The sequence below is a fragment of the Solanum pennellii genome, chromosome 1 (assembly GCF_001406875.1).
Source record: "Solanum pennellii chromosome 1, SPENNV200".
In the NCBI taxonomy this organism is placed as follows: domain Eukaryota; kingdom Viridiplantae; phylum Streptophyta; class Magnoliopsida; order Solanales; family Solanaceae; genus Solanum; species Solanum pennellii.
Genome location: NC_028637.1, coordinates 100,339,947 through 100,408,511, shown reverse-complemented (window position 1 = coordinate 100,408,511; position 68,565 = coordinate 100,339,947). Strand labels below are relative to the sequence as shown.

At 33.1% G+C, this 68,565-nt stretch overlaps 10 protein-coding genes and 1 non-coding gene across 21 annotated transcripts in view; 1 reads left to right on the top strand and 10 right to left on the bottom strand.

Annotated features, from left to right (window-relative positions):
• Nucleotides 1-5,685: 5,685 nt before the first annotated feature.
• Nucleotides 5,686-7,865, bottom strand: LOC107004690 (translationally-controlled tumor protein homolog). Its single transcript, XM_015203000.2, has 5 exons — nt 7,711-7,865; nt 6,629-6,702; nt 6,394-6,522; nt 6,152-6,309; nt 5,686-6,029 (listed from the first exon to the last, which is right to left on the bottom strand). The coding sequence occupies exons 1-5, from the start codon at nt 7,736-7,738 to the stop codon at nt 5,912-5,914; spliced, it is 507 nt and encodes a 168-aa protein (XP_015058486.1). The 5' UTR covers nt 7,739-7,865; the 3' UTR covers nt 5,686-5,911.
• A 4,286-nt stretch (nt 7,866-12,151) lies between these two features.
• LOC107004682 (translationally-controlled tumor protein homolog) lies at nt 12,152-14,138 on the bottom strand. Its single transcript, XM_015202988.2, has 5 exons — nt 13,988-14,138; nt 13,148-13,221; nt 12,904-13,032; nt 12,662-12,819; nt 12,152-12,529 (listed from the first exon to the last, which is right to left on the bottom strand). Exons 1-5 carry the CDS (start codon nt 14,013-14,015, stop codon nt 12,412-12,414), a joined length of 507 nt encoding a protein of 168 aa, XP_015058474.1. The 5' UTR covers nt 14,016-14,138; the 3' UTR covers nt 12,152-12,411.
• Nucleotides 14,139-15,555: 1,417 nt separating this feature from the next.
• On the bottom strand, nt 15,556-19,786 carry LOC107007859 (26S proteasome regulatory subunit 6A homolog). Its single transcript, XM_015206670.2, has 7 exons — nt 19,565-19,786; nt 19,305-19,421; nt 17,893-18,000; nt 17,306-17,689; nt 16,492-16,710; nt 16,229-16,369; nt 15,556-15,945 (listed from the first exon to the last, which is right to left on the bottom strand). Exons 1-7 carry the CDS (start codon nt 19,679-19,681, stop codon nt 15,868-15,870), a joined length of 1,164 nt encoding a protein of 387 aa, XP_015062156.1. The 5' UTR covers nt 19,682-19,786; the 3' UTR covers nt 15,556-15,867.
• A 1,134-nt stretch (nt 19,787-20,920) lies between these two features.
• On the bottom strand, nt 20,921-25,307 carry LOC107008100 (heparan-alpha-glucosaminide N-acetyltransferase). Of its 2 annotated transcripts, none has more exons than XM_027917346.1 (13): nt 25,081-25,298; nt 24,458-24,595; nt 24,281-24,362; nt 23,501-23,577; nt 23,296-23,411; nt 23,104-23,221; nt 22,906-23,022; nt 22,695-22,786; nt 22,416-22,482; nt 22,249-22,330; nt 22,068-22,159; nt 21,568-21,711; nt 20,921-21,246 (listed from the first exon to the last, which is right to left on the bottom strand). In XM_027917346.1, the coding sequence occupies exons 1-13, from the start codon at nt 25,213-25,215 to the stop codon at nt 21,100-21,102; spliced, it is 1,407 nt and encodes a 468-aa protein (XP_027773147.1). In that variant the 5' UTR covers nt 25,216-25,298; the 3' UTR covers nt 20,921-21,099. The 2 variants fall into 2 exon arrangements, with proteins under 2 accessions (XP_027773147.1, XP_027773148.1); XM_027917347.1 differs by lacking the exon at nt 20,921-21,246 and adding an exon at nt 21,256-21,455 and having other exon boundaries at nt 21,490-21,711; nt 25,081-25,307.
• A 486-nt stretch (nt 25,308-25,793) lies between these two features.
• Nucleotides 25,794-28,834, bottom strand: LOC107008101 (probable U6 snRNA-associated Sm-like protein LSm4). Of its 2 annotated transcripts, none has more exons than XM_015207011.2 (8): nt 28,680-28,834; nt 28,405-28,441; nt 28,274-28,315; nt 27,696-27,794; nt 27,533-27,610; nt 26,687-26,726; nt 26,365-26,523; nt 25,794-26,089 (listed from the first exon to the last, which is right to left on the bottom strand). In XM_015207011.2, the coding sequence occupies exons 2-8, from the start codon at nt 28,405-28,407 to the stop codon at nt 26,067-26,069; spliced, it is 444 nt and encodes a 147-aa protein (XP_015062497.1). In that variant the 5' UTR covers nt 28,408-28,441; nt 28,680-28,834; the 3' UTR covers nt 25,794-26,066. The 2 variants fall into 2 exon arrangements, with proteins under 2 accessions (XP_015062497.1, XP_027773151.1); XM_027917350.1 differs by lacking the exon at nt 28,680-28,834 and adding an exon at nt 28,559-28,579.
• A 3,154-nt stretch (nt 28,835-31,988) lies between these two features.
• LOC107013726 lies at nt 31,989-37,889 on the bottom strand. 5 transcript variants are annotated; one of them, XM_015213618.2, is made up of 8 exons: nt 37,750-37,878; nt 37,548-37,572; nt 36,826-37,031; nt 36,649-36,699; nt 35,437-35,488; nt 35,222-35,280; nt 35,011-35,056; nt 31,989-32,482 (listed from the first exon to the last, which is right to left on the bottom strand). In XM_015213618.2, the coding sequence occupies exons 3-8, from the start codon at nt 36,949-36,951 to the stop codon at nt 32,340-32,342; spliced, it is 477 nt and encodes a 158-aa protein (XP_015069104.1). In that variant the 5' UTR covers nt 36,952-37,031; nt 37,548-37,572; nt 37,750-37,878; the 3' UTR covers nt 31,989-32,339. The 5 variants fall into 5 exon arrangements, with proteins under 5 accessions (XP_015069104.1, XP_015069089.1, XP_015069111.1 ...); XM_015213603.2 differs by having other exon boundaries at nt 36,826-37,002; nt 37,750-37,869; XM_015213625.2 differs by having other exon boundaries at nt 37,513-37,572; nt 37,750-37,868.
• An 835-nt stretch (nt 37,890-38,724) lies between these two features.
• On the top strand, nt 38,725-38,796 carry TRNAE-UUC. The gene has a single exon. It is a non-coding gene; the product is annotated as a tRNA-Glu (tRNA).
• Nucleotides 38,797-39,111: 315 nt separating this feature from the next.
• Nucleotides 39,112-47,463, bottom strand: LOC107008379 (F-actin-capping protein subunit alpha). 3 transcript variants are annotated; one of them, XM_015207387.2, is made up of 10 exons: nt 47,219-47,463; nt 46,946-47,061; nt 44,266-44,355; nt 42,936-43,000; nt 41,906-42,067; nt 41,533-41,611; nt 41,211-41,288; nt 40,085-40,159; nt 39,895-39,930; nt 39,112-39,708 (listed from the first exon to the last, which is right to left on the bottom strand). In XM_015207387.2, exons 1-10 carry the CDS (start codon nt 47,340-47,342, stop codon nt 39,601-39,603), a joined length of 933 nt encoding a protein of 310 aa, XP_015062873.1. In that variant the 5' UTR covers nt 47,343-47,463; the 3' UTR covers nt 39,112-39,600. The 3 variants fall into 3 exon arrangements, with proteins under 3 accessions (XP_015062873.1, XP_015062874.1, XP_015062875.1); XM_015207388.2 differs by having other exon boundaries at nt 47,233-47,443; XM_015207389.2 differs by having other exon boundaries at nt 39,895-40,159; nt 47,219-47,378.
• Nucleotides 47,464-48,320: 857 nt separating this feature from the next.
• On the bottom strand, nt 48,321-51,818 carry LOC107019948 (tafazzin). The gene is made up of 7 exons (XM_015220330.2): nt 51,442-51,818; nt 50,367-50,485; nt 50,228-50,293; nt 49,925-50,122; nt 49,624-49,742; nt 49,177-49,282; nt 48,321-48,983 (listed from the first exon to the last, which is right to left on the bottom strand). The coding sequence occupies exons 1-7, from the start codon at nt 51,668-51,670 to the stop codon at nt 48,444-48,446; spliced, it is 1,377 nt and encodes a 458-aa protein (XP_015075816.1). The 5' UTR covers nt 51,671-51,818; the 3' UTR covers nt 48,321-48,443.
• Nucleotides 51,819-52,614: 796 nt separating this feature from the next.
• Nucleotides 52,615-59,734, bottom strand: LOC107008604. Of its 3 annotated transcripts, XM_015207713.2 has the most exons (8): nt 59,243-59,734; nt 58,046-58,123; nt 57,817-57,959; nt 55,483-55,553; nt 55,229-55,324; nt 53,253-53,345; nt 53,030-53,154; nt 52,615-52,938 (listed from the first exon to the last, which is right to left on the bottom strand). In XM_015207713.2, exons 1-7 carry the CDS (start codon nt 59,660-59,662, stop codon nt 53,072-53,074), a joined length of 984 nt encoding a protein of 327 aa, XP_015063199.1. In that variant the 5' UTR covers nt 59,663-59,734; the 3' UTR covers nt 52,615-52,938; nt 53,030-53,071. The 3 variants fall into 3 exon arrangements, with proteins under 3 accessions (XP_015063199.1, XP_015063198.1, XP_027773132.1); XM_015207712.2 differs by having other exon boundaries at nt 52,615-53,154; XM_027917331.1 differs by lacking the exons at nt 52,615-52,938; nt 53,030-53,154; nt 53,253-53,345 and adding an exon at nt 53,692-54,982.
• Nucleotides 59,735-62,044: 2,310 nt separating this feature from the next.
• Nucleotides 62,045-68,565, bottom strand: part of LOC107007825 (ATP-dependent Clp protease proteolytic subunit-related protein 3, chloroplastic) — a 9,652-nt gene continuing 3,131 nt past the window's right edge. The window contains exons 3-10 of the mRNA XM_015206620.2: nt 68,300-68,422; nt 67,475-67,534; nt 66,959-67,055; nt 66,776-66,849; nt 64,337-64,390; nt 64,170-64,253; nt 63,925-64,050; nt 62,045-62,369 (exon numbers count right to left, since the gene is read on the bottom strand). Coding sequence (XP_015062106.1) covers nt 63,949-64,050; nt 64,170-64,253; nt 64,337-64,390; nt 66,776-66,849; nt 66,959-67,055; nt 67,475-67,534; nt 68,300-68,422 — 594 coding nt within the window. The 3' untranslated portion in view covers nt 62,045-62,369; nt 63,925-63,948. The remainder of the gene's footprint in view (nt 62,370-63,924; nt 64,051-64,169; nt 64,254-64,336; nt 64,391-66,775; nt 66,850-66,958; nt 67,056-67,474; nt 67,535-68,299; nt 68,423-68,565) is intronic.

The following is a 68,565-nucleotide window of genomic DNA, read 5'->3' as shown; positions in this document are numbered from 1 at the left end:
GCAAACAGATAATAAATCTATTTATTTGGACAAATATTTTTCAAGTAAAGTTTTGACTAAGAAAAGTACACAGATTATAAAGACAGAATATGAATCAATAATAATATATTAAAAAATCACTAGCATTATGCAAATAATTCAAAGATTGATGATTTTAAAATCCCATTTACGTTATTGATTTCTCTGGGAGATGACGACTAACTCCGATAATTTTTTTTAAAAAATTAAATAGACTTTAAATTCAGGGTATTTAGATTTTTTAAAAATATTAATATTTCTTTGCTCCATTTCTTTCCAGCCTGTAAATTGATTTATTTTTTTTAAAAATATTTTCTTTGTCTCTTTCTTCTTTTGTTTAACCAAACTAGCAAATTTCATAAAATACGCTAAGAAATACGTACAATATGGTCAACATGCAATTATAGTTTTTCTGTTAGCAATTATTATTGAGAGCAGTTAGGGGTTGCTGAGTTTATAGAAAAATTATAACTAATGATGTAGGAAGTGTAATACACAAATTAGTACGCAATCCATGATTATAATATTGAATTAGTTTATTTTAGGTGATTAATATGGATATATACTGCAATAACCAGTACAGTTCATATATAATATATGATAAAAAACATATGTTTACATATTAAGCAAAATAAAAGAATTTGCTTTTATTTTTAGTTTATTACAAAGGTATGTTCTGTCATTGTGGTGTTTAATTCATGTATTATTTCTACTATTTTCTTCTTTCACACTATAACTTATATAAATTAAAAGGTAACACTAAATGGCCAGAAAATTTGATCAAAACTTGGCCAATTTTTTTTTTAAAACTATAAATTTTTTATTTTAAAATTAATTGATAATTTTTTTCATTTTTTAGTTAAAATGTATTAAAATTAAAAGGATAAAAATATTCAAACAGGAAAAATAATATAGCTTAAATATCATTCTAGCAAGATTCTGATCAAAAGAATTTTTCTAACAATATATAAAAAATTTAAATATTTATTTTAAACTTTGAACTATTTAATTATTTGAAAATGTAAAAGGTAATAAAAATTTATTTTTACTTCAACTATTAAAAAAATAATAAATGGACAAGAGATTTGGACGTGAATGATACATTAAGTAGATGTAAAAGGGAAAAAGTAATTTGGTGAAGAAAAATAAATAAATAGAAGAGAAAAGGTAATTTTGCCCCATACCATGTGGGGCAAGAAGAAGATGGAAGAAAAGAATAAAGGGAAAGAATTTATAAGATTTTTTAAGTACTTAAAAGTATATTAAACTGAAAAGAATTATACTTTGTAACTTCTAAATTATTTATATGGTACAATACTTGCAACTTTTTTTTAAAAAAAATAAATTGGAATTTTACTATTCAGAATTTCGTTATGATTAGAAAAACACTCTTTACTAAAGATATTTTCATATCTAGGGTTTGAATCTATACTTATAAACTTAACATTAACTATCTCATTCTAATTCAATAAATTTATTTGACATACCTATTTTTTTATTTGTGAAAATAAATATTTTTTTACATATTTTAATGCTATTTACTAGATGTATTCTTTCTATTTTATATACTAGAATAGATTTTTTTCATGAATAAGAAAAGTAGCACGTATAATAATTATTTTTACTTAGAAAACTAGTGTATAAATAATAAAAAAGTACCTATTTGACCATAATGTAGTAAACCAACTGTAAAAAGAAAATATTAAAATAATGTCGACTAGAAATGGTCAAACTAAGATCATTTTGGGCATTTTAATAATCAACTAGAGAGACAAAATGAGGTGGTTTCCAAGAGTCCAAATAAAAATGGAACAAGATAATGTTTGGTTTCTTGTGATTTGTGGGACTAATGTTCCTAATATTATGATAATTCAGAGTAGACATTATTTCATTCCAACCCATCACCAACTAATCCTACAATACATTTATATAACTTATACATTTGAACAATTATTTATCATTGAGTTTGCTGCACAAATAATGTTTCTCTTCTATTTGGTTAATATCTCACGTTTAGCTAGGTTGGTTCACCTAAAATATGTTTAACAATATTGATATTTGAAAATTTTAATCGTGTATAAGAGAATTATTTTGGGTAAAGTTAATGAAAAAAGAGAGAATTATGTGATAAAAGATCATTTGCATGTAAGAGACTCTATTAAAGGAGGTATTAACAAAAGGCATAAATTTGTTTTGTAAATAGTGAACGAGTCAAAATGAATTTATGCAATTGAATTACAAGGAAAAAAATGTCTAAATACCTATATATGAGGCTAATTAATATAAATATTTTCCTAACTATCTTTAACTAATCACTTAACAATATTCAATTCTTCTAATGATCATTTTGATCCTCGTACTTCACTGCCTTGTGGACTCGATGACAATTGCCTCAACGCTAATTCAATTAACAGTACATAATTTTTATTGATTCACACTTCCACCTAACATATGTAAGATTTATATTTTATTTGAGCTGAAATATGAAAATATAAAAAATCGCAAAAGATAAGTTATCAGTAACTCTGAATTGTTTATCATAATTAGTATCCACCCAAAAAATTTAGGTTGCAATAGTTGATACTGACAACATTTTTACTTGTTTGTTGGAGCATTTCAAGAAAACTTTTAAGTTGGGTTAAACAAAAGAAGTGAAGATAAAGAAAGGGGGAAAAAGAGGCAATGCAATTTGCAAACTTGGGAAAGAATTAGATTGCTTATAGGAAAACCAAAACAGGCCAACTTCAAAGTCCATTCAATTTGGTCAATCCCACATCATCTTTTAACATGGGCATGTCCAATTAGTTTTTATTTTCTCTTCTCACGCGGATACTCTTATTGAAACTAAATTAAATTTAGCGAGAAATTAAAAAGTTCACTCTAAGGATAAAGCGTAACTCCATTCTCAAAGAGACTCCAATATGTAACAAATGATTAAAAATGAATAAGTAGTTATCATTCTATTATAATCCGGTAAGTCCAATTAGTTTGGTCATACACTTGTACTTTTTGGCTATCTTAATGAAGACTAGTGCACCTTTAATGACTTCTATGAATGGGAACTTGTGTGGTCCTTTGCACTTTGGTCAGAACTAGTCATCATTTTGATGAGAGGCAGGTAAGTGAAAAAAAAAATTGTTTCAATTTATTTATTTAATTTCGATTTAATGGAAAATTTTTATGATATTAAATTATTTTTTACTTTCTTTAAATGTTAGAGTTTGATCATGAAAAAATTAAATTTAATTTGATAATTGTCTTTTAAATTTGTAAACCAAGTTATAACCTGTTTTTCATTGCACTTATATTAAAAAATACTTTATTTTAGCATGAATATTTTTTCTAATATAATTTTAAAAAAGTATAATCAATGACAGTATCATTTTAAACTCCAACTCCAACTTTACAAATTTCAAATAAGTTAAAATTTATTTGAAATCAATGGCCAAACGTACACCTATTTAGATTTGAAGGGCGTAGTTAACAAGAAAAGATAAGAATTTAATGAGTTTTTAGCCAAAAAAAAATCATTAGTTCTGACCTCTTTAACACAAGGATTTATTAATTTGTTGGTCTGATATCTATCTCTGGAGATGGACCATAATGCAAAACAGACTGACAATTCTGAATTACAACAAAAGAATAAATTAAAAAATGGATTACTCTACCCCAAGCATTGTAGATTCCTAAATTTCTTTGTTAAGTATGAGTACTTATTTGCCGCTTTTTCGTTACGAAAAGTTCCCAAATTATTTTTATTTTATTTTTCGATAAATAAAACTGTTTTTTTATTAATTAGATCAATATCAAAAAAATTTTGATCGGAAGGCTACTCTTTCATAGACCTCTATGGTCATGATTTAAATTTCAATGCGAATCTCGAATTCGAAAGAAAAACACGAAGAACTATGTATATAGACAAAGAGCGAGTTTGCTATCCAACGAATATTCTTATTCCTTTCGTGCTAATGGGGTGCCCATTTTTTTAAAAAATTGTTGACAATTATTACGGTGCAACTCCCCACGACCCTTTTGCTACTTTATTTATGTACATGCATCCGTTTTTTTAAAAAATACTGCTTAGCAAAATAAATAAATAAACAAATCCCAAAATAAGAGTTCGTTCTACAANTAAAAAATTTGTTGACAATTATTACGGTGCAACTCCCCACGACCCTTTTGCTACTTTATTTATGTACATGCATCCGTTTTTTAAAAAAATACTGCTTAGCAAAATAAATAAATAAACAAATCCCAAAATAAGAGTTCGTTCTACAAAGTTAAGACAAAAATAATAGAATTATTAAGTGTTTTCAATTATATCTCCGTATTAAAGAACTATTGTTTTTGCTCAATTCTCGTGAAACATCTAAAATATAGAGAAACATAATAAACTATACTTTATATTTATTATTTTTCATAATAATAAACTATACTTTATATTTATTATTTTTCATAATGAACTTGAGATGAGCAAAATAATACTTATTTTTTTGACAAACGCGGAGTATTAACAAGAAAAGAAGTATCTCTTTGTTCATAAGTTCGTTGCGTTTTAAAATACTTGTAAAGTATACTAAAAAACAAGTATCTATTTTTATTGGTCTGATTTTAAAAATCAAAAGATAATTATTATTTTATATCTATTTTATCCTTATTATGAATGCTTTAATTAATTCAAATTCATTTATAATATTAAGAATTGTATTGTAAAATTACTATTTTATTATTACTTGAGAAGAATATGTCAAGTTAAGCGGAACTGGATCCAACGTCTTAATTTTTGGTGACAAAAATAAATTGAATCTAAATTAAGAGTTGCAATGAATTATTAATGGAGTTGATATTTCAAATCCAAATGTTATCTTGCACCAAACATGCGTTGAATTGCTTATGTTTACCATATCGTTGAACTTAAAAGCCCAGTTAAATATTTTTGATTCTATTACCCAGCCCAAGCCTAAAACATCTTTGCAAATGAGGTGACTTTCTAGTGATTATGATCCCTTAACAAAATGTCATTATAACCCAACGGGTAAAGGTCGTGGATTGCTACGAGAGTTTCAAGAAAAAAAAATATGTTTGTGCATTAGGAGGCCCCATAATAGTGCACAAGTTGATTGGAGGTCCGTTTATTGAAAAAAGAGAGTAGAAGTAAGATTAATAACCTAAAAGATAAAAAAAAAAAAATAGACTACCTGAAAATGACTTCTTTATGAAAAATAGTTATATACTAAACACAACCAAAGTGGGGCTCTTATTATCTTCAAAACAGGACTTTATGTTGGAAACTTGCACTAATATTTTAATATTTGAAATCTTCCAATCTGTGTTGAAAACCATGCCATGATTTTTTTCCCCCACCACTTACCGTTGTATGCAAACTTGCATCTGTCCAATAAACATATAAGGTACAAAAAAGGAACCGAGACAGCATATTCGATTAATAATTATAGCTAAAGTAACAAATAACATATGAAAACAGGTAAATATCACATAAAGATAATTCCACCACCCACGCAAAATCCTCTCCATCACACAATTTGATTCCTATATTCGCATTCCACTACCACTAATCAAAGAGAATATTGTTTCCCTTTTCGTTCAATAAAGTAGGCATAGCTGAGCTAAAAATACTTATCTCCCAACATATTGATAAAGATCAAATAGGCAAAATTGAGAATAGAACTTCCAATTCAATCAAGGACCATTTCATGTTCCCACAACAATAAAACTATATAATGAAGAAAAAGTGCAGGCACTAGTTACAACAAGTAACCACGGTTTAGAAGAAACATAGACATAATAAACAAGCAAAAAGGAACAAATATTAAAACTACATGAAACATAATCTCGAATGCAAAACTTGTAGCAGAAGCACTCCACCAGACATCTAGCACTTGATCTCCTTCAAGCCAGGTGCAAGGTACAAAAAGGTAGGATCAGCTGAACCATCCTTGTAGTACGCAAACACCAGGGCACTGTCGTCATGCATGCTCTCACCAACAAAGCTGCCAGCACAAACACACACAGTATCAGTTTCTATTAAAGGTGCCAAGTATGTAGCAGAAGGAAAACTAAAACACATTCAACTTCAGTAAGAAATAGCTTAGACGATGTCATATGGACATACAATTGCAAGTCCTTGATCTTATTCAAAAGAAACTTAGTTGCTGATTCAATGTTCTTTTTAAATGCTTCTTGTGTTTCTCCTTCTAGCTTGGGTGTCAGGTTCTTGATGTATCTCTTCATGTAGGTAACAAATTGTTTCTTGTCAAAAGCAGGTTGTTCCTGTAATAACAAACCACCAATTATTCACATAATCCAAAGGTATATAAAAATCTGACTGAAACCTCCATAACTATGTATACAAACCTGAAGTCTAAAAGTGTCAACAATATCGACAACCTTGACAGCTTGGTCATCCACACCTTCATCTTCACCTCCACCCTCAGCAGAAGGATTTGCCCCAATGTTTACATCAACGGCACCTTGAACAACCCACTGTAATGTAAACAATGCACCACATTATTTCTTTTTAGATAGTCCACCAAAATTTGGTTTGCTAATATATGAAAGTTTGGAAGCAATAATTAACTGGAGACCCTACCTTCCCTTGAACTTCCCAAAGCATTCCATTCTCCAGTTCTTTGTAGGGAAATGAGTCTGAGAGAAGCTCATCACCTGCAATTTGTTTTCAAGTATTTTAAGTTTCAAAATAGCAACCTATCATGAAGAATATATGAAAACCAAATATCCCTACAAGCTGAATGTCCTCTTTTAAAGTCTGTATTAACAGAAAAAAGCCTACATGCTCTGAGAATCCAAATCACAGAGATGTTCAGGAAACCATTGTGATTGAATGCAGAAAGCAAGTCTCGTCTAAGACCACAGTAACAGCACTCAAAAATTAAGGAACTTGTGCAAATAAAGAAACACGGAGGTGCACCAAACAACGAATAATGTAGCTAACCAATAGAAGAATCAAATATCAAACAGAAAAAGCCTGCATACTCTAATTTTCTTTATGACTACCATAGCCAGATAAACTATAAGATGTTCAAATTGATAATACTAGAAACCACTGACTTGACAAAAAAATTTGCAGATCTTGGGGCTTGGGCAAGAACACATCTTACATAAAATTGACAAAATTTGCACCATAATAAATTAAGTGTTGCTCACACAATAATCTCATGGATCCAAAACACTCATAAACAATATTCAGGATCACAGGTTAAACAATTTGGGGCTTAAAAACCGTTTAAGATGGGATCGAAACGTAAAATCCAGAGCTGATCCAGTTCCTTAATTCCCCCACAATAATCAATAAAAAAATAAACAAAAGAGGAAGTGTCAATAGCATAGCACCTTGGGAAAACATTCAGTAACACCAGCCAAATCAACCAGATCTTATCAAGCATCAAAGAACAGAAATTCATACAAAATTTCATTAGTATTTAATCAATAACAGTTACAAGCCAATAAAACAATACAATCCAAAACTCAAGATTACAAAATTCCTAACAAAAAATTAACACAAAACATAACCAAGAGAATGGCCGAAAACGATAACCAGAAAAAATATACGTAAAAAAAGAGCACAAAACAGAACCGGGCATTCTGTGAATGAAAAAGAAACTACAAACGATAAAATATAAAAAAAATTAGGATGGAAACGAGAAAAATTACCAGTGAGGAGATCTTGATAAACCAACATGATGGCAGATTAAACTTTTGCTTTCGAAGAAGAGGAGGACGATAACAAGAAGAATGAAAACGTATAGAGCGTGCACGGGTATTTATAACCGGAGAATTCGGGTTTGCTATAACCGACTGGGACTTGGAAATTAATCTAAATAAGTTACATAACCCAATTTTTGTAGGGTATTACCTTGTATTATAGGATATTTTTGTGTTTGACTACTATTTTGTCTCTAATTACTTGTTTAATTTTTTTTATTTGCTTATTTCAATAAATAAATAAAAAATTAAATTAAATTTATTATATCCTTAATTAATTAAATTTAAAAAAGGTATAACTTTTTTAATTTTTTGATTTATCTACTCCATTATTAATATAGATAGAATAGTAAATTCACTTCACTATGTTAATTTAAAAATGGACAAATCGTTAGGAACAAAAGGGGTAATTGAATTCGTGAAAAATAGAGTGTTCACGAGTTAGTTTCACTCAGTTATTGGAAGAAATAAAAATAAATCAATTTGATTGATTTTTAGATTATCAAAATCAAACAAAAATAAATATAATATATATTTATCGGTTCGATTATTAATCATACAAAAAAAAATTAACGAAAAGAGTAAAAGATGACAATAATTTATTCAAAACGAAAAAAAATTAAAACGACTAATATTATAAAACTTTCAATCACTGAATTTACTATGAATAGAGTTTAGAAGGAAGAACAATGACATTCTTAGTACCACCAAAAAGATATTATAAATGTTCTCATCTTATGCGTTTTTTTGTTTACATAAATAAATTCTAAATATTTTTTTTATGAATATTTATATATAAGATATTTATCAAAAAGTAAATATTATGCATGTATAACAATAAAATATGTACATAATTTATTAATCCGATTTGATTAATTCTTTAATTTTTTTAATCAAATAAAATAGTATCAATTTTTAAAAATTTTAAATCAAATAAAATCAATTAATTTCATCGATTTTAATTTGCTTTTTAAATTTAGGTTGATATTTGCTGAAATTGTAAACACCCTTAACGACTNTTAATCAAATAAAATAGTATCAATTTTTAAAAATTTTAAATCAAATAAAATCAATTAATTTCATCAATTTTAATTTGCTTTTTAAATTTAGGTTGATATTTGCTGAAATTGTAAACACCCTTAACGACTAATATTATAAAATTTTCAATTACTGAATTTACTATGAATAGAGTTTAGAAGGAAGAATAATGACATTCTTAGTACCACCAAAAAAATATGATAAATGTTTTCATCTTATGCAGTTTTTGTTTACATAAATAAATTCTAAAAATCTTTTTATGAATATTTATATATAAGATATTTAACTTGTTCAAAAAATAAATATTATGCATGTATAACAATAAAATATGTACATAATTTAATCAATTCAATTTGATTAATTCTTCAATTTTTTTAATCAAATAAAATAATATCAATTTTTAAAAATTTAAATTCAAATAAAATCAATTAATTTAATCAATTTTAATTTGATTTTTCAATTTAGATTGATATTCATTGAAACTGTAAACACACACACACACATATATATATATATATATATATATATATATATATATAATTAATGTGAAGAACAATTTGCCTTTTTCGGTAGGAAAAACTATATAAATACATCATAGAATTCAAAATAATTAATGTTCATATCCTAATTTAAAATAATTCAAAAAATACCTATTTTCTCAAAAAAAAAAAAAGAAGTTACAGTCCATATGTTCCATTATAAAATTTAAAATAATTATATGTTGATATCCCAATCTAAAATAATTCAAAGTGTCTATTCTCTCTTTAAAAAAAAATAATTACATTTTCATATTCTCTATTCATTAAGGCTGATAATATTCGCTTAACTGATATAAAATCTTATATATACTGTATTTATATCATTAAAACTTCTTGTTCAGAATTTACTCATTAGTCAATGATATAAGAGTATAATTATATTATTGTGGTATCATTAAGGTTTATTATTAAGAAATTAGTCATTAGTCAATAATACTATAAGAATATATGTCTATTGTTGTGGTATCATTGGAATTTCTTGTTCAAAAATCACTTATTAGTCAATGATACTATTAAAGTATATTTGTTTGTAGTTTTTTTTACTTTTATAAGGGCGTCTTAACCCAAACACCAAATTTTACATCAACTTTGGTGTCAGCATCATTTTTTGTGTAATCAATTTCAACCCACTACACCAAATTTTGCATCAAAATTGTTTTTTTTCATTATTATATTATTATTTCTAATTTCATTTATATTTTCTTATGTCATAAAACAAATTCTTTCTAAAACATTCGTTTTATATGATTCATATTATATTCTTTTATAATCGTTTAATACAAAATCATTATGTTTTTGTTGTACTTTTTAAAATTATTATGTATTTTATATTTCAATTCTAATGTATGTCAATTACTACTTTGTTGAATGTTTATTATTTTGGTTATTTTTAAGTACATTGTATTATTTGTTTACAAATTTATACATTTGCATTTTTAATTTTCGTGAAGGTTAATTCTAGTTTATATTCAATTATAATTTCTAGTAAAATTAACATAATATTTTTTTAAAAGTCACATATAGAAAAAATAATTTATAAAAAAGCTAAATTTTATATCTAAAGTTAATATTATAAAAATATTACATAAAAATAATTAAATATACAAGAGATTTAATTAAGATATACAATTTATATAATGTTTAATTAATAATTTGTATGATAAAATAATATTATAATATTCAAAAAGTGAATTGGTGCGATGATGTGTAACACTATTCACAGACTAAATTTGATGTAAAAATTAATACGAATTGGAGCTCAAAATACCAATTTTTACGCCAAATATAAAATTTGGTATAAAATTTGTGTTGAATTGGAAATGGTCTGAGGTATTTGTTTTCCGTATGTGATATGTTTTGTTAGTAGAGAAATTAACTGAGTTTGCGTAATATCGCATATGATTATAACTATGAATTTATCTTTTAAAATGTCATTTAATTTTGATATTAAGCCCTAAGTCATTTAATGGGAAAAGTTTTACTTATAAAATACTCAATTTATTTCATTGATTCTTTTTCAGTTAATATTTGTTAATACAAACTTTTTATTTAAAATCAAAATTTAAGAAGTAAAAAGATATCTATTTCTAAGAATCTATCACAAATCTTAAAATGAGAATTATGTTTATACATATGTTAATGGTTAGAACATTAAAAGTAACGTAAACCATAAATCAAAATCAATCTTCAGATAGACTAGACAAAAACACCATAAATCTAAAAGTCTTTTTATGTTTTTAAATTTTGATTATAATTAAAAATTTATATTAACAAATTTAATGAAAAAATCAAGTAAATAGATTGAGTGACTTTGTATATAAAATATTTTTGAAAGGATTTTGAGTCTAAGTTAAGTGATTTTTTGAGAGAGAAAAGTTTCAAATTAAAAATCAAAATTAAACGACTTCGTAAAAAAAAAAAAAGAGTTAATAATTAAGTGACCACTGATTTCCTCAAAAGTTCACCACAACTCGTCTTATCGTTCTTTGCTCGTTATACATGTCTTAAGATTGTTCATAACAAGTAGGCACATGATAGATTATTGAGAAATATTATACATAATAGAAATATTTAAATCAAGTAGCATATGTAACACAATTTTTGTCATTTAGTTAGGACCCACCCATTTTTTTAAAAGATAAAATATTCTCATACAAATCCATTCCCTATCTTTTCTCTTCCATTTTCTTTCGATTCCCCTAAAATCTATCCCCAAACCAGCATTTTAAAAAATTGACAAGCAACAAAGAACACATACATGGTATAAAAATTGGTATAAGTATATATTCTTTTTTTTTGTTGTATAAAAGAAAAATACTTATATATCACTATTCACTAATGAAGAAGACGTAGAAGGAAAGGAATCCTATTATGTGCACAGTTTAGCGAATTTCTTCTTTTCATCTTAAAAAAAAAAAGAAATTACTATCTTTTTATTTTTATTTTTACAAAAATCAGATTGCATATAAAAGGGAAGGAATCCCAAAATATAGAGATTAACAATTTTATAGCAAACACAAAATTTACAAACTATAGCTATATCATATTTATATGATGTGAATCTTTGTTATACCTAAAATTTGCTCATACTACAAATGAATCAAATGATAAGTGGACACGTGACAGTTAAAAAGTGAACCTCTCAGGAATGTTTGGCCTAGCAGCAAAATAAATTTTAATCTTAAATACCTTGATTCTCAATTCATACAATTACGAAGCATCGACCTTCATTTTAGGTATGGGCTTTTTTTCAAACAACAAATGAAACGGAAAATAAAGAAGATAAATTTAGTAAACAGCAAGTTCAGGCAACATATTAAATTTGTTTTAAAGATCAAATAGGCAAAATTGTTAATCAGAACACTTTCAATTCAATCAGCTAACCATTTGCTGTCCCACATAATAAGATCATATGATAAAGAAAAACTGCAGGTACTGCCGTACTGGTTACAACAAGTACCCAAGGTTTAGAAGAAACACAAGACATAAATAAGCAAAAAAGACCAAATATTAAAAACTATATGAAACATAATCTCGAATGCAAAACTTCTAGCAGAAGCACTCCACCAGACATCTAGCACTTGATCTCCTTCAAGCCAGGTGCAATGTACAAAAAGGTAGGATCAGCTGAACCATCCTTGTAGTACGCAAACACCAGGGCACCATCATCATGCATGCTCTCACCAACAAAGCTGCCAGCACACACACAAATAGTATCAGTTTCTATTAAAGTTGAAGTAGAAGGAAAACAAAACACATTCAACTTCAGTAAGAAATAGCTTAGACGATGTCATAAAACGATTTAACAGTGAAAACGGACATACAATTGCAAGTCCTTGATCTTTTGCAAAAGAAACTTAGTTGCTGCTTCAATGTTCTTTTTAAATGCTTCTTGTGCTTCTCCTTCTAGCTGGGGTGTCAGGTTCTTGATGTATCTCTTCATGAAGGTAACAAATTGTTTCTTGTCAAAAGCAGGTTGCTCCTGCAATAGCAAACCGCTATTTATTCACATATAATTCGAAGTACATTAAAATGCACTGAAACGTCATTAACTATGTATACAAACCTGAAGTCTAAAAGTGTCAACAATATCGACAACCCTGACAGCTTGGTCATCCACACCTTCATCTTCACATCCACCCTCAGCAGAAGGATTTGCCCCAATGTTTACATCGACGGCACCTTGAACAACCCACTGTAAGGTAACCAACACATTACATTATCTCTTTTTAAATTAGACTAGATAGTCTAGAAGAATTTGATTGCTAATATATGGAAATTTTGCTAGCAATAATTAACTGGAGACCTACCTTCCCTTGAACTTCCCAAAGCACGCCATTCTCAATTTCTTTGTAGGGAAATGAGTCGGAGAGAAGCTCATCACCTGCAATAATTTTATGAAGAGTCGTAGGTTTAAAGAACAGCACCATACAAAGAATGGGACTTAAACAAAAAATTTAAAGCCGGTATGCACAAAGCTACTGCTACAAACAAACTATAAACAGTGAATTTTCACAGATCAAGCAGCTACAGCAACTCGAAGGTGCACATAACAATAAATACTTGAATGGATAGACTTCAAGATGTTTAATTGAACCAGAACTTTAGGGATACATAGAACTAGGATTTCCTATATAACATATGAAGCACAAGTCTAGCTGAACTAGAAGCAACAAATATCACGAGTTTACGGATCCAAATTACTCATATATGGCTCTTACCTACAGTATCTTATATACACAGCATTAGATCTATAAATCAAGGGAAAGAACATTGGAATCACATCTATAAGATCCAGATTAGTAGATCTAGTTCCTTAATCACAACAAAAAAGAAAAAAGAGGCAGTACCGCCTTTATACAGTAAAATCAGTCGCAAATCAAGCAGATCTTATTGACAGATTCAGATCAAGCATCAAATAAACAACAATCTATGCAAAATTCCCGTTGTCGTAAAACACAAGAAGACTCATCAACAACCGCCAATCATCCAAACAAGATTCACTACACAGATTGCTAAAGCAAAACTACTCTAACTTCAATATTACAACTTTCTACCAAAAAAATTAATACAAAATATTAGAAAAATTAGAAAAAAAACAAAACTTAACAGAAAAAAATAGAAAACGGCAGAAGGATAAAAGAGATTACCGGTGAGGAGATCCTGATAAACCAACATGGTGGAAGAGTAGCCTTTTTCTTTCTCTCTCTAAAGTTAGGGTTGATAGGAAGAGAGAGGAAGAAAACGACGCACCAGTGAAGGCTCGGGAAGAAGGGTTTTGGCTGGAGTACGGTGTCCTTATAGCACTGAGCACTTGTAAATTACCAAAATAACCCGCCTTGAATCCAGAATTACGTATTTGCCTACCCCAATTTGAGTAGGGTTCTGAATGCCGCCGCACTCTGCCCCATGTCTCAACTAGTGCAAAGGCCTTATTACTTACTTTACTATTCCTAATAGAATCAAAATATAGGTAAAAAATAAATTTTAAACGTTGTGTAATTATAAATTATTAAATAAGAAAATAAAATATTTTTTAAAAAAAATGAAATTATATCTCTAATAGTATAGAAGTGACATTTGTTTGAGAAGATTAAAGTTTAAAATGAGTCACGCAAATTAGAATTAAGGAGTAATAATCAATAAATTTATATAATTTAATAAGAAGTTATTGCGAGCCTTAAATATAAAAAAAATCAAAAAAGTATACCTGCCAAATGAGTCTTACACATGACGAATTAAAAAATTCTTAGTTAGGAAGCTATTTCTCTAAATGGATCTTACGTGATGTAAATTCAAATTAATCAAATTTCAATTTAAATGCCGACCATAGTAAAAAAAAAAAAAAGGGAAGACGGTGCCAAAAGATAAATATTGACCCACTTGTTAAATCTTTGATGCTAGTATATAATCAAATTTTGGCGATGTTGGAAAAATCTATAACTCTTGAAAACCATATTTATTCAGTTTTTTTTTTTTTTTACGTTTAAGAATGGTTTTAGATGGAACTAGGACAATTTGATTCCTTCATCAAAATTTTATTATTTATTTTTGTTCTTTTAAGAGGATCTCCTATCCAAAATTTGCTACTAACTCTAATTATTAATTCACCTTCAATTATTAAGTCCATCTTACTTAAAGCTCGTTATTACAATATGACTAGTTTCTTCTTTTAATGTACATGCATAACTCCGACAACAATATACTACAGTTGAAGATATATTAGTAATAACTGGGTGTTTAACTGATTTTTTCACTTTCTAAGATCTTATTAAAATCGTTCTACGCTGAAATTATTTGAAATGAAATAAGATTTGATGTTTTAATAAGTTGAAATGAAATAACATTTGAGGTTCTCTTTCTTTCTGAAATTCCCGACTTCACAATATTTAGCCATATTATCAATACATTAATATATTGGTAACATTGCATTTTTTTAAATTAAGAAAATCCAAAGAATCAAGGCTAGTTGCACTCCGGAATCCGAGTATCCTATAGAGGTTAGGTGGTCAATACACCGGTCCGAGTCCCTCTTGATAAAAAGGGGTATGGGAACCAGCCTCTTCGGAGACCGCTGCTATCACTGAACCAATTAGGTGTCAGGTTCAGGTGTGCCACAACACAACAAACCTCTAAGACAGCTGCTACTCTACAAGGTAGGAGGTGCAACTAAATTAAGTAATCCCCAGTCACAAGTACATATAAGACCGGATCTTAGTTTGGGTAGCTATTGTCCAAAATTAACGATAAAGTTTCGATTGCCAATATAGCTCAAGGCTATTCTAGGTCATTAAGTCATACAGCAGGAAAGTATACAACTGAACAAATTCAAGAAGAGATCCACATACGATCAGTAATCCACAAGCAAGAGAGCACAGAGGCTTATGTGCAAAGCTTCTATCCCCACCCCCTACCGGCCCAGAAAGAAAGAAGAGGAGGGATACTAAAAGGGGTTTGGGGGTGTGGCAGGCAGTGGCCATGTTCAACTTTGAAAAGCTAAAAGCTGCTTGCCATGGGGCCTGCAGTAAGTTTAGGCATAGTAGTTTAAGCTGGCTTTCTTCTTGGCTTGAACTTGAATGATACCTTCATTGAAGTCTTCATGAGTTACCTGCAAGAGTTTGGAGACCAAATTAGTGCTATCCAGCTTGTCAACCATAAAAAGTATGGGGTTTTATATTGGCACGGTTGATTAGCTCTCACAGGATAAACTTAATCATATTAATATGGGTACTAGAGATCATCGCAGACTTAAACAGGCCAGTTCAATTTAATTAGGTTCATATATATATAATCCAGATTATTGATTAACCAAAGTAAAACTCTAAATCCCATTGCGACTCATGAGTTCAAAAATTATGTAACTGTCAGGAAGCAGAATAAAGAATAGAGACCTCAGTGGCATCGCGACGAAGTGCTAGCATGCCTGCCTCAACACATACAGCTTTCAACTGTGCCCCATTAAAATCATCTGTCGACCGAGCCAATTCTTCAAAGTTAACATCTGGGTTAACATTCATCTTTCTGGAATGGATCTGCAGTAGTTCCAGCAAAGAATCCTCATATGTTAAAGCGAAATTCTCAAGAACTCATTTCGTGTTAGCTAACAAGGCAAGGCAAGACAATGAAATGATATATGTTTTGGCAGAATACTCACCTGCAGGATCCGAGCCCTGGCTTCCTCTGTGGGGTGGGGGAATTCGATTTTACGATCCAAACGACCAGATCGCANGCAACGGAAAACAAAGAAATAGTACCTATCAAAACGCTTTGTGCCTATAGCATCAATTTCATCAATGAAAATTATGCAAGGTGATTTCTCTTTTGCCAGCTGGAAAGCATCACGAACAAGTTTTGCTCCATCTCCAATGAACATCTAAAGTTAGAACAGGCATTGATCAGCAGCATATTTGAGTCAATTACTTTAAATTGCAACTTAACAAAATTGTAAAAGTTCCCATGCAGTAGTTGGTTGCTAACTTTAGAAAGCCAAACAATAATATCATAAACAATTACATGCTTGCTCACACAATCATAAATTAAAAACAAGAACGAAAATTTCGCTTTCGAAGATGATTAACACAGAGTCTGCTAGAGCTGTATACTTAAAACTAAACAGAGACCACCAACGCTCCCTTTTGGTAAAGTTAAAGGACTAAATATGTTCAGAGGTAAATAAGACGGATGATTTTAGACCTGCCCCCAGATATGAAGGACCATTTTTGTCATTCTTTGTAGATTAATCCTCTGGTTTGATACAAATTCAAGTCGAGACCCATCTTACATATTAAAATTTTAATATATCTACTTAAAAAAAGACAAGTGTACTATGCAGCAGCTCTTAGTTAGAATTGCCAGGAACAATGAAAAGAGGGAAAACTAGGTTCCCACCATAGAGCAAAAGAGAGTTCAATTTCGTACAAATCTAGAGCAATTAAACACAATAAGATCAAACGTCGAAGATGATCTACCTGCACAAGCTGAGGTCCCGCTAACTTGAGAAAAGTAGCATTTGTTTGTGCAGCACAGGCTCTGGCCATCAGGGTTTTCCCAGTCCCAGGAGGCCCATACAAAAGGACTCCCTTTGGAGGACGAACACCTAATTTCTGGAACCGTTCTTGGTGTGTCATAGGCAGCACAATTGCTTCGACAAGTTCTTGAATCTGTTTCTCCAAGCCTCCAATATCATTGTAGTCTTCAGTTGGCTTTTCATCAACTTCCATTGCCTTTACCCGAGAATCATATTCAGATGGCAAGGTGTCCAATATCAAATAACTGTCTTTATTTACTCCAACCAGATCACCAGGTTTTAAGTTGTCAGGATCAACAAGACCAACAACAGGCAAGAAAATTGTCTACAAATAGCAATGAAAGGATTCATTTAGTGAAAAAACTTTAGCATCTAAACAGAGTATTAACCCAAAAAGCTGTGGTAGAAGGATAAAGCACAAGATCACCAATTCCATTCAAGAGAAATATATGAAGGGAATTTTGGATAGTAATACCGACAATAAACACCTAGAAGCAAATGATGTAATCCAATAATTTGACACCTTACCTGGCGCGTGGATGTTTTCAGTACAACACACTTGCCCTTCCTTTGTGAGTCGAGATCAATATTTGCACCATCCTCCTCAGCTTCTTCTTCAGGATTCATTTCCAAAATCTGAAAAAGACCGAAAATAAATGAGTTCCTCAAAGCTAGACTTCCCCACTACTACTTCAATGAACCTAGTACCACAAAATAAAAACACTAAGAAACTCAAAATTTGCATCCTCATAGTTCAATGTGTGAAAAAATATAACACCTCAATGGCTCAATCTACTGAAAAACAGACTCAAGCACTGAAGAAAAGGAAGCATAATGGTCATTTTCTTCTGTCCTGCCCAATTTATGTTTCTCTTGATCATCCTCCTATTTTCTTTTTTCACAAAAAAAAAAAAAAAAAAAACAGAAATAGGAGGATGGACTAGAGATACATATGTTCCCATCTATCCCCTCCAAAAAATGCAGTTTTTATACTTATATTGACACTTCAATTAATTTTCCCTGAACTCTTCAACTAATTGAACAGGAAAATGCTACAAACAAAATCAACACCAATATATGCATCTTTAGAATGTTAGTTTGTCGATAGTACGTGAAATTATTTCCTGACATTATATTATTCCAAGCATACATAAGTACAAATATACTATATATATATGTGTATATCTATATATATATATATATATATATACACATATATATATAATAGGTCAGGTACCAAAACACATCCTAAAAGATGCGAACCACTAAATTCCTTTGTCGTGTAGCACAAGAGATGTAAAGTGACTAGGAGCAAGAACCGATCTAACAATTCTTTTATACTTGAGACTTGAGATATCATAACAAAGGAGCTGCTCCTTTAAGTCCCTCAGAAACCTCCTTTTTTATCCTTTTGTAATTTCTTAACATCTAGCTTCTGGCATTCAAAATTTAGCATGTTACAGTACTCCTCGATGAAACAATTGCTGATGAATTACCCAAGTTCCTCGTCCTTTTTTTGTGCAGACAAAGACCTGCACTTCTTCTGTAATAGCACTATTGGTACTTTTCACTATCCCATAATCTAAAGCTTCTGCCTACAACAAGGTTACTCTTATAAAAAGAGTGATGTGATAGATAAACTTGCAGCACAGCAGGCTTCAGGTTCAATGTAGTCAATCCCCCTATTCAAAGACGTCCTAAGCCCTCTCTGCACTACGCTCTTGCTAAGAATAGGCGTCAAAACAAGAGAGATAATCATCTATGAAAACCTAATTACTCATCTCAACTTGTTGCCAATCAAGTAACTGGATAACGAAGTTGCTTATTGAGCTTTATTTTCTAAACATAAAATTCTTTTTTCCTTTTGTGTAAATATCACTCGCTAAAGATAGACGTCGAAGCAAGAGAAATGCCAATTTGAGGAAAACCTAATTACTCACCTCAACAATGTTGCCGACCAAGTAAGGAAGTTGCTTATTGAGCTTAATTTTTTCTTGGTTCTCCTTTATCTTCTCCTTGAATGAATCCAACTCTAGATTCGTCCTCTGCAGCTCTTCCTATAATTCACCATTCAAGTTCATTAGTCAATCTCCTCGGTAAAGCCCCAAAATCGATACAAATAGACAAAACTAAACATTCATCAAACACAAAATAACTCATGATAACTGCAATAAAAGATCAAGCTAAGAGAGATCGGAACCTTTATGATTCGAATTTCATTGTCAAGAAGGCGTGAAGCCCTAATAATATCTTCAGTGGACATAGCATGGAGCTGGTCATCTTCGAAGTTGCTATCCTCAGCCATCGGCGTTGCCATCGTCGACAAGACTGTTTGTATGGGATTCCGAAATGAAATTGGAGTGAAGGAGTCGATCTGTGTAACCTTGTACAGTCGGAAAGCTTTATATTCTCTTCTTTTTCGATGCCAATATTTGCAGTCTTCTTCTCCAAGAAAAATATGTTACATGGGCCGTCTCAATGCTGTTGGTACTGGCCCATTATTGGCCCAATATCCTTTTTTGGCCCGCCGAAAAGCCAGAAAGCCTAGTTCAAATTAAAAAGATTATTACGTAAGGGATAAAACACTAACTATCCCTAGAGTATGATTGAAATCATAAAAGGGATAAGGTACAAGTAACCCTAGAGAATGATCATAATTGCATAGAAACACTTAAACGTAACCAGGATTCTATTACCCCTTAACTAATTTAAATTTAAAATGGAATAAATACATTATAAATGATCATATGAGCATAAAGAATGTGCACACTCTGTTGAAGTAAGTGATGCGTGCACAAAATCAATTTTTAATTGATAACTTTATAATTAGCTAATATACATATTTATTGATATGAGAATTTATATATAGTTAATTATTTTTATTTCTTTCTTGTAAAATATTTATTTTAATTTCTTTTTCACTTTTTATTTTTTTAAAAAATAATTATGATCTTTTCACTTTTAAATATTTTTTAAAAATTATGTATATTTATTTTTAAAAAAAGTATTCTTTAATTTTAAAGTTTTATTTGATTTTCTTTACTTATCTTGATATTTGTTTGAAATTAAATTATTTTAAATACAAGATATTTGGAATTTAATTTGAAATCAAATCAAAACGAAAGACAAAGATAATAAAAGGAGTAAATGAAATCAATAGGAAAAAAAAGAAGAGAAAAAACAATGAATGAAGGATAAAAAGAAAAAAAAAGTTTTGATACAAGGCAAAAAAATGTATAGTAACTTAATTTAAATACAAGACAAAGAAAATAAGATTTTTGTAAGAAAAGATTTTTGTTTTTAAAAAAAGTTTTGATATAAGGTAAAAAATGTGTGTTAACTTAATTTAAATACAAGATAAAAAGAAAATAACTTTTTTTAAAAAAATTAAAAGATAATATATACACACGTGGTAGACGTGTGGGTATAAACACAATCAACTTAAGTGACTGAAAGTGCTATAATAAGAAGGTGTACAAAATTACAAAAACGAATGAGTTCAAGGGTTATAGAACCATAGAGTCATAAAATTCACCTTTGAAAACATTTGTCCAAATAAAATTGAAGATTTAATATGATGATTCCACTATGAAGAAATAGCTTTCTTACAACTACAAGCAAGAAAAACCAATGATATCTGTATTGTTCATTTGGTCCATGACTAGATGAAGCTCTTTCTAGTTTCAAGTACAATGTATAGTAATAAGCAAGCAAAAGATGCAAATTTCGTCACAACTAAAGCTTCCAATATATGCCTAATCGATGAAGTAGGCCAGCAACAATAGCCCAAAACAATATCTCAGCAAAGATGACATAAAGGAGAGTTCCCACTCTTGTTGAATGCCACACTCCAATGAAAATGTGCTTCTTTATCCAATATATCTGCAAATGTTGAGTAAGTTCAATCAGTTTACTTAGACAACTACGAACTCATATTCGACAGACTTCGTTCCATCTGTAAAAGTTTGTTATCAAGCCACAAGCAACACTTGTAGTTAAGTTCTGGCCAACTAGCTGCACCCGAAGCAACTTTGGCGTCAGCTTTCTTCATGTGTTAAAGAGATTCACCATATAAGCACAAATTTCAAAACCAGTAACCTATATGTTGTGATAGAATTTCAAAACTTGGTACTCATAATATTCAGATCCTGAATCCGCTTGTATACAAAGTGATGAGAGTAATGAAAGAGATGAAAGAAATACCAGTGTGTTATGAGGGTCCTCATAATACCAGCCGTTGATAAAACCTGCAAATATTCCTGAGGCAGCCATTACATAAACAAGCATGGCATTCATACCAATCCATTCTAGTGGTAGAAATAGGTACTTCAAGTTCAAAATGTCAACCTGCATTCAGGATTAGGATTAGAAATTTGTGAATCTTGCAACGGTGATTATGCATCATGCATCAGACTGTTGTCATTCAAAGCTTTTTTCTAGTTAAAAACACTTATTCTTCAAAATTCCTGCTAAATTCTCATTCTCCAGTACTGATTGATCAAAAGCATAAAACTTGGAACATTTTCCATCAACTTGAACCTCGAGTTTTTTGTTTCTAATGAATGTTTTGCATTTCAGAGGGAAGTGTAATTTAATCGAACATTTCTAGAACTTCCAAATCTAATGTAGCAAATTGATCAGTTCAATTTGTAGCAAGGAACAAATAATACAAGTGAGCAGATTTTTTGACAAGACTACTGTACCAGAATGTAGAAACCAGAGAACACTAACGCGGCTGCTCCTGAGGTTACACAGACATAGCTGAAGGTGTATAATTGCTTATTTAAAGGAATAGCTGCATTCAGCACCATCAAAGGAAAAATGAGGAAGAAAAAAGAAGATATATCCAGCTTTCGAGTGCATTTCATACACTGCGAATTTTACCATCTGTGAAGTGGAGAATAATTCCTAAAACTAAAAGAGCTATGCCCATGCAAATCCAATGCAAAAGTCTGGACGAGTGATCCTGGAGTTACAAAAATTGGAATATATCAGTAACTTTGCTTTGATTTGTTGAAATGACGGTCAAGTCTAGAAGATTTTGACTTAACCTTCATATGGATAAGGACATGTCCAAATTGAACTCCAAGGACCGTAGAGAGAATAGCAGAAATTGAGCTGTAGTCATAAGTAGAAGAATTTACCAGACAGGAAAACTTGAACATTAGTATGTAGCATAAAAGGTACTAGACTTTAAAAGCTTTTTATTAATCAAGCAACTACAAATACGGAGATAAAGATTGTATTTAGTCCAAATAGGAGAACCTTTTAATGCCACTCGAGCACACAAGAGTTGAAGGAAAAGAGAGAATTGATGATATGAATCCTACCTCAGAATTCCTTCAGGTTCAAAAGGTGCCCAACACCATGATGGAGCATCATCCTTGAAAGGTCCCTCATATGGAGAATTTTTAGTGCATGCCTGCAGAACAAAGATCCATCAAATGTGTTACGGATGAACTTAATCCGGTGATAATGGAGATGGATAATCACAAAGAACTACATTGGAGGGAAGATAAATTTTTGTGAAGAACCAATCACCTTGGATCTCTTCCAAGCCGGACGTGGATACATGTGATTGATTCCAAGTATCCATCTGTCAATATAACCCACTGCATTGCAAGGAGGATCAAGATTTCCTCTCACATTGCAAGTTACCTAATACCAAAAGCAAAGTCTTTTGACATTAAATATAGAAATATTAAAGGTAAATTTGGAACATGGACAAGTGAAACTAACGGTTAAAGTCTTCCCAAAATCAACACTGTCCGGGTTCTGGACAACAAAATTCCAGTCAGGAACGTATGTTCCATATAATGTGGCCAAGTAAACTACTAAAACACATGCTCCAATAACCCTGAAATCATGAAGAAATGTTCAGTACTAACTTGGAGATCCTTGACGCTATCACCACTTTGGAATAATACTCACCATTGCCAGCTGTATAACTTAAAAATGGAGAACCATCCCGTTGGTAGTTCTTTGGATTGGGCTTGTCTTGTTGTTATTTCTATTACTGCCACTACCAAGTAAGCGAGAGCAATTCTCTACAAAGATAAGAAGCAGAAAAATTATCAACCAAGATATTAGCATTCAAAAGAGAGACAGAAAAGGGGGTGGGATCAGAAACTGTTACCTGGAGGATGCCACACAACCTTATCCTATTCATGTCAACACCATATTTTAGCTTGTCAAGATCATGGAAATAGCCCCCTTCACAAGTCAAAGGATGAGGTTAGGCTTCTAATGACTTTGGGAAGAGGAAAGATCAGATGCAAGACCAGTTTTAAGAAATGGATTCCCACTTGGTTGAAAGTTTCTATCTGAAGCCAAACATAATTCTGTTTCCTAAACGAAAGCTAATCAGTAGATGTCATTACTGATCATTCGTTCTGGGATAGGTGTCCATTAGAAAGGAGAAAGGGTCCGTAGATTCATCAGAGCTGATCTTTAGATTCATCAGAGCTAAAAAGTAGTTACAACTTATTTCAATCGCAAAGATTGGTAGAATCACAGAGAGAGGGCTAATAAAGCAACAACCCCCTAAGGTGAGTACGTGTGACTGCTTTAGGAGATCCAATATATGTTTAAGTCCCACAAAGCTATTCATCAACTTCTAAATCACAGCCTTTACTAATTACTATGGATGTTCTACACTGAAGACAACCTAAATTACTTTTTCAGGTTTACAACAGATAATGCATTCAGTCAATAGCATTAACGAACTGTGAAACCTCACCAGAGAAAGGGGGAAAAGGTTACTTCTTTATTTCAGAAGCTTGTAAACACTGTAAGTCCAACACTTCGCCTAGATTTTCAAAGATATATTGGATATGAATAGAAAATGCATTTTGCATGAATTATGGGAACTTGAAGGAAAGAATAAAATAAAAGGGAGGAAAGAAAGATAATTGACCTTGTAAAAGGAGGCCCCAAAATAGAAGTTTGAGTGTCCTTAGAATCACCTTTCTGATGGCCACTAGCTTTTCTGGTATTCTCTACACAATAAGTAGTTTAGCATCAATGAGTAGGACCAGTTACCTTACTTTATCTTCTTAAGAATGGGAAGAAGAAAAAAGAATGCAAAGATAACCTTCAGAGCAAGTGCTATGGCCATTCCCACAATAAACAGAAAGAATGGCATCACAAAATCTGCAAGATTGCAACCGTTCCATGGTGCATGCCCGATCATAGGCCATTCTCCTCCCGCATCATCAACCAAGACCATCAGCTACATATTCGACAAACCTTTTTTTGTCAGGAAGTTTTAAAGGCAAACAAATGATGACGTCTGATTAACACTACAAGTATTCAGAAAAAGAAAACAAAATTCTAAATTTGTCCCTGAACAATTCTGTGTGTGTCAACTATTTTCCAACATTCCACAGCAAGGTAACTACTAAGGGTACAGAGGAAAAACATTTTCCAGAAAATAAGCAAGTCATTTTCTAAAAATCAAATACCAAATAATATTCATATTCCCCTTTCACTAAAAGGGATAAAACAATTTATGTTCTTCTCTGAGAGACCATTTGAATTAGTTTCTAAATTTTAGTAAGTATTGGATAGTGACACAATTTCTTCTGTTTAAAGAATCCAGGCCATTACCTCTCATGAATCATCATTGTCCAAGTAGAATTATAATCCCATAGTTCCAATCTTCGCCAAGTAGGAGAAGGAAAGGGTCATAAGAAGAGAAAGATGAGTCAAACTTACTGCAACAGTGAGGCCTCTGAAAATATCAAGGGAAGCAACTCGCTTTGTCTTTTGAGGCTTTACTTCTTCTTCTTCTTTCTCCATTTCTTGAGATTCAACTATCACATGCTCCATATCTACGTTGATGCCAGCCATCAACTACACTAACGCTGATGATGAGAAGAGAAATATGTCCAACGCAAAATGATATTTTATTTTTATATAGCAACATTTTGTCTACAAAAAATAATATTTAAATTTTTATATAGCAACATTTTGTCTGCATCCCATAATCAGTTTGTCTTTATACTAAAGATTACGTGACTGCCTTCATTTATTGGATAAGTTTTCTTTCGTAAAACCTCAAACAAACAGGAATTATAAAAGGAAATACCAAAAAAGATACTCGCTTAGTATAAACTGAATTCGCAGAATACATAGCAAACCGAATACATACAAATATCAATTTAGCTTGCCACGTATCTAATTTAGCTTGCCACATATCTAAGGATAAGATATCTAGATTACTCTTAATTAGTGGTAAGACATGAAAGTAATAATTTTTCCAAAAAAATATCATATTTTCAATGAGAACTCATCCAAATTTAGCATGTTCTTGAAACCTAAAAGTAAAGAAGCAATAATCACAACTTTTGGAAAATAATTGTAAATACCAAATGTTTGCCTCTCTCATCTGAAGTACAGAAATATTTGACAAGAACCTCAGCTTCTCGCATTGGGAAAAGAAAGCTAGCTCAGATTTCATTTAAAATTAAAACACATACCGACGAGGGTCAAATATTTTCAAGACACCAACTCTTACATATGTCTTCGTCAAGGAAAGAGAGTGAGCATTTCAAGCCTACATACATTCCATCTTAAATTAATAATAACTGGAAGCAGGCCTTTTCTCCGTTAAGTTGCTTTATAATTTGAAAGTACAAACAAAATTAGATACAATATAATCTAGCTTGTCATCTGGCTTCTTTTTCTCTAAATGACGGTGATCAGCCACGTCCACGGCCACCACCTGTACAATAAACACCATCCAGAATCATCTGATTAGCAAATGGCTATATAAATAATGCGTTCACAAATATACTTGAGGACTGTTACAACTTAGAGACTTGCTGTATGGAGACTAATTTCAAGCATAGAACATGGTATATTGCTAGATAGATAAATGCATGATAAGATTATCTCACATGGAAATTCATTGTCACGGATTGAGACTCGGGGATGACATAAACTTTTAGCAGAATGAGGATAAAATTACATATAACTTCCATATTGAACACTTCATACCTTTTCCACCAGACTTGGCACCAGGTCCTCCTTTGCCTCGGCCTTTGGCTCCCGCATCTTCCATTCCACGCCCAATGCCTTTCCCCTGTCTTCCAGCAGCACCTTCATCCCTACCTCCTCTTCCCCTACCTCGTCCACCTACACCAGGTGGTTTTCTATCTGCAAAAGGATTTAAAAATATACTAATTTAAGTTGAATGTTCAGACACTAATTCTAGGCTAGCAGGGCAGTATTTGTAAAATCAACAAACCCCACACTGATCCAATAGCTAAAATAGAAGTGGTTATAACAATTCCTAATAATTAATAGTCCAAAGTAGTACCTCCACGGCTTTTTGTTTCTTCTTGAACTTTATCAATAACCTGGAAAGAACACAAATAGCATAGTTAACCAAACAGCACTAGGAGGGATTATTAACTTGGTCAAATAAAGAGCCAAGGGCAGACTAAGCTTCCAGAATTTATAAACTACTGCAAACTCAGTCTCCAACCCCAGTGATAAAAAATTACTGTTCAAACCTGTCAACACAAGTAGGCATGTCCATTAAAATATATATAATCAAGAATATCTACAAAGCTTAACCTCTCAGTAAATAATGTTGCAATACTAAAGTTATTCTATGTATAAAAGAAAAGGCAATCTGCATTCTTTTCCATTTTCGTAGAAGTGAAAGTGTAAATCTGCCATTTACATCTGCAAGGATATAGGGAATTTTCATTTTACAGTTACTTCTATCTGTTAACATTATGACCTTTTAAATGAAAATGTGAGCTGCCCATGAAAACTCTTCTCACCTACCTCTCCTTTTCAAATTCCCCACCCCNGAGGTGTGTAAAAAAATATTTATTGTGTATATTAACGTGTACTCTCTATGACAACTAAAGATTTTTCAAACTCATTGTCATGTTGGGTGATAGCACTAAAGCAAGTAGTTTAGTCCCAGTTACTTAAGTAGAAACTGCCATTCCACAACTAGTATACAAATTTTACAGTCACCCCTGCCAAGCGACCATTTAATAATACAAATAACTACTGCAAAATAGGCACCCATCTTCTGTTCCCTTAGTACAAGGTCCAAACGTCCCATACACACTATGTTGCAAGTGAAAAAGCGAATAATACTACACGAAAGCATTATTAATCATAGTAATTAAGAAAACAAACTAACCTCATCAGGAACTCTAAGATACTTTATGGTATTGCCACGAATATAACATTCAGGCATTCTCCAAAATCTATCTCCATCCTGCATTGATTTTTCAAAATCAGGTGGTCTTGCACCAATACATTTGAAAACCTAACAATAACATATTTAAAAAACAATGAATTACCTTTGACGTACAGATAACTTCACGAAGATGGATATTCATCCAAGTATCACAATTCACCAAATGACCATTATAAGTCTCTCCATTTTTTAGTTCCACCAACTGTATTAGAAAACAAAATTTTCCAGATTAAGATAATTGAACAAATACAATCAACTTAAACAACAATAATCCCAGGGACTTGTGGCATATTTTGGAGATACTATATAAATATGCAGAAACTTGATAAACTATACCAACAAAAAATCTGTTGCCTTTAAGAATGTTAGCCAAAAGCCTCAACTAACAACTGGACAAAACATGAAATCATTATTGTTATTCTCCCTCCAATTACCCAAACAGCTACAACAGGAGAATTACACTCCTGTATTCCTATAACTACTTTATTCACAGGGTTTGTTGTTTTTGTATGTTATTCATAAGTTCAGTTTCATTCAAAACATGCAGCACTTGGAAAAACCTAATTGAGCTAACTGCATTACCACACCGAAAAGAATTAAGATCGGACTAAACATAAACAAGAAAGAGAGAAAAAAAATAAGGAGACACTACCCCTCTTCCACATGAATTCAAAAGCTTACCATGGGATGCCCCTGTGCAGTCTTGAGCAAAGAGAGGGGAAGCTGAGACAAAAGAAAAAATAAAATTAGAGCTTCATAAGAACTCAAAACCCTAACCCTACAGCTCAGAAAGCGATTGTCGCTAAGCCTACCATCTTTAGATGGGGGAAATTCCGAATTCAAGATTGCCTGCAAAAGTCAAAACACACGGATTACCAATACAACAAAAAACTGATCCCGAAGAACTGCACACACACACAAAAAAAAAAAAGAACACTTAAATCTGTAAATTCTCTCTTTCTTTACATTCAAAACCTAGACACACTTAAATCTGTAAATTCTCTCTTCTTTACAATCAAAACCTAGATAGTGCATGAGTTCATACGCATAATCTTTGCTAATACATATAAGATATTCAAAGCCTTACCTAGCTTGATCTTCGTCTTTTTCCTCCCTTGTGTTGAAAAAGAAAAAAAAAACGAAAGCGTAAGTTTCGTAGATTAAACTTGAACTGTAGCAAGTGGAGTCCAGCTTTATTGTAAAATTGAAAATTTTCTGTTGTACCGCCGTTAGGGCTATCAAGTATGAATTGGGTGGGCTCCACGTTTCATGGGCTGTAAATTGAATCGTCTTCTACTTTCACTTTCACTTCTTTTAAACTAATATTTAACAGGATAAGTTTAATAAAATAAATTATAAATTTAAATAGATGACATATATATATATTAAATAAGTGTAAACATCATATTCACTATTAATCTACAAATATAAATTTATTTATTTTTAAAATTAATTTCAATTCAATTTAGTTTTTTTAGAAAACCAACTCAACTTAATTCTCTTTTTTTATATTCTAAAACAGAATTTATTTATTTCTCCTCAATATTATATTTTTATTTTTATTTTATTCTTATTTTTATAGCAGAAATTATTGCTTCTTTTTTTGTTCTTAAAATAATCACTTTATGGACTAATTTTCATGTTCTTTTATATTTTATTTTTTCAAATTATTTGTTAATGTAAAATTATATTTTATTCTAAATTTCTAAATAACATAAACTACTATCAAATATTATATAATATACAAATCAAAGCAAAAATTTGAATAAAAGTAAAATCATTAATGAAATATAATTACATAAAAGTTACATAAGTATTCTACTTTCAAGATTATTATGTTACTTCCGAAATTGTTCTACTAAGAGCAACTTTCACATTTAGTAAATACAAAATTCATGTTTGTATGCTATAGAAAGTTTGTATAATTGCACTCTATAGCAAACATGTGTATAATTCCCTATACATATACAAAGAAACCAATTATATAATTCGCTATACATATACAAAAGAAAGCAGTTGTATACAAATCAATTGTATAATTTGTGTATGTATAAAACGAGAAAGAGAGAAAGACAAAGGAAATTTGGGCAGAGGAATATTTGTATTGTATAATTATAAGTGTATAGCATGAAGATATATGTATTTGCAAGTGTATATACAATTTCCTCTCACTTTATACAAACAGAAACACAATTTATACATTTCATTTATGTTTGTATAAGCGATAGAGGTGAGGGTGGCGAGTGAGATTTGGGAGAATGGCGAGCGAGAACGGAGAGAGGAGAAAGAAAATGTATGTATATATACAATTTTTCTCACTTTATACAAACAGAATTGCATCTTATAAACTTGTGTTTGTATAAAAGTGAGAGGGAGCGAGTCGAGAGAGGGAAAGTGGCGACAAAAGAGTTTGAGGGAGAGAGTTGACTAACAAACAGTTTGCTACGGGGTGCAATTAAATTAAAGTATGGTTATAGCATTTAATTTGATTTATTAGTTTGCTAGTATATATATTTTTTCCTTCTAATAATGCATTATGGAGTTCAAAATTAACATTTTTATCCTTAATTTTTTATGTAACTAAAATAGTTCAAATCAGAAATTTTCATCTACCACAAACTATTGTACAATTAGAGTAGCTATATCCAAACAACAAGACGGTGTAAGGCTAAATAGATATATCAAACTCAAGGAAGTCATATAAGAAAATAAAATTTTTATATAATTTTAGAAGTTATTAGTGATCCAGATGTTTGTAATTACATGCAAAAAGAATAACTATGAATAATTGAAAAAAGAAATCGATATGCATAACCACAGTAATAACAAATTTTTGGCCACACATTATTTTTTCCCAAAATATAGCTAAATCTGGAAACGACCTATTGAATTACTAAATTATGTTATGATAAATAAGTTATATGTTATTTATGGTATTGTTATTTTTGTATTTAAACTATTATCTTATGTATTTTACTTTTATCTTGTAATTAAATGATCATCTTATGTATTAGCTGCTATCTCATATTTAAATTATTGTGTTATGTATTATATTTTTTAAATTAGAATTTTCATCTCATCACTTTAATTGTACTTTCTTTATAGTGAAAATTAATAATAAAATTAAATTATATTAGTGACGAAATTTTTTAAATTTGAAATATTATCAATTCGAAATGAATATAGCATATATTAAAATAATATATTTTTAAAAATATTATATTACTTTTTTAAAAATTACGAATATTAGATATTTTAGTGATAACATTATATGTAAAATAATATGTTAACTATGCAATAACAAAAATAACAATAAAGTGGTTATTCAAATTTGTAGAACTAATATTCACCTCTCTGAAATGAAGAATATAGATTAAAATAAAGAGGAGTCGGAGTGTCCTTTCTCTATTTTTACTCTTCAAAAATAAAAAATAAAGACTAAAATAAAAATGAATTGGAGATGGTCTAAGCATTGAAACGGAGAAAAACAGTATCGAACGATACAGGAAAAAAATCAGGACAATAATTTCTACTCTGTCTGTTTGGTTGTCGTCCAATATCCCATTTTAGGATATATCTGTTTAATAAATATTTTCTTTCTTATTACTATAATTTAAGGACACTTTAAATCATAATCTTTCTTCAAAACAAACAAAAAAATCTAATAAGAAAATATTATATTACATTCTTATAATATAAATTATGACGAGCGTTACTTACAATCAAATAGAGTATTAAGATTGAAAACAGCACGAGCAAAACAATCATTAGACCAAAATATAAACTAATTCAAAAGTATAATTTATCTCGAGTTTTCATTTGCATAAGTTTTTAAAAAATAAAAAACGAATTCGAAGTGAAAGTTATTTAAAGAAAATGACATGTACATGGTCAGACTTGGGCCATAGGTTTACTAACCATTTATCAGGTTAAAGGTGACTCAATCAATTGAGGGTAAACTAGTAATTTAACGAAAATTCGAAATTGAAAGGGAAGGCAAAAATTTCAAAATTCCCACCAAGAACTAACCGCCAAAAAAGAGTTGGGCAATAAATCAAACAATTTAGATGTGTTTTTGACTCTTATCTCAAATTTAAAACTAGTAGCATTATATGTTTTCAACCTATATTTTTAAAATTGAGCGTTTCAATATTAAGAACTTGATCAAAACGGACAAATTTATATGCATCTTTTCATAATAATATATTCATCCTTATAAAATTGTGAATACGCCTCTAAATGTGATGCACTTGAAACATTATAATATGAAGTCATTGTAAGTTGAGTAAACCTGGGAAGTGCATATGCAAAATTACCCAGGAATATGGTCATTCACCCATTAAAAATCACTTTGATAAATAAGATATAAGTATGTCAGACACATCTAAGCGAAAAATAGAAAGAAAAAAAAGAGCAATGATTTCAATTGGATACCTTTCTTCACCCGCCATAAGCAAGATTAGTTCACGCATCTTCTGCGTAGTACTAACGCAAACCTGTCCCTGGAATACAATATATTGTTCGGAAAAGGTCCAAATATACCCTCACACTATGCGAAATTAAGAATATTTTCTTCCAAGTTCAAACATTCCTCTAATTACAAAGTAAAAACTATATATTTTACCAAAAGAGAAGTCACCAAAGCAATGAACATGCCTCTTTTGAATTGACAATTGCTCCAACTATATATGATTCATTGCAAAATTTGAAGTAAAGTTTGGCTCTGATTTTGTGCACCTCAAGTCAATCAGCTGAGTCTTTTAGGTTGAACACCAGAAGTATGTGCCTCCTCAATACGTCTGGTAAGCAATGATATTCCGTAATGTGAGGCACTTGAAGCAGTGTAATACGAAGTCATCGTAAGTTGAGTAAACCTTGGAAGTGCATATCCTGTAATGCAAAAACTGGTCATTTACACATCGAAAATTACTTCCATAAATAAGATTAAAGCATGAGAAAAGATCTTTAGATTATTGTCATTAAAATACTTTATAGTGAATGTAAAAACGAGTGACTACTTTATTTTCCTTTAAATGGCACTTTCCCCTGAATTATTCCTTCAATTTTTTTTTTTTTTGAAACTGGAAATGTTTTATTCTTCAGCATTAAGAGCATGCTGGACACCACCAAAAAGTGTCAATTACAAACTTCCTATCAAATCTACAATCTGATCGTACCTACTATACACAATTGTTTACACCAAAAAAGTAGAGATACTATACGATTCCATTTAACCTTCTGTATGGATTTGGATCTATTGTCGAAACATCTATTGTGCCTTTCCTTCCAAACTGACCCCCATATACATGACCTCCACCATCTCTTCTGGCTCTTGGTACCTCCTCTCCTTACCCAGCTCTTTAACATGTTTGATGTACGTTCCGGCATTGTCCAATTCAGATTTGAGATGCTAAGGAACAAATTCCAGAAAGAGCCTAATTCATTAATATACGAAATTCTAGTTTTGAAAAATAAAGTGAAGAAATACTTCTTTGGGACAAGTAGGGGGAGAGGGTCGGCTGGGCCTGCTTTTTCAATCAATCTCCAGGCGCTCAGTGACGAGCACATCTAAGAGAAAAATGGAAAAAGAAGTGCATGGATTTGAATTGGATACCCTTCTTCACCCACCCCTAAGCAAGATCAGTTCAGCAGACCAATTTCCTATGAGCTAGCTTGTTCCCTGGATACAATCTATTGTTCTGGAAAGGTCCAAATATACTCTCATACTATGTGAAATTGAGCGTATTTTTCCTCCGTTTATACTTCAATTTACTTAAGCCCTTAGCATCAAATACTTGGCCCAAATACACCCTTATTCTGCTCAATTGCGCATAGTATTTGGACCAAGTATTTGACGGTAAGGGCATAAGTGAACTAAAGTACTAATATAGGACAAATCTGCTCAATTTTGCATGTATAACTTATAAGGGTAATTTCGGACCTTCTCTGTTATTGTTTAGAGCAAGTACGACAAAGCGATAACTAAAAAGACTAAGTCTAATAAAGTTTTATATCCACAATTCTCCAAATTTAGAAGTATTTGAATCTTTGGATCCTTGATTGTGCCTGGCCTGACAAGAAGATGTTCATATCTTAAAGAAGACAAGTAACCTTAGCATAACAGAAAGCTTGCTCAACAATGATCTGAAACTAACAAGTCCGAATATATCGCATACATTCCACAAAATACGAATATCAGAACACGTGCATATTTCTTATAAGAAAAAAAAGCGTACCTAACCTGTAGAAGACACAAAATTTGTGGACTACTCTACTCCACTTTTAATATTGAGCTGTAAGGAAGGAAAAGGTGCTTAAATTTATTATGTGCATAAATTGCAGTTTTTGTGGCTACTTAGTTCACATGATTTGAGGATGAACTTGTCAACCACATGGCACGGAAGCTACAGGTGTAATGTAACCTTTTCTTCTCTCCGAGAATTATTTCCAGGTGAGGCTCGTCTACTATTCCATCAAGTGTCATAGCACTTCCTTAGTGTTGGTTTAGACATCAATCATACTCATCACAACAACATTCCAAGTGTAATCCCACAAAGTTGGGTCTAGGGAAGATAGAGTGTATGCAAACCTTATCTCTACCTCAAGGTAGAGAGACTGTTTTCGATAGACCTTACCTCTACTACAAAGTGGGGTTTAGACGTCAGTCATTCAAAAATAAAATAAAATACACCCTCCTGAGCCCACATTATATTATTACCACAATTACCTTATTTGGTCGATTAAGGTACACCTTTAAAATACGACAGATCAACACTAGAGGGATTATTTCTGATATGTGTGATAGTTAGCTTCTCACTTGATGGAACATGAAAATACAAGACCTTTCGGGAACTGGTGATATCTCTCACCATAAACATGTTATTCCATCAAAAAAAAGTAACCGGAGTAAGGTTGAACAGGAGCGAGAGCAGTTTTTCGTCATGTTTAAAGAATCAAAGTGATTCTACTCTATGTACAGCAAGAAACAGAACAAGGTATTTCTTCTTGATTACAACATTCTCTTCACATCCATTATAAATTGTGATTCCTTACAGGATATAGTTGAAAGCAATGTTCATTAGAAGTAGATAAGCAGGGACTGAAAAAAGTACTAACAATTATATACTTGCGTAAAACGGAAGATTATACATTAAGTTTTCTTAATACTCAAAATACTGATGGGATATAAAGCAAAGATACCCAATATATATCCTAGCAAGTAATTATTGCAGTAACCTTCAAATTACCAACTTCTAAGTATTGGTGCATAGGGAAGTATTGTTGCTGAGGGTTACTTATCAAAAAAAAAAAAGTTAATATGATGAGTGTCATGACAACTTTATCATCATTTCATAACATGACACATGCTAAATTAAAAGAATGAAGATTAGAATGAAATTATAACTTCATAGAATTACCTCCAAATGTCGCGCTAGCTGCAGAGAACATGAGTAGTGGAGGAAGCTGCAAGAACAAAACAAGGGGAAAGGTGAAGCTTTAGATAACACATCAATTTGTATACTCAACTGTACATATATTTGAGTACAATACAAAAATCAAGAATACAATGAATAGGAGGAAGACCGAAAGAAAAGAGTTCAAGATCAGAAAAGTGGATTAAGTGCCTACCCCTATAACAAATGGAAGCCACTTTGGACCCTTCACGTGTCTCTGGACGAAAGGAATTCCTGAAAAGTACTAGCATTAAGACTTCAACTCTGAATTCATTAGATAAAAGAGAGGGAAGTATTTATTTTAAGATTTCAACCATGATTTACTATAAGGAGAATAATAAAATAAAGAAAACAAAGATAAGCACAGAAGAGATGATTAATTAGTCATGCCTGTATTGAAACCATGAATTGCACTGAGCAGTCCACCAATTCCAGAGCCAGCCTACACAAAGGTAAAGAATATTACTTTAACTAGTTGGTAAAAGCTATTCTTATTATGATTGCGCTATAACTCTGTTCACTGTGGGTTTATTAGCCTTGTCCAACCGATTATAAAAATTATGATTAGTAAGACAAGGGTAAAATATTCGGCCTCAGGTAAAAGATAGTCTTTCAGATTTTCAGGTGGAAGACATTCAAAAATGAAACTCTTTCAGGGGTTACAATAGAAACTTTCCTCTGCATTGAACTCAACTAAGCTCAATTCCAATTTACTATGAAACAAAATCTTTGAAGTTTTGGACATATACAAAACATTCATATAATATTAAGAGCTCTTAGGCATCAACCACTGTCAGCATCAACATGGTGTGGTATTATGTTGTGGCCCAAGCCTGCACGATTTCCGAAAGTGCCTCACGACATTAAGACTATCCCCATACTTTTTTTCATGACCATGGTTTTGGGTTAGATTACCAATCTCAAGAGGCGGATTCAACAACATATAAGTAGCTTACGTTTCTTTTTAGCTATCAGTATGGACTTTGTTTACGCACATACAACAATTTCCCTCATTAACTAAGTTCCAAATGATACATTACCATTCATGGGCTAATTCGTAGCTGGTCCCTACACCATCACTACGTCATCTCCCTACTCATCTTGCAGTCATTTGGTTAAACAGCTGAAAGATACACTTAACATGTGTGATATTGTCCGCTTTAGGACAAGCATACACAGTCTCCCCAAAGAGCCTCATACTATTAAGGGGTCGCCTGGTCGAGAACAAGTTATACCGGAATTCATCATCGTGAGTATATGAGATAACTTATTCCATCACTAAGGTCTAAATGGTCGATAAATAATCCCAAGACTGCCTAATACCTCTAACCAAACACATGATAAAATAATCCCGCGTTTTATCCCTAAGATTATTATACCTTATCTCTCATAATAAACGACTCCTAAGATAACCAACACTTATCATTAGTAGCTTACTTTTTATTTTCAATTACTAAAGTGGGACTTTGATCACAAATACCAACACCATTCAATCTTAATATTTGTGACTACTTAGGTAAATTTTAATCATAACGACAATTTTGGCTAGTTTGGATCTAGCAGTTCAAATACAATTCGAAATAGGTAATATAGCATACTAACCACAGCCGTGAAATCATGTAGAACAGGAGTAATCACCCATTCTCCACTTCTCTGCAACCGAAATCAAACAAAAATAGCTCAAATTACTAGCTAGGCATTTCATTAAGCATGTACTAGGCAAGATATGGACAATTACAAAAACACACACACAAAAAACTAGTAGAATATGATACATACTGAATTGGAGTTCAAGAGAGAAAGACAACGAGGACATCTAGCAGAGCCGAGGCCAGGTTTGATTGTAGGATCATGATAGAGATTCCCTCTCTTCAATTTTTCTTCGTATACCTCTCGCGTTCCCATGTCAATTGAGGGAGAAGCAAAAAAAGAGAACCTTTCAGCTCGTGCGTAGAACTACAATATAAGATGATTTGAGATTGGCCCTGTAATGGATGTTAGACTTGAGTTTTTGAGCATTATGGCCTAAAAGTTGGAAAATAAAAAAAAGTACAATTTACATAAATCTCACGAGACCTACTTACATTATTTTTCTAAATTATAAAAATTCTTAAAAATTTATAGACTTTCGAATACATACGACAGGGACGTATCCAAGAGGAGATGAATGTATAAGAAATGGGATAACACATTTGAATACGTAAAGAAANCGTAAATCTCACGAGACCTACTTACATTATTTTTCTAAATTATAAAAATTCTTAAAAATTTATAGACTTTCGAATACATACGACAGGGACGTATCCAAGAGGAGATGAATGTATAAGAAATGGGATAACACATTTGAATACGTAAAGAAAAAATATATCTAAGATAGAAATATATTTCGAGAGGGAAAAAATGTATCAAATTTAATCAACAAATACATTCACAAAAAGGAACTAATCCGTTAGATCAAATATTCACCACAATGAATGAGCAAAGGCAAAATCAAGAGATACCATATCTTTTTACATTCAAGATTGCCTGCAAAAGTCAAAACACAGGAATTACCAATAAAACAAAAAACTGATCCCCGAGTAACGCACAAAAAAAGAAAACTTAAATCTGTAAATTCTCTCTTTTTCACATTCAAACTTAGACACCGCATGAGTTTATACGCAATAATCTTTGCTAATACATATAAGATATTCAAAGCCTTACCTAGCTTGATCTTCGTCTTTCTCCTCCCTTTGTTGAAAAAGAAAAAACGAAAGCGTAAGGTTCGTAGATTAAGCTTGTACTGTAGCAAGTGAAGTCCAACTTTATTGTAAATTGAAAATTTTCTGTTATACCGTCGTTAGGGCTATCAATTATGAATTGGGTGGGCTCAACGTTTCATGGGCTGTAAATTGAATCGCCTATTACTTTTACTTTCACTTTCACCACTTCTCCAAAGGCTCTAACCATTTTCTGTTTTACTTTTTAAATATATAATTTTTTATCTTTTAAGAAAATCAACTTCAAACTCAATTTCTATTTTATTCTCTATAATAGAATTTTATTCTCTTTCTTCAATATTATATTATTATTTTTATTATAATAAAAATTATCGTTTTTTATTTTTCCAAATAATCATTTTATATAATTTTTATGTGATATAATATTTTATTTTTTCAAATTTATTTTTAAGATAAAATTATACTTTATTCTAAATTTCTAAATAACATAAATTGCAATCAAATATTATATAATTAATGCGCAATTTAAATAAAAGTGAAATACAATTACTTAAACAGTACATAAATACTTACCTTTCAAGATTTATGTTACTCCCAAAAATCCTCTGATAATGTATTACGGAGTTTAAAAATTAACATTTTTATTTTTAATTTTTTACATTTTAGAAAAATCAAATATAAGATATTTAAGTAATGGCATTATACGTAAATAATGTTAATTACAAAATAATAAAAATAATATTAAAATAGTAAAACTACTATCCACCTTTCTAAAAATAAAGAATAGAAACTAAAATAAAAACGGGTTATAGTGCCCATTCTCTATTTTTACTCTTTACATATTAAGAATGAGTAGTAAAATATAGGTGTGGAGATCGTTGCATAGGACACTAAAGGGAAAAACAAAATTGGACGATAGTTTTTACTTCTAATTTTAAATAGAACAATATACACAACATCCGTTATCGTCCAGCGGTTAGGATATCTGGCTTTCACCCAGGAGACCCGGGTTCGATTCCCGGTAACGGAATTTTTTTGTATTTTTATCTTTGTTTATTAATTATTAATCATATTTCATCATTTACCGTAACTTATTTTTCTCATTTTATCGTTGTTTATTATCTATTTATCATACTTTGTCATTCATAACACATTTTTAGTTATTCATTTTCCCCTACCTTCCTTAATGGTTTGCCCTTCAAATTGGTCATATGTGACACACAAAATGATACAAATCTATACAAACTTGATGAGAATACAATTCAATACACCATAATTGTCCTTTAAATTGGTCATACATGACATACAAAGTGATACAATCTATCCAACCCTGATGACAATACAATAGGATAAATTATTAAATGATATAACAACCATCCAAACAAAGGTTCACAGGTGTTATGATCCAACAAAATCTTAAAAGGGACAAATTATATGAAATTACAACAAAGTTTGAACATTTTGATGGTTATATTCGCCTCGACCTTTCAAACCTTTGAAAAAAGTAAGTACACTATAACAACTAAAAATTATCATTCTTCACCAGCATTGTTCAGTCATTCCAAGGTTAAAAACCATGAAGAAAGACTTCCAATTCAGTACTTGACAACTCTTCACAACATACACAACTCCCTCAGGCCAACTGGCAAATTAACAACTAAGGGGAAGTTCACACATTAGCAAACATGGAAAATAACTGAAAGTGAAAATCCCTCCCTCAAAGGAACACAAGGGAGAAGACAACAAATGACAGACGGCAATCTCAAGTAAACCCGCTTGTCATATCAGGAATGGTGTATACATGTTCAACTTGTACAAAAGACGTGCACTGTTTCTATTTTCCAATTCCAAGTTCTTTTTCAATGTCTCTTGTAAGGCTAAATTGTGCAGTGTTGTGCCATGGGAACAATGTACGAGTAACGGGAAGCTTCCTCCGCAAGTCCTGCAAAAGATGAGAATTTATTTATTTGTATCCTTTTCATGGTGCAAGGTGGTGAGAGGTGTTTCTCCCAGCTAAGACATAGTGAGAAAACACGACTGCTGTGCGATTGTAATGAGTAATGACAAGCACTCATGCGTCTTTCATTTAAAATATTTTGATTTGAAGGCTTTGAAGTTGAAGGAGTACCTTGAAAGTGGTATCAGGCAATTTCAAGTAAGATGTCTGCCAGTAAAAACTCGATCAGTAACTTGGAACAAAAATACCGGCAACAGAGACTTGATAGAGAAGTGGTGGAAGAGAGGGGCAGGGAAGGGGGAAGTGTTAGGTGACATGATAGAAAGAGGGATTGAATGTGATGCAGGAACAACGTAAAAACCTGAAGAGAAGCCAGATACTCAGTCTCATGGTGGCGAATAATGTTGACCAGGGAAAATGCAGAATCATCTGGGGACTAAGAAAGACACCACAAAATCAGTAAATTCAAACTTGAACCATTGAAAGTATAAACAAAATCACAAGATAGGCTTGATCAAACTATTATTTCTTCGAGTTAATAAGATTGTTCAAGAAAAAACTTCTCCTTTACCTTGACCTTCAAATTTTACACTAGTTAAGCAAATAGGATTTCCAGAAACAGTTGTCTCACTTTTTATTCTTTCTGGCTGTCTGACCATACTACTTCTTTTCTTCCCTGTTCGATTACTAATTAGATCACTCAAGATTATTTTCTAATTTTTTTTAGCTTTAACCTTTTCCAACAATAGACCAGCAAAATATAGGATATCCAGAAACTGTTGTATCTCACCACTTATTTTCTTAACATGCTACTTCTATTTCTTCTACAATATGATTTCCAACCAGATTGCTTAAGATACAGAGTGTTAATATTAATATGACCTTCAGTCTCTACACAGATACACAAAGTAGGATGTGCAGAAGTAGCTATATCATTTTTCATTTTCTTGGTTGTCTAACCATCCTAGTGCCCTTTTACTCTCACTGAAAGTATAAATTACGACAAATCGTGTTAAATGAAAGAAAATTATGAAAAAGCTATCATAGACGGAAGTCTGTTCTACTGCTAGAGTTGGATAGTAATGCTTATAATTTTGCTCCAGACATGGTAATCTGGAAACAATACATACCATGAAGTTGAGAACTAACAGACTTTGCTTATTGAAAACAAGTACCAACAACCAGTCTCACACTGCAAAGGGGAGGTGAAAAATCGCTAAACTCAAGAGCGCCCTTAAATTTCTTTTGAGAAAATTTATCATGATTTATTGCCAAAAGAGTTTAAACACTCATTGCATTCTCCGAGTACCTTCACGAGGCATCAATCTACAGTCTCTATGTGCTGTTTTGAAGCGTTAACACTAAGCACTGGTTAAGAAACAGCACAATCTACAGCAGAGAACAGCTGCTATACTCTTATGAGTTAAGACCAGGAGACACGGCAACAAAGCAAAAAGAAGTTTATGAACAGAACTATAGTCACTTACCTGAATTAGCGTTGTATCCTTACATTCGTGTTTTGCATCTAGCTGTACATTTCCCTCTTCAAAGTAATGTGCGCCAACCTGAATACAGAGCAGGTAAAGCATATACAAGTTTGAATAATTAAGCTTTTGATACAACAACAAAGCGACAACTACCCTCACCCCTAAACTAGAAGGTCGGCTCAATCCAAAAAGAATAATTCAGTAGAGTCTACATTCATGACTAAAGTCAGTGAAGAAACTAGAAAACTGTGAAAGGGTTAAAATAAAGATCAGGAAACCAAAAGGCAAACACTATAGGCTCATACTGTTGATGAAAGCATACCTGCATCTCGCCTCTCACTTCTACAGATTGAATTTCATCCTTAAATTCAATATTCCATATTGATCGCCAGCTTCCATTACTACAGATGATGCATATAGTATCAGGTTCTTTAGACAAAGCTATAAGAAGTATCAGTTGACCCAATTGACAAGTCAGACGTGCTATAACAAGATATCACTTGAAGCAAGTGACAAGTGTGAAGCCGATAGGAAAAATAGGCAATAGAATCCCTCATTCTTTGTTTATATATAGCAACCTATTACCTCAGTATCTGTTTACAAGTTCTGCACCACGATAAGTATAACTATTTAGGAATTATGAGGGGAGTGTTGCACAAATTAGTCAGAGTTAGAATTTTAATAATCTAACACACCAGAAATTCTGAGGACTATGCCTAGCAGCTGAAATCACCACAACAAGTTCAAAGTCGAATCCTGGCTCTTCCACATCCTTTCCCTTCGTACAGTAAACTGAACTGATGCCTTTTGGATATGTTTCACTCACATACTTCATAATTTCAGCATCCATGGCAGACCTACACAAGAATTACCATGATTAGGAGAATTTGGCAAGCAATGGTAATCACAAAGTCAGTACTCATAAAAAAAGCCTCTAATGAGAAGAATAATTAACCAAGTTAAGAAGGGAACTACTCACATAAAACAAAAACATGATTTTTATAATCTGCATGTCAAGCATTAGGTTGAAGAATTCACTTCACTCTCAGAATATAATCCTTTAATACTCTTAATGCCTCCCAATAATACCAAATTTAGGTGTCTTACTACCATTTTAGTGTTTGACATTCATGTCGTTACCCATTAATTTGGAGACACCTGTTCCTCAACAATAAAGATGTACAAAAAGGTAAACCAGTGTATTATGAATCAGATTTCTTGATGGAATAAACACACACATGAATCATGATGTAGGATAACACTTGAGGACTAAGGTGAAGAGTACTAAGAATATCTCCAAAGATAAGGCATAGAATGTAATATAGAAGGACAGAGAAGAAATGATACTGATTAAGAAGAAGAGCATCTATATATGAGAGATTAGCCTAAACTATTTATTTTCAGACTGATTTCGGTAAGCGCAGACCAAAACATGCAGCTTTTTTTTTTCAATTAAGCCGGAAAGAAAATTTCCACAAGAAATGCAACTGTTCTAGCATATTTTAAACTATAATCTGAGTGCCGTCTGAGAACTGAGGTTGAATTTGCAAGTCTTGTTGAGCATGGTTAAAAAATAAGCCCAATTAGGCAAAATAATTGTGAATGTCATAATATAGAAAAACTTCAACATCTCAATGGAAAAAAAAGAATATGAGTAACTAAAAAGGGAATCAATACCAAAGATATTAAACTGAGAAATATATCTCATACCCTACAGATGCTTACCTATATTCTTCCACGAAAGCAGATGGAAGTTCTTCATCTCTTGCTGGCCTAACATCTTTACAAACCTAGAATGCAGACATACCATGAGCTTACAAGAAGGGAGCATAAATTATTACACGGCAACAATAACTAGGAAAAAAAGAGAGAGAAGGGAAATACATTTAATTTCACAGCCCTTGAATTATGAATAAACCCATGCACTTGTTATATTAAGCAGAGACTTATTTCACTTTTCCAATCTATTTACATCTACTTCATCACATTAACATTTAACAAGAATAGAAAAGAAATGCATATTATGTGACATTCAGCATAGTAGACTAATGAGGATTAATTTAAAACCATGGACCAGCTATGGTAGAAGAGACTTATTTTACTTTTCCAAAATTGGTATTCACTCCATCACCATTAACAAGCATAGAAAATGCATCTTATGTGAAGTTCATAACTATTGAATAATGAGGATAATCAAGTGCTTGCTATATCAAAGCACATTTTTCAGGTTTACAACATCTTCATTCTTGATATCCATTTCTATCATGAAAACCAACCTAACAGTTAACACAATTCACCCTGGTGTTTTGTTCTTTAACCCTAATGCCTGAATGTGTTTAACAAATCAAGTTCCAATCAGCCAGAAGATGTCTACTAAACTAAGGATAAACAACATGAGCATAAAACCAGTTTATGTCGAGATTTTTAATTGCACAGCATAAAAAGGAGTAAACCCAGCACTATATGTATGCTTCTCTTTCTTCTTTTCTTACTTCGTCCTGATCTTTTTACTTTTCTTTTCCTTTCTTTCAGAATAAGCACATTCTTGGATATAGTCCCACCATCTCTACCAGGTTGTTTGTGTCTGTCCATATTATTGCTTTTTTGAATTACCTTCGAAACAAAATACTCATCCTTACAAACCTGCTTCCGCTTCTATGGATCCCAGCAGGAAAAAGATAAGTTTTTCATCGTCACTTTAGATTATCATTTATTAAGTTCTGTCGGTTCAACTGATAGGAAAAGTGAAATGGACTTTTTCAATTATAAAAAAGATAATAGAAGTTATTAAATGATTCCCTTCAAGATTATGAGCTTTTTAACTTAAATATCATGCAACTATTGGGGAAATTAAGAGACTGGGGATTTAATGATAAATTCCAGCACCATTTTTGGTGCTTTTGTGTTTTTGCAAGGTAGTTTTTTAGTGGCACATGGAAGGAGGTGCCTCATCCAATGAAATTATTAATCTTATCAACAAGAAGACAGTCAAAACACCAACCTGTAAAAAATCCAAAAATAGCATTTAGCATTGTATACTAACTGAACAACGTACTTGCTTGACATGGTCAACTCTGGCAACCTGGGCAGTTCGGGGATCAAGATACTCATCCTTATCAACCTCACTGAAGGATGTAATCAGTACCTACAAATTAGTGAGCAGCAACTTTACATAGCTAGATCATGAAAATAGCTTCCAAGTGACCATTACTACGTAAATGAAAAGCATTATACGTAAGCATTGCTTACAGTTCACTTAACATTTTATTCTTCAACTACGGAAAACTATCAAATCTGAAATTATCAATTTCAATGACACTGTTATGGATCAGCCAGCCCAAGTCAGTAGGGAAATTGAGAATGGGCCTGAGACAATTAGGAAAAGCCAACAAATTAAATAGCCCAACAAAAAGCTACAAGACTATATCCTAGGCTAAGGCAAGGACAAGCACGTGAGAAAAGTTGTTATATGCAGGAGGATGGCAGAGTAGTGGGCAACAAAGAGTGATAGCAACATTCTCTTAATTCTCATCTTATTTTTTCTAAGTTCTCTCACCTCTTTCTATCTTATTGTTTAGTATTTTTCATACTGCATTGCTGCTCTTTGAGAGCTGAACTACCAAATTTAACTACTGTACTTGTTCTTTTTGAGTAATCAATTTAAGTGTTGCCACTGTTTCGTTATTTGGGTTGAAGATTGTTCCAATTGGTGCTTTCATTGCTTTGGACTCCATGGATACTTCTAAGAAATCGGATGGTGCTGTACTGTCGGACTCTTCGACGGAAGTTTCTCTTTTATCAACTCGTGTGGACAACTTGACTCAGTGCAGGATTTTACCTCCACTGTGGCTGTTCAGTCAGCTGTTGTTGATCCTGTTCATCCAAGGCAGGCGGCTGTGTGTTTATCTCGTGGATCTAACTCTTCTGGTCCGCTCACAATACTACACAAACCAGCGGCGGTGGCACTTAGTCGTTTTAATGGTCAACACGCCGAGGCGTGGTTGTTTCAAGCTGAGCGTTGTTTTGAGTTTTATTCCATCCTACGATTCATCAACTTTCATTGGCATCGTTCTATTTGGATGGTGAGGCTCTCGATTGGTATCGCTGGATGTTTTGCAACAAGCAACTCTTTGATTGGCTACATTTTGCTGAGAAGCTCCGTCTCCGATTTCGGGATACATTATTGCGCTCTCCGGAGAGCAGACTTTTGAAGCTTCTACAAAACGTCCACTGTGGCGGAGTTTTGCGCCCCGTTCGAGGCTATATCTATGAAACATTCACTTGCCGGATGAGTTTTTGGTTAGGTGTTCTATTTCGGGTCTTCAGTCAGATATTCAAGATGCAGTTTCTATTAAAGAGCCCACATCTCTGGAAGAGGCCATACGTTTGGCTAATATGTATGAGCAGAAGTTGAATTACGCTAAAAGTCCAGTTCGTCCTGCTTTTCCCAGAACTCAAACCCTTTTGCCTTACCCCACAACGCCGTCTCCTTTAGATCAATCTAAACCAACTGCTCCATCATCTGCCTTTCCCAAAATTCCCTTCAAGCACCTGACGGCCACCAAGATCCAGGCTAGACGAGACAAAGGGCTCTGCTACAATTGTGACGAGAAATACATATTGGCCACAAGTGCAAGGCACTTCCTCAATTCCTTCTTTTGGAGGAGTCTTCTGAATCTTCAATTGAGTTGCCGGACTCCTTTTGTTAGGATATCCTAGCTGAAGAACTTCAATGTTTAGAGGTTCAAGCTCATTCTACTATTTCATATCATGCCTTGTCAGGGGGTACTTCTCACGCTACCCCTCGCTTTAATGGCCATGTCCGGAGTTCCCTGGTGCAAGTATTGGTTGATGGAGGAAGCACGTATAACTTTGAGCAAGCACGAGTTGCCAAATTTCTGAATCTTTCTGTTGAGCCTGCACCTCCTTTTAGATAGTGGTTGGCAGTGGTCAGCGTCTTCGCTGTGATGGGGTGGTACGACAAGTCCCTTTGTCGATCCAGGGGTGTGATCTTGTGCTGGAATTATATGTTCTTTCGCTACATGGGGCAGATATCGTTTGGGGGTATCTTGGTTGAGTTCGTTGGGGTCAATTCTACAAGATTATTCTCGACGTCTCTTTGAGTTCTCCCTTAAGGGACAAAAGTACAGCTGGATTGGAGGGCCTTCTCGTAAGGCTGAACCTGTGCAATTACACACGTTAGGACGACAAACTGAAACTGAGGTGGTGTCTTCTTACTTTTGCCTCCGGCTAGTTACGCGTGAGAGTCCTGGTCCGCCTCCTTATCCTCCTGATATGGACTCCTTTTGGCTTCATATGAAGATGTGTTTTGCAAACCACAAGGTTTACCTCCAGCACACGAGCTAGATCATGCTATCCATCTCAATCCAGGATCAGGACAAGCACGTGATAAAAGTTGTTATACGCAGGAGAATGGCAGAGTAGTGGGAAACAAAGAATGATAGCAACATTCGCTTAATTCTCATCTTATTTCTTCTAAGCTTTTTCACCTCTTTCCATCTTATTGTTTAGTATTTTTTATACTGCAATTGCTGCTCTTTGAGAGCTGAACTACCAAATTTCACTACTGTAATTGTTCTTTTTGAGTAATCAATTTAAGTGTTGCCACTGTTTCGTTATTTGGGTTGAAGATTGTTCCAGACACGATTAGTCTAAATTACATTTTCAAAGATCTAAGTTACCCAATGAAAAAAGAAAACAAGAGAGAGACTTACATCGCCACTTCTGTTTGGGAATTCGAGACAAATCAAGTGAGATTTGTTGTACGAAGGAAATGACTCCTCGGCCGCTTTCTTATATATATTTTCGTCCTTTAAAATGGCTCTAACATCTGCAAATCAATCCGAATGACGCTCATAACCAAAAATGGAAACAATAAACTGCCGATCGCAAACGAACACCAATGCGGTCACAATTTCAAGCACGAAAAAACCTTCAAATTACAAAAAAAAATAGCGCAGAAAATAAACGAAAGAGAAGAAGAAGACCTTTGGCGACGTACTGAATTTCGCCGGCGGGGGCATTAAGAAGGAACCATTTGGCAATCTCAATTTTCTGGTCATCGGTAAGTTGAGTTTCTGATTCCAGAAAATCTTCGTCTTCTTCTAACATTTTTATCTTATTAACAGATATTCTTCTCCATTGAATTCAATTCAATTCAATTCAAATTCGAAGAAGATACCATCAACCCCACCAGAGTCGCTTTCCCCTCTCTTTTGTTAAATCAGTCGAGTTTCCAGTTTTTTAATTTTCCACTTTTGTCCCTGCTGTGGGTCTTACTTGAGTTTGATTGAACCGTCAGATGCACGTTATGTTGCTCTTTCAGGTAAGCTTAACCGTTCGATTAAGTCTTTTTTTTTCCTTCCCAAATATGTTCTCTTGCAACTCGATCCCTCATTGATTGATTAACTTTTTTCTGATACATTGTAATCTATTCTAAATTATATTTTGATTTGTAATTACACAAAATGAAATTTGAAGAAAGTAAAATGTATACAGATCATACTCCTAATGACATGAAGTTTAATTTCAAAAGGACTTGTCATTGTGCTAATGGCATAAAACTTAATTTCAAACGGACTTACTACTATACGTGTGTGCGTGCACGCGTGTGTGCTAGAACTCCTGGAACCTACGTGGGTCGCCTCTACCAGGAGGACCTTCAGCTCAAGTACAACATATCAAAATAAGTATGAAAAAAGAAAAAACAATGGTGAGAAAATAAAGCTACGAGTAAGGAATCAATTACAACCATAAAATAATGTGATAACCTAGACACGACCAACAAAAATTAATGATGATATCAAAAGGAAGACATTATAAGAATACGACTAAACCCCTCTAGAATCAAAACAACACTTCATACCGAATAATCATCTATCCTAATCACGACAAGAATCATTATTGTACCTTCTGTGGTGATGGGTGATCTGACCCCATAGGACCCCAAAGTGGTAGAAACTCACAAACTTAAGCAAAAGGACCAAATGAAGAGAAAAATCAAGGGCCAACATGACAGAACAAATTATGCAAAACCTTCTTGGAAATGGGATGGGCTAAGCCAAGGGACCATAAACCATAGCATAATAATGCGACAAGATATTTCAACTTGATACACTAGTATTAAATTTATTCTTCTAGTACGTTTTAACGAGTTATAGTGGTATTAAATATAAACCAGTAAAACTCTACAATTGAAGTAAAATCTGACTCTCATACAAGGGCATCCAACAGTTGTTCCAAGCCTCCAATGGAGCTATCATTCTCAAAATTTTCTTTTACCCTACTATTAGCAACTAAACATCGAGCAGAGAATAGCATCAATTCAGTTGAACCCATGTAATCTCTAATCCTCGATACAATTCCACTTTCCCTGGAAAAGCCCAACCGAAAGTATCTATCCTGACTATTTTCTTCCATCTGCTTCTCAACTAATGGCTGTTCACTACTAGGTTCTTGCCTTGGAGGAGAGGCATGATCCTCCCCAATGCTCATGTAATTGTCCATGCCTAGAGCTTCCCAGTCAACGTGCTGCACAATCCCAGCAGCTTGTTCAGCAACATAATCATGGTAGTGTTGTGATTGTAGTGCTTCCTGGACAGCTAGTCTCTCCACCTGGGCCTTGAGCATATGTAATCGATCACCAATTCTTGTTGACACAGCATCATATAATTTTCCTCTTGGAATATTATCCTTTTCGCCAGCAGCAAGCAAGTCATCAAACTTGATGGGATCACCAACAAGAACAGTCACCTGCAGTTTTTACAGCTCATTAAGAGTATACCAAGAGAATGTAAATCATGAATCCCACAAGTTGAAAATGGTAACTAAATTAGAGCAATGACAATTGATTCTCTCTTTGATTCCATTTCTCTATACCTAATAATATTGGTGCATGATACATGCCGCTGCATTATTCACCATCCTCAATATGAGATTTACATACCGTCTTTCCAATCCTGGGAAGCTTGGCTCCTACAGGCATGATGTCCTGCATTCCAGTATGCACAAAAGGGATGACTATTGGCAAATTGTCGGCATCCAGGATCAATCTATTAAGACAACCAAAAGTCTCAGACATAGCACCAACCCTTATAAAGACAACAAAATCTAATTAATAGAAGGGGGGAAGGACGGAGAGAAGGGGATCTTTTTTATTTTATAGCAGAGTAAAAAACGAACAGGTATCCAACAGAAATACAATTGAATCAATCTGCCCATGATATCTACAGAACTCCAACAATACCTTGTCTCTGGGTCTTGTTCTTTCCAAATAACATGAAATTACAAATTCAACAAACTGGTGTCCTTTTTGACAATCATGGAATTCACAAGTTACCTACTTAAGGATAATCATACAATTCACACTTTATTACTTAGAAAGAATGAGTACCTTCCGATGCCTCTTTTAATAGAACCCATTGTTTTGCCACCATCACGAGAGCGACTACCTTCTGGAAATATGTGCACCCATCCACCACGGTTCAATTTTGAAATAGCCATGTCCATCCCCTGCAGAACATGCAGAAATAGACTGAGAATTAGCTATAAACTATATCAGTCTCTTTCAACATTTTAAGAAAACATTTTAGACTGGCTGAGCGAGACATCAAATACATCATCCATCAACAGTGATGTAGAAACAATCAGAATATCAATAACTTAATCTCACCAGCACCTCAGAAAGAAAATACCTTCTGATAAATACCGTCCCCACGGGACACAGGAAGAACTTTGACATGTTTGAAGAAGGCAGATGTAACAGGATTGCGGAAACATCGATCAGTTGCACAAAGTGTCCATCTCAAATTTTGTGCATCCAAAATAACACTGGGAGGAAGTAATGCAGCAATAACTAGTGGGTCATCCATAGCAGCAACATGATTGCTCACCTGAGTTGATTTACAAAACAGAACCAGATATCAAAAGATGAACTCCAGGGGTCTAAGGTGAGGCCTAAAAGAAGGAACTGGAGGTAACTCAGGAACATGGCTTACTGTAATAAGTGGTTTATTCTCCATTCGATTTTCCAGCACCTGATGTAATTTTTCTGCACCATATATCTGCAAAAGTTGTCGAGTTATTATTCTCAACTAGGCAACAGCTGAAATAGTAACTCACCCAGATTTAGCTTACCTGAACACGATTGAGGCCATGCATAAACACATGACAAACATTTCCAAGCACAGGAACAGCCACAGCCTGCAGCATGCGAGTCAGGACTGAATCTGCTTCTGGATCAATATCCTTGCTAACTGCAGTCATATGCATAAAGATTTATAAGTATCAACCATGAAAAGCATCTTGAAGAATCCTCGTATAGCTTTTACAGCACAATTTGCAGTTATAAGCAATGTTATTAGACACAATTCCTTAATTGCTTAAAGTGAGGGGAGGCAACACAATGATGGTGCACTTAAGCAGGCATTTGGGCAGTATTTGAATTGAAGTTGAAACTATGTTCGGGTATGACTTCACTTGAAATAAAAGTCCATTTCACAAATACACCTTCAACCAATATTTCAATATTTCACTTGAAGTTCAAAAAATGAAGCTCAGTGTTAGCAACTACTGAAATAGTATTACATGGCCAAGCCCAGATGTCATACCAAAGAAACTTTATCAATGCGATCATTTCATACTCTTAACCGAAGTTACTTTTTTTCTTTTTGTGTTTTTGAATATCTAAAAGTTAGCAAATACAAGTGAGTAATAGTTTAGTGGAAATAACCTTCCAAGTCATGAAGGGAGCAATGGAAATTGAAACGCGGGATTTAACATATCAAAAATTCCCTAGGAAGACAAATGTAGGTAATAGGAGTAAATTTAGCAACTAATTTCAGTAATTTTCAGCATGAAATCACATACTTATTATGAAGAAAACCTTCTTGAATTCTCGAATAAACTAACTAGAGTCACTTTCTTTCTTGAAGAAAACATTATTGAATAAACTAAGTACAGTCACTTTCTTTCTTGAAGAAAACATTATTGAATAAACTAACTACAGTCACTTTCTTGAATAGTTTGTTGAAGAAAACATTATTGAATAAACTTTCTTGAAGAAGACATTGTTGAATAAACTAACAAACTCTCACTTTCTTGAATTCTTATTCTAACCATGTTGCAAACTCTACCTAGCGTTTCCTGCATTCAGATTTTCGATGTACCAAACTAGATGCAATATTGCAATTGCAAGGGAAAGGAAACTGACCTTTCTTACGGTAGAAAGTGGAAGAAGAAGGCAGAGTATCTCTACGGAAATCGCTGAACCGTTGGAGCCATCGTTCGACGGTAGATGATAAGTAACCATCATAGATCTTCGGACGGCGACGATGATGATCGACGGCGACTCTAAGACGGTCTCTAAGACGAAGCTGCAGCGATCGTGCCCTATCTTTCCATAGATCCGCTCCAGTTTCTATCCACCTCCCTGAAACCATTCTCAATCAACTCTTGCAATTGTTATACATAAATAATACTCCTATATTGTGGTGAAGATGATCGTAAGCGAAGCGCGAGAATAGTGAGAGGAGAAAAAAAGCTCAAGGGTTTCGATTTTTATTTTTTGTTTTTTATTTTTTTCCTATATGACTTATTATAGTGCGCAAGTCGTGTCCTAAATGGATAAAGCTATGAGTTTCTTAAATATCTTTTGTGGGCCCCAAAATCTACGTGGAGATGCGCTGCTTTATTTATTTTTTTTCGGCCTACTTTTTATTAGAAAGAGATATCTATGGGAAAAAAATGTTTTTAAATTTACTAATATGTGAAATAAAGAAAGATGTCTCATACAACTGCATTGATTGTATGACACCGTGAACCTAAAATAAGAAAAAAATTGTTTCGAAGTTTAGTCAACCACTAACAAAATTTCATTCTAAAATAATCGTTTAAATTTATTTACTTATTCAATGACAATTAGTTTACTTGATAAAGAAAAAAATAGAATATGCTATAAAAAAATTAATTAATTCATTGGACATTCGAGAGATAAAAACTATTTAATTTAATAAGTTGTTTCATTTTCACTTGTATATTTCAATTAAATTTTAGTATACTTCTTTTCACTTTCAGGATTTATAAAAAAAATGAATCAGAGAAAACTCATATCGGCACCAGCCTAAAAATATCCTTATTAATCACTCCTTTTCTTTGGTCGTAAAAAATGTCCAAGTACCAGTTTTTAAAATCTTCAGGAGTTCTTGGGTTTAAGTTAACGATCTCATTGCTTAAAATTTAAGAACGTCTTCTTTTTCCTTTACTTACATTACCGTAAGGCCTAAATTAGTTCACAATAGCTAAGAGACAACGTATAGACTATAGAATTATGAACCCTTTCGAGTAATGACGTCTTTGAGATACAAAATTCGATCACAAAAGCAGATACATACAAGTTCATAAGCAACCTCAAATTAATAACTGAGTTTACAATAAAATATTAAATGTTTAATGGATTTCTTATCATATAAACGTGGAATAAACAAAAGCTATTGAGTTTCTATGAACCCACAAATCCTACACTACAATCCCACAGTTCAATCATTGTTTCATTGTCCAAGCTTCACAGTATAATCCAGAGAGGATATTTGTCATAAGGATTTCCCCTCACAAACTAAATGACTAAAGGCTCGCGATTCCAATAGTAAAATCTCCGTAAAACAAATCCTTTACTAAACAACCATCCACTTGAATGCGCTAGAATCAAATACTGAGAAATATTTCAAAGATTTATTTCGATTCGGGCAGAGAAATTACATGACAATGATAAAGCAATATTTATAGAGTATATGGATACTCACTTCGTGAAACTGCAAATTGACAGTCAAACCTTTCCAAAGAGGTCAGCAAATGAAAATTTGAAACTTAGGAGGTTCACCTCCTGTGTTTAGGTAGTTAACATCAAAAGCAACGTCCCCAAAATCATCTGGCGAACAGTAAATGATTGTATCAGAAAACGTTTCCAAAGTTTTCATGATAAGGTTAACTTTGAATTGTTGTTTCAAATTTAAATAAACTTCAAACCTTCATACAGGGTCCTGGCAATTTGAACATACTCGGGTATGAGGTCCTTGTATATGACTCCAGTTGGACGTGCATCCAGGACAACTAAGACTCCTGTCCAGTTGCAGTGATTAGTTGCCAAAGCTAGCTTTTGTTTTTGAAATCCAAAGTTATTTATAAACATGTAACATGGAAGTTAATTTTAAAAGCTAATAAAAAAGAAAGATATATTCTTTATTGTAACCTTTTTTATCTGCGAGTGAAAACTGGTTCCTCTCTCTATCTCTTCCCAATTAATTCATTCCTACAGATCATCAGGGTGTTCACAGTTATCCTAATAGATTGGATTTGTCATTTTGTAGCTTGTACTAGGTATAAGTCAATTGAGCAGTGTTTTATTTGAAGCCCAAAAAAATGAAAACCTTTTTCAAAATGATANTTAAAAGCTAATAAAAAAGAAAGATACATTCTTTATTGTAACCTTTTTTATCTGCGAGTGAAAATTGGTTCCTCTCTCTATCTCTTCCTAATTAATTCATTCCTACAGATCATCAGGATGTTCACAGTTATCCTAATAGATTGGATTTGTCATTTTGTAGCTTGTACTAGGTATTTTTAAGTCAATTGAGCAGTGTTTTATTTGAAGCCCAAAAAAATGAAAACCTTTTTCAAAATGATACTCATTTCCCATCTCCCTAGCCCCTCCCCTCAAGAGTACTAAACTGTCACTCACCAGAAAAAAAAGTGATTGTCATACAGCCCAATAGGCAGGGGCTTTTATCTAAGTCATTGAAGATCTCATTGATTGTCCACAAATCAAAAAGTTACACAAACTTGTTACGACTAAACTTTTACTAACATTACAAGACAAATTGAATGAAGTGTCAACCATGTCTTTAAACAGGAAGACACTTCACTGCTGGTCCAGAGAGTTGGAAAGAACTTCTACCAACATGTCATCAAAACAACAGGAAATTAATAACGTGAATTTGTGGAAGGGATCCAGAATTTGTGGAAGGGATCCACAGAAACAAGTTAGTTTAGGAGCTAAACTCAAGGATACATATTTCTTTAAGAAACCGATGACAATAACATATTCATGACAACTTATTTTTTGTTCCATAATATCTCTCACAACTTTTAGCAATCTAGCACCTTACTGTATTAATAAAGTGACTCTATTTTCTTGAAGACAAACCATGTTCAGTTTATAATTATTTACAAAGACAAGTATTTAACAGCCAACTTGTTTCTCTGCTCTATGTGGCTTCAGAGTTGGAGAATATTGTCAAGATACTGCGAAATGATACTTGAGAAACATGGACAAACATAAGGGAAAGCTAAAGACGTGGACGGTGGAACTCAACTAATAAAGATAACAACTTACCAGTGTAATCCTACAAGTGGGGTCTGGGGAGGTGGGATGTACGCAGACCTTACCCCTACCTTAGTTGTAGCAACAAGATCACCTTTCTTTAGAAATTCAACAGCATCATGTCACAATTTACACTACTTTATCCAAAGACAACTCGAAGGTATTACTATTAAATAATAAAGCCAAAGGAAGTTCCTCACAGTGAGTTTGTTTCTCAAAGGGGAATATCAAGAATCAAGATGAAATCTGAGTTGATGTGTGAAAGCTCTCATCCCAGTGATACATGCCAGAACAGTGTTCACTAACAGCCCCATAAATTTCTCAAGAATCTTGGTAATTAAACTCCAAACTATAGTTGCATTTCTGCAGCTATTAACTGTAATTTGTAAGTAAGCGGATCTAATTAGCTTGGGATTGAGGCATAGTTGATGAACTCCATTAGATTACAAACATAATGTCCTCTTTATCCCCACCCACCCAAAGAAAAAAAAAGACAAAAAGAAATAAGAAAATGCAAGTCGTAGAGATGCTTCCGCATCTTTGATATGGTCCATGCAGTAAAGTATACTACACTGGGAAACATGTCACTTAAGTGTAATTTGAGAACCTCAAAGACACATACCTGGTGCTAACCATTCATTTGAGGAGTTGCTAGCTAATGGAGCTAGCCACAATATGTTACGCAAATTCATTGAATCATCATAAGAAACATTAGTTCCTGAACAATAAAACATAACATAAGTATAAAGAACATCAGTATTGTCCTTCTAATACGCTTAAGGATTGAAGACTGCTGATGGTAAATAAAGTTTGAGAAAATCCAATTCTGAATTCAGTAGATCTCACAGGAAGTGGTTAAGATGCAGACAGACCTACCTATTTGGCAGTAGCCCATGTTGCAAGGAAAAACTTCCTTATCATATGCTGGATACTCCTTAGCATGGAACCTGAAAAGTGTTTGCACCTTTTAGCCTCACGAGCATCCCACACACACACACACAAGACGACAACAAACAACTTGCATCTAAATCATAAGCAAGTTGGGATCACTATATGAATCCTCATTGATCATATCACCCATTTAAGCTTATCTTGAACCAATAAAATACAAAATAAAAATTGAAAGCACAAGTTCCTATATTTCCTACTGATATACAAATCGCTGATAACATCAACAGATTCCTAGTAAAACACTAAAATAAATGTATTAACATGGCTAAATATATTCTTAACTAATTGGTATCACCTATATAGATTTTTTTACTTTATTGTGGCCTACTATTTTGCTATGTCTACATGGATTCTAAGAGATTGTAGGTCTTTCAAGATAGGTTCCTTCTATTACCATCCCCGTCTCGGATAAAGAAGTAGGGTTGCAGCAGGCTCACAACCAGTGCAAAACTAATCAATTTATGATGAACCACCACACAAAAAGAAAATGAAAAATATTAGCAGAAACAGAAATAAATATAGAAAAGAAAAAAAATAGTTTGTGAGGACAAAACAAAACTGAAGAAACACCCACATCCATCTTACGGTCGACAGAGTAGAGAGGGTATGACTGGTTGGAGGCAGGTTCAAATTGAAATGGGACAATGGGTAATCTTGTATTTGGATTACAGGATAAATGGAATTTCTCACCTTCTCTACATCTTAACAGGCTAACAAACAAGAGGATCTCCTTATCATATTTAATCAAATACAGAGTATCTTTTAAGAGCTGCCTCTGAGCAGCTAACAAACAAGAGGTCTGTATTTTGGAATTCGGATTACAGGATTAGAAGAATCTAGAATACGATCCTTGCCTGCATTTGGTGAGAGATGTGGAAGAAAAGAAACCAAAGATGTTTTTTAGAGCATATGTGAAAACACTCATACTCTGAATCATGGTTGTATCTCTTTTTTGGATTTTTGGTATAGACTAAAAAATGTCAAAACACAGTGGATAGAATGTTAACCTTCCTCAACGACATAACCTAGTGTATATGGACTTCTGATAGAGCAAAACTGGGCTGCTGAAAATAAGTGAAGTCCCTCAATCCCAAAAATTACTAAGTCTAACTCCTTAAGCAAACTGGAGGAACGAGAATTCTACTTCTACAACTAAAATCCTCCAGATCCCCATCTTACCAATCTGGTTCTCATTGAGAGAAAGTAGTGATGATCCATGAATGGTTTCCACCAATGGCTTTTTACCCTAAATATGTAATCTAGTGCACATCTCCAGGTAGCTTCAGTGCACTCACAATGATAGCTTCTACAACACTAAACCCCATAAAAAAAACAAATCATAAACCAAGAAACCTCTGACTCGGTCTTTTGCGGAAAACAGAAACTGCAGAGAGCAGCAAAAGCTCTAATTCCTTTGAGAACATGCAGCCAGTGATCAACTGCATAGAATACTTTACTTCAACAAAGTAGAAACTCGTTCGAGTTTATAAACGCACACTTTCTTGTGGATCTGTCAACAGGATTCACTATAATTGTGGAATTTATCCACCTTGTTAAACCATTATCTTACTGAAAAGCATTATTACTAGATGATAGCTGTGTCTAGAACTGGAAGATTAAGTAAAAGAAATTGAAGATTTCTAGTTGAACTATTGTGCATAGCAGAATATGCATACTACAGCTTCAAGTCTTGAACAAGTAGATAATTCAAATTGAATTAGACGCTGCATTCTTTTTATCCTTAAGGTTCCCAACAACGGAGTGTGATAACTGATATATAACACAAGATAAAGATATTCAAGAAAACACAACAACTATGGTTGACTTTACAATAACAGACAAAAATCACAGAAACCCGATCAGATTGCCTTTTATCTTTGCTTGTTGCAGAAATGTTACAATTCAAATAGATCTGTGTTTTACCATCTTCCTGCTGCTACTAAGATGGATTGAGTTAAGGCAATAGAAATGTAACTGAATCAGTTAAATGAGCATCAATCACATTCTTCCAATAGGTGAACGGTCTTCTTCTCTAGTTTTCTCTTATCCTAGTTCACTTTATTATTAGCCAAAGTAAAAGAAACACTTGAAAGAAAAAATATCCGATTAGCCAAGTAATTAGACGCAAATCTGATTGTATTTGCACGGTCATTTACAACGAAGAGTTCTTAGAGAACGACTTTATGTGAACAATCGAGCAACAGAAGCACCATTTTTGTCATGTGTGCTCAATACGGTGAAGGGTTCATGTTAACTTACAAGATCCCAAGTCTTCCAGAGTCTCTGGAAAGAAAGACATGACCATGAAAGAAATCAAAGCGCGACAATGATACATTCAGCCCAACACTGGGTCCCCGAGCAACAATCATTTCAAACAAAGATTCGAGGTATGAATTTATCTCCTACAAAACAACATTTGAACTCAACATTAACCGGCAACAGAAATTCTCATTTCAAGAGGAATTAGAAGTTCCATTTTAATGCTGACCTCATTAATAAACTGTCTCCCATAAGGAGTTCTGGTAAGTTCACATCGGTCTTCCTTTGATCCTTCAATGTCAGGAACCTGCACATTGAAGAGGATGCACTTACTGTAAAAAATCTCTGAGAAAGACAATTGAAAGAGGAAGCATTTCAATAAATTGCTAGTGACTTAAGAGACCCTATTAGTAAGGGCCATCAATAAAGTTTTTAGATGGCGCTAAAACTCTCCTTTTTTCCCGCTGAAATTAGTTCCTTTACACAAGTTATAGGTAAGGTACTTCGATATAGCATTTAACAATATTGTACAAAGGGTGTACCAATAAAATTTCCAGCCATGTTAGAATGTGATTAATGATCAGCACTATTTTTCGTGCAGCCACCCGAGGCATTACAAAAAGGCAAAAATGTACATATCTTTGTGCATTTATCATTTATCTGTATAGAGACTTTGACACAAATGCTTTCATGACAAAGAGAATAAAAACAAGAACTATTTGTTGTTAATTCTTAATAGAATTATAACAGGTATGTAGCCCTGAATTAGTGTTGCCAGAGGCAAATAATGCCACCCTGCCCTGCTAAATTTCAAGTCCTTACCCTGCCGAATTGCCATCCCTATATCCACTTTTTGAATTTTGCAGTTATCCATTGTCTTCCTCTGAATCAAGTTTTCAGTAAGTCTCACTTCTCAGTTATCTGTTTAGTATTTATTAAGTTTTGCCATAACACTTGGCACTTTTACAACCTGTTTATTTACTATACCAACACTTTTCAAGACAGTTCAGCTTTGTGAAATGAAATTTTACACATTGGTTACAAGCAATTTGAAACAAGAACGAGATAACCACATGCTTAGTTTAATATATCAGATTACTGTTCCTTGTTCTCTTCTTATGTTGTTACTACTATTGAAAAAAGAATTGAACTATTAGCTTCAAAGAGCAATTTTACAGGTTTCCCAATATCTTCATCAGATCAGATGCCAATAATAGATTATCCTCAAGGAAATTTTGATCACAACATCATGTATTGTATACAATGAGCTGAAATAATTGGCTTTGCTTTTGCAATGAAATGTATGAACAAATGTCTTATCTGATTTATATATAATTACAAGGCAAAAACTTATCTCCTCCCTGTGTTTATAGCAAGCCAATTCGTACAGAAAATACTGTTGAAACAGATAGATATGAAAACTCACAGGGATGACTGTTGGATCAAGAGTCCTTTGAACAGACGCAGTATCACCACCAGAATCAACAGCGATCCGAGCAAGCTCCATTACCGGCGCCGGCGGCCACCAAATAAGCTCATTCTGTTCGTTTATACTCCTTGGATCATCACTCAACGAGCGTCTATTCGGAGTGGGAGAAAAAGGAACTAGGAATTTGAAGCAAGAACGTAGCTGACGCGCCTCTTGAGAGTTAACAGCTAAGGCTTGTTGAGGTGGGCCTAACAGAGCGAGCAAATCGGCGACTGAGGCCTTGGGTACGGACGGGGAGGCACGTAGTTTGATCTTACGAAAGGAGTAAAATGTTGGGGTTGAAGTGACAGTGTATGAAGCGGCAAGAGAAAGGGAGAAGAAGAAGGCGAATTTGAAAGAGAAGAATGGCCGGCTCATCTTTTCTCCCTTCTGAAAATTTGGGTCATCTTAATAATTCCATATGCGACCTTCCTGTAACGAAATGTCTTGGACTACTCAATATATAGAGATTTTGATGATTGCTCCCCCGTTAATTTTTATGGGTAAAGGGTCTGATATACCCCTCAACTTTATCATTTGGAACTCATATATCCCTCGTTATAAAAGTGGCTCATATATGTCTTTACCGTTATATAAACGGCTCACATATACCCCTGTCGTTACAAAATGGCTCACATATACCCTTCATTTAACGGAAGTTAAAAAATTAGTTTTAAATTTATATTTATTACTTCTAATTTCTTTAAAAAATTATTTAGGGGTATATATGATTCTTCTATCAAAGTTCAAGGTATATTTTAATTTTTTTCATACATAAATTATTTTTTAACTTCTTTTATTATAATTATTTGAATTTCTTATTCTTATTTTGTTTTTTTCTTTCATTCCTTAGTTTAAAGAATAAAAAATTAATCTATTTTTTTTGTATGTATTGTAATTTAATTTCGTAGTCGAAGAAAAAATTTGGTCATCTACAATAAGTTTTACAAGAATATTAGTGAAACATAAATAAATTTGATTATCAAAATAATAATTATAAATTAGTCATTGAAAAAAAAAAGTCAAAAAAAAATATGTTTGACGAGGATTAAATTTACTCATATGGGATTATATTTTTTAGAAAAAAATAATAAAAATTTAGATTAAAATTATTATTTTTTTCATTTCCGTTAGAGGAAAAGGGTATATGTGAGCCATTTGTTTACAAGTAGGGGTATATATGAGTCACTTTCATAACAAGGGGTATATCAGCTTTAAATGACAAAGTTGAGGGGTATATCAGACCCTTTTCCCTATTTTTACTAAATTATCCCTTTATTCCTCCTTTTTACTTGCTTGACTTGTCATTTTTCAGTAATCAAATTTTTTTAATCTATTATTTCTAATTTATTTAAAAATTTAATATTTTTAAAAAAGTTAGAACTTCAATTGATTTGAAATTATATCAATTAATAGAATTAAAATGATAAATACACTATTTCAATTACTATTTTTATAATAGGTGTATCAATTCAAAAGTGGACAAATAAATAGGGACAAAGAGAGTGTTAGGTCTTAAAAAGTATTTGGAGAATAAATATTTAAGCATGAGGATAAAAAATTGTATTTTTGTTAGGTCTTAAAAAGTATTTGGAGAATAAATATTTAAGCATGAGGATAAAAAATTGTATTTTCTTGATTTTCAAAAAGTGACAAGTTAAAATGAGCACTGAATTAAAATAAAAGAGGACAGAACACTGCAAACTCATTGCAAATTATCAGTTTAATTTTTTAATTATTAATCGCTTTGAAAAAACTTTTTTACTTGATTAACTGACGTTAAATACATCATGATCTTGCAACATAAAGTGAAATATACTGCTAAATTCTCACTAAATTAAGGGTGTTTTCAACACTTCTCTCGATTTTTTATTAAGAATCTCATACTCCTACAACGGATTGATATCACTTACTATCCTCAAATAAACCTCAAAGACTCCTTATAAACAAAAATGTTTTCCTGGGTTTGAAAAAATTTAAGAAAAACAATAATACTTCAGAATTTAAGAATTTAACTTACAGAACGTGTTAGGAGGATTTTAAGATAATAACTATTATCAAAGTATGCCCAAAAGTATGACATCCTAATATTCCAATTTCCCTTTTCTACGCAGATTTACCTATATTACCCTTGTTAACTGATGAAGCTCTAGGACTTAAAAGAAGGGTCAGTGTTACTTAATCAAACAGAAATTAAATTCATTTTTTACTTTATCTTTTCACCAAGGTACTACTGATAATACTGAAGACTTGATTAAAACTTCTAACGCATATTTATTGGTTTTTGGAAAAAATACTCACAACAAATATCAATTAAAATTATAATAATCGAGACTTAAATAAGCAAATATCTAATCAACGAGCAGTGTTGATTTATTTGTTGAGTTGTATTTAACACCTTGTTTGGATGGTTTTAACCGGTTATAATATATTATTATCTTCAATATAGTGTTCATTTTACTTGTATTTAAATTTTAGTATATATACAGTACCTTAATATTTTCTTCTACTTTTGTCTTCATCATTATTAAATATTTTTATTTTGTCTTTCACCCATCCTTTTCACTGTAGTTCTACTTCATACCCTACTTTACTAGAAATACAATAACATACAATACATTATAAAACAATACCTAACAACCGTCCAAACAAAGTGTAGTTCTCTATAACTTAGGGCATATCGTGACTGGTTTGATGACTCAAGTTATCGCCACGAATTTCTCACGAGATAACCTTTTCCAATTATTCAAGGAAAAATAGGAAACAGAAACGTGGGTAAATTCATAATCTAGAGAGAAAAAAAAATTTGCCCATGACGCTGATAATTGTTCGACTCACTCACAAATTCAGAAACCAACAACAATTTGTGTACAATGCTTTTAATACAAAGCGAAAATCCTATTCTTGGTTACTATGTAGTAAGTATCTCATCATGATACTTGTATAATCTTGGAGAGCTACAGCGAGTGCGTACATTTCAAGACTTGCTCAAACCAGAATTTTCTCTCATTTGGGAACACTCTTTACTTGTGAAATGAAAGAGTTTCAGTACCCTTGACGGTTGAAATGCTTCCGTCAATATTCCCTGTCAACAGAATAGCTAAAAGAGCTTAGCAGAGATCATGAAGTCTAAAACAACTTGACAACATAGCTGCTTCTCCAAAATATATTCACTACTGAACACAGTGTTGTATGATACCTAACAAACCAAGAAACCGTATAAACTTGACTTGTTTAACACTAGAAAAGCAAAAAACTAAAGGATTCAATGAACCCTCATGAAAAAAGTAAAACGGGATGGAAAATAACATTCTTGTGTTAACCATTTTTAAATGGTGTGGTGTCTAGTTGTGCACACCTCGAATATTCGACAAGCACAGGCACCGGTGACTTTACTCAACAAGGCTTAGGCAGAAGGAAATAAATCACCTTTATGAGTGTCAATGTCGGATTGTAAAGAAAGCAACAGAAAAAAAAAAGTGTATTTGAATTGGTCTATTAACAATGTGCAAGTGAAGCTCCATTTATAGGAATTTGGGGCAACGAATAACATAGAATGTCACAATCTTTATTTCTCTAATATGGCATGTAATTATTTGATACTTAAACATTAGAATATTTATCATATGTTTATTTAAATTCAATATATCTGAAGATACATAATTTTTGTCATGAAATTCAACACTTTCAAACTCAAAGTAGAGAAAACAACTTGAGTTTGCTTGTTTGAAAACCTAACAGATTGCCACCAAAATTCATCAGGATAATGCACAATCATCAAAAAGGAAAGACAAGATAGAATTCTTCTTCTAATGGAGTCTTCAGTCATTTACAATTTGCACAAATAGGAAGTGACTCTTGTAATAACATGGAAATCAAAAAAGAAATCAGTCACTAGAAAAAGGTATGGTTTGCGAAATTTCTACGCTAACATAATTTGAATTGGTGAAACAGTGACAAGAAAATACAAAGTCAAGAGGAGGGCTATACAGTCATTGGAAAGATGAGCAGGTGCTAATACTAAATAGCAGAGGGAGGAAGGCAGCCAAAAAGAAACCGTGCCGAACACCAAAAAGAAGAAAAGAAAAGAAAATCACAGCCTGGTATGCTGAATAAGGCCAGGCTCTGTTGGCAGGCAAAATTTCCTAAGAGTCTACTTAGGTCGTAGAGGCTCTTATACCATGTGAGAAAAGATTAGTAAAACATCCATTGAAGAGATAAACGGTGCCAGTAGCTAAGAGAGTAAGGTCCACTGCCAAAAAGCGGCAGTGCTAAATTCTGAAAAGTTGAAAAGAAGAAAGAGAAGACGAAATTACGGCCAGGCACCTGCTCACCGAATTGCTTAAGTTTTTACTGAGATCATACAGCCTCTGATGCTACGTGAAGCAAAATCGATCATGGATTAACTCAATCCAAAATCTATCAAGAGGTGAAAATTGCCTGAAACCACAAAGAGACTATAGTTTTTGTCCCAAGACTGGACATTTGATTGTGGATAGCAAAAACATAAGGGCCCAAACATCGTGAGAAAGCACTATCCGCAGATCTTAGTTTATATATAAACTTAATTTTAGTTTTAGTTTTGTGTGCTATACTAACCCATACCTACTGAAAAGACAAATATGAGAAGAAGAGAATACCATCGGATTATATATTGAAAGGACCTAAAAAGCATCAGCAACTTTGATGCCTGCCTTATTGTCCCACACCTCTGGTGCATCAACACTTGCCATAATCTGCTCCTGCTCCTGGCCACGCCAAAGAATCTGAAACCCAACAACTGGTGTTAGTCAGAAAAGCCACCTGATAAATCTTTAGCACCTCCAGCAACTTCAGAAGACATTTAAGACATGACACAGTTGGCATAATAATGAAAGTTGTTTACCTTATCAATAACGCCAAATTCTCTAGCTTTGATAGAATCCATGTAATATGGTCTTCTCATAACATTGGAAACAGTCTCTTCTGACTGGTAAGATACGACAGCAAATGTCATTATACCTTCTGTTTGATTTACAAATGGACAACACGCAAGAAATGTTCACTACTTACATTTTCAGTATGTTTAGCCAAAAGCTTGACAAGGTTGTCTCTGTTAACGAGTACCTGCAAAAGAGAATAATCAGCTGATCCATCCCCATAGAATATATTCAGGTTCACAAAGGAAGAGCTGATGCCTAAGTAAGACAGCTTGCAATTAGCTCATCCAGAGGTAGTTCCGTTTTAGATGGATTTATTTTGAGAAAGTAGCCATCCTTTGGGTACACTGAACATGATATGGAGTTCTGAATAAGCCATAACTGACTAAAATACCCTTAACTAACTAGCATGTAATTTACTTTGTAACAGTTTTAAGGTCACACACTTAACGATCAATTGTATGTTCTTTATGTTTACAACACGCAAATCACAAACTTTGCATGTATTCATAAGTGTGTGTGCACACACATCAACAAAAGATATACACATGCAAGAAGTGATGGAGCCAGAAATTCATTAAAGGAATTAGAAAAATACTAGGTGCCACACTTAGGATTTGACAGATGATTAAAAGCAACTCTCTCTGCTACTATATTTCAACCTTCCCTTCTAATTCAAGGGACTCAACAATTCATATATAATCAAAAAAAAATTGTTTCTGCCCTATGTTTTGCGGTAAAAATTTTCGGCGAAGGGAATTAAATTGAACCCCCTGCCTCCCTTTAACTCAGAATCAGCATGCAAGAAAAAACACCATATATAAATGCTAAGATAACGGAACACTTTATAACAGTCAAAACCTTACTCAACAAACAATAGGGCAACATGTTAAGACCACGAAAGTTTCAACATCTATTGATCTCATGAACTCTCTTTCAGGACCCATTGACTAGAAATGTATATCTACTGATCAACACAGAGAAATTTGAAGTTCTTGATGTAAGAACTTTTATCAACTTGAAAAAATTAAATTGGCACAATGACGTTAAATCATAGGTCCAGTTACTCACAGTTACAGCTACTCGCAGTAACACCTCCAATCTGGCCTAGGAAACTAAACAGACCTCGCCTCCTCAAAACTTAAAGGTCTCAACTAAGATATATTTACTAAAAGACCCTCATTTCTATTATGTTTTCATGAGAATTTTTAATTAAAACTTGAGAAAAAGAAACAAAGCCGAAACAATTTTTTAAACATAAGGTAACCTTATCCAATGGAATCAGCAGGTAGACCAATTGGTCAAGGATTGAGCTAACCCAGTCAAACAAAACCTCAAATGGCCTGGAAGCAAATCTGGAGAGTCAAAGTGCCACAAAAAACTAGCCAATGAAGCAGTTCTGACATTGGACAATGTGGCCAAGAGAGGTATATCTCTATGCAACAGATGCTCTATACAGAGACAGTAAAACACCTCTTTCTACACTGCAATTTCACTGACAGTGGCAGATTTTCCTTAATCTCAGAGGCATTTCGTGGAGTATGCCTAGTAAGATTGATGAGACTCTTTTCAGTTGGGAGGAGGCTGGAGTTAAGGCTACAAACAGAGAAAGATAAAGGATGATCCCTGCTTGTATATGGTGGACTAGATAAATTAGGTCTTAGACCAAACTCACGCCCCAAAAGCTAGCTCAAAGAGAGGAGGATTGTTCATATCTTATAAGGAGTCCACTCATCTCATTAACCACCGATGTGGGACTTTTGTCAATTTTTTAACACCCCACCTCACGCGCCAGTCTTAGCATCTGGTGCATGGGCCCCAACATCGGGTGAGACAGGCCCTGCTCTGATACCGTGTTAAATTAGGTCTTAGGCCTAACTCACACCTCAAAAGCTAGCTCAAAGAAAGGTCATCTCATTAACCACCGATGTGGGACTTTTGTCATTCTTTAACAGACTAAATGGAGAGAGAGAAATGATAGATGTTTTGAAAATAGGGACAACAACCAGCAGGAAGGCAAGCTTAAATGTACTTTGTTGTTCTGTTTTTGGTGTAAAAATGTCTACTCCAATGAGACTGAGTCAATCATAGATGTTTTAGGGTCCATCTAGTTCCTGGTTTAGCATTGGAAAGACTTAATCTTTTCTTCTTTTTTGTAAATATGGTTTTCAGGACTACCTAAGTACTGACTGAAATACAAATGTTACTAGTGTCAAGAAAACAAAACTTCATATTTTTCATAATATCTTTTAGGTAAACAAAAATGCTTATCTGATGGTGAAACTGGCAACAAATCTTCATTTTTTTTATGACGTCATAATCATTTAACCTTACAGAATGTGATGGCAAGGAGTTGTCCCACAATGATACCTTTTTTCAGAATGAAAACGAAAAATCCCACAAAGAAGATTCCATAGTTCCGTTAAATAGAAGGCCGATTAGAATCTAAATAGTAAGTAAAAACAAAAGCATTGATCAAAGATCTCATCAACCATCATACCCTAAAGCTCTACTAGTCACTACCATGAAGAACCTGTTTTGTAGATTAAATGGCAGATAACTGAACACTAACCTCCTTTGCCCGGATATAAACATCGCTGGCCTGCATTAATCCAGATGATGGTGCACGGGGCTGTTGAATCATGGCTGAAACAGAACATCACCCGGACAACATGAATCATCAAAAAGAAAAAATTGAAAATGAAAGAAAATCCATGCTGTCAAAATTGTAACTAAGAACGAGAAAACTTCACACCTTTGGCATGTGGCATCATAAACCTTTTGCCCTTAGTACCAGCTGCAAGCAATAGACATGCCTGACCTATGGCAGCACCAACTGCTACAGTGTGTATCTGCACGGGTAATTAACAACCTGAGAATCCTAACAAAATCATGAATGGAACAGTCTGATATATGCTTTCAGAGGTAAACATGAAGCTTAAATTCTACTGTACTTGCTCTGAATGCCTAGAGATTAAGGAAAACAACTAACTACAGATTGTCCCAATTAAGTTTGACACAAAGACTGCAACCGACTTTGAACAAAGCCAAAGCTCTTATGCAGATTCAATACAATCACACGGAAAAGAAAAGAAAACTAACTTATCTTTTAAAAAAAATCACAAGTCAAAAGTCCAATGTTGTCTTGTTCTTATTCAGTAAATTTGACTAAGAAAAAGAAGACCTAGATAAGGAAAAATCCTATATTCTCATGCAAATATTAAAATGGAACACTTTCTAGCAATAACTATTTTAGTTGGTGAGAGCTTACCTCGTTTTGAAGTTGCATCATGGAATCATAAATTGCAAAACCTTCGGCTTCCATACCAACCTACATTCATAAAATATCCAAAGATTGGATAATTTGAGCATAACATCGACCCCAACACCAAACACCCATAAGTTCAATTGAAATTTAATAATGAATTTTGTTTTCATACGTATTAACAAAGACCCATATTTTCATCATCTAGAACCATCTAAATAACATAATAAGCTTTTCCATAACTTCAAATTTACATTAAATTATAGTCTTAGTTTAAACTTTATAGTCTTGAACAAATTAACCCAATAATACTCCCCCTGTCTCATGTTACTTGTCCACTTTTCTCTTTACAGGCCTCCTAAGAAATCATAAATAAAAGAAGTATTTTTATTTATGTGCCTTATCGATTAACAATGGAGGAACTTTACAATCTTATTACTTTCAAAAAGAACTAATTTTAAGGGGAAAATGAGAAAAAAAAATTATACCTTGATTTTAATAATCGACAAGTAATTTGGAACAAATACTTTTAGAATGTGGAAAAATAATATGGGATAGAGGGAGTAATAAATTATAATTCAAGTATCTATATTTTTTTATTAAGAACGTACAAAGCATTAATGAAGTCCAAGAAGTCACACTACACAGTACACGTCATTTAGGAATGGGCAAGTGGGAGTGGTTTTAGGTAATTAATGAGCGCAAAATATGAGAAAATGCAGGGTAAAGGTAGCTCAGCAACCACATGTAAGCATAAACAATGAGATTCCTGTATTACTCTATTACGACTACAGGAGAGAGGCACTTAGCATGCCCCTATATGAAACTCACCGTTTCACCATCATCACGGGTAGTCCCAGTAGAATTTATGTATAGATAAATTGGCGCTTTAGGATCCATATATTGTAGGTACATCAACTCTGCAATCACAAGCTCTGTGACTGCTGACACCAACTGAAAAGAAAAATCGTGATTATTTTGTGCTAATGAAGAATGAAGAGTAAAGGGAAGTTAACTGAACTGCAAATCTAAGTAGCAACGCACAAGTTATTGCAAACCAGACTAGAAATTCAGGGTGTCAACATATTTACAATATT

What these genes read in the sequence shown, in the direction of transcription:
- LOC107004690 (XM_015203000.2), bottom strand. Translation starts at nt 7,738, where the DNA reads ATGTTGGTTTATCAAGATCTCCTCACTG. An exon ending in TTATCAAGATCTCCTCACTG is followed by an intron (nt 6,703 to 7,710) that starts GTAATTTTTCTC and finishes AACAAATTGCAG; the next exon opens with GTGATGAGCTTCTCTCAGAC. An exon ending in TTTGGGAAGTTCAAGGGAAG is followed by an intron (nt 6,523 to 6,628) that starts GTAGGGTCTCCA and finishes TTTACATTACAG; the next exon opens with TGGGTTGTTCAAGGTGCCGT.
- LOC107004682 (XM_015202988.2), bottom strand. Translation starts at nt 14,015, where the DNA reads ATGTTGGTTTATCAGGATCTCCTCACCG. An exon ending in TTATCAGGATCTCCTCACCG is followed by an intron (nt 13,222 to 13,987) that starts GTAATCTCTTTT and finishes AAATTATTGCAG; the next exon opens with GTGATGAGCTTCTCTCCGAC. An exon ending in AAGATCAAGGACTTGCAATT is followed by an intron (nt 12,530 to 12,661) that starts GTATGTCCGTTT and finishes GTGTGCTGGCAG; the next exon opens with CTTTGTTGGTGAGAGCATGC.
- LOC107008100 (XM_027917346.1), bottom strand. Translation starts at nt 25,215, where the DNA reads ATGGCTGGCATCAACGTAGATATGGAGCATGTGATAGTTGAATCTCAA. An exon ending in GAACCTGAAGGAATTCTGAG is followed by an intron (nt 22,483 to 22,694) that starts GTAGGATTCATA and finishes TTATGACTACAG; the next exon opens with CTCAATTTCTGCTATTCTCT. An exon ending in TCTCTGGTTTCTACATTCTG is followed by an intron (nt 21,712 to 22,067) that starts GTACAGTAGTCT and finishes TCCTGAATGCAG; the next exon opens with GTTGACATTTTGAACTTGAA.
- LOC107008101 (XM_015207011.2), bottom strand. An exon ending in CTGCACAGGGGCATCCCATG is followed by an intron (nt 27,795 to 28,273) that starts GTAAGCTTTTGA and finishes TTTCTAATACAG; the next exon opens with TTGGTGGAACTAAAAAATGG. An exon ending in AAGTTATCTGTACGTCAAAG is followed by an intron (nt 27,611 to 27,695) that starts GTAATTCATTGT and finishes AAATCAATGCAG; the next exon opens with GATGGAGATAGATTTTGGAG.
- LOC107013726 (XM_015213603.2), bottom strand. An exon ending in TACATGATTTCACGGCTGTG is followed by an intron (nt 35,489 to 36,648) that starts GTTAGTATGCTA and finishes ACCTTTGTGTAG; the next exon opens with GCTGGCTCTGGAATTGGTGG. An exon ending in GGCTTCCATTTGTTATAGGG is followed by an intron (nt 35,057 to 35,221) that starts GTAGGCACTTAA and finishes TTGTTCTTGCAG; the next exon opens with CTTCCTCCACTACTCATGTT.
- LOC107008379 (XM_015207389.2), bottom strand. Translation starts at nt 47,342, where the DNA reads ATGTTAGAAGAAGACGAAGATTTTCTGGAATCAGAAACTCAACTTACC. An exon ending in GCTTTCGTGGAAGAATATAG is followed by an intron (nt 42,068 to 42,935) that starts GTAAGCATCTGT and finishes ATTCTTGTGTAG; the next exon opens with GTCTGCCATGGATGCTGAAA. An exon ending in CATAGTCCTCAGAATTTCTG is followed by an intron (nt 41,612 to 41,905) that starts GTGTGTTAGATT and finishes CATCATCTGTAG; the next exon opens with TAATGGAAGCTGGCGATCAA.
- LOC107019948 (XM_015220330.2), bottom strand. Translation starts at nt 51,670, where the DNA reads ATGGTTTCAGGGAGGTGGATAGAAACTGGAGCGGATCTATGGAAAGAT. An exon ending in ATGGCCTCAATCGTGTTCAG is followed by an intron (nt 50,294 to 50,366) that starts GTAAGCTAAATC and finishes CAACTTTTGCAG; the next exon opens with ATATATGGTGCAGAAAAATT. An exon ending in GGGACGGTATTTATCAGAAG is followed by an intron (nt 49,743 to 49,924) that starts GTATTTTCTTTC and finishes CATGTTCTGCAG; the next exon opens with GGGATGGACATGGCTATTTC.
- LOC107008604 (XM_015207712.2), bottom strand. Translation starts at nt 59,662, where the DNA reads ATGAGCCGGCCATTCTTCTCTTTCAAATTCGCCTTCTTCTTCTCCCTT. An exon ending in TCTGGAAGACTTGGGATCTT is followed by an intron (nt 55,554 to 57,816) that starts GTAAGTTAACAT and finishes AACACTTTTCAG; the next exon opens with GTTCCATGCTAAGGAGTATC. An exon ending in CATGGGCTACTGCCAAATAG is followed by an intron (nt 55,325 to 55,482) that starts GTAGGTCTGTCT and finishes TTTATTGTTCAG; the next exon opens with GAACTAATGTTTCTTATGAT.